General features: G+C 40.9%; 2 protein-coding genes across 3 annotated transcripts in view; both read left to right on the top strand.

Moving 5' to 3' along the window:
* Nucleotides 1-26,517, top strand: part of poc1b (POC1 centriolar protein B) — a 41,853-nt gene extending 15,336 nt beyond the window's left edge. For both annotated transcript variants that reach the window (XM_034306073.2, XM_034306074.2), the window contains exons 11-12: nt 24,770-24,994; nt 25,912-26,517. In XM_034306073.2, the coding sequence (XP_034161964.2) occupies nt 24,770-24,994; nt 25,912-26,058 (372 nt within the window). In that variant the 3' untranslated portion in view covers nt 26,059-26,517. The remainder of the gene's footprint in view (nt 1-24,769; nt 24,995-25,911) is intronic.
* Nucleotides 26,518-51,399: 24,882 nt separating this feature from the next.
* dusp6 (dual specificity phosphatase 6) lies at nt 51,400-56,530 on the top strand. Its single transcript, XM_026946619.3, has 3 exons — nt 51,400-52,382; nt 52,992-53,429; nt 54,894-56,530. The coding sequence occupies exons 1-3, from the start codon at nt 51,983-51,985 to the stop codon at nt 55,205-55,207; spliced, it is 1,152 nt and encodes a 383-aa protein (XP_026802420.1). The 5' UTR covers nt 51,400-51,982; the 3' UTR covers nt 55,208-56,530.
* The last annotated feature ends 15,559 nt before the right edge of the window (nt 56,531-72,089 follow it).

The following is a 72,089-nucleotide window of genomic DNA, read 5'->3' as shown; positions in this document are numbered from 1 at the left end:
GTGAAACTGCGGCGAATTTGCTTCCTGCATCTGCATTAAAATCTAAAATTATTTATAAAACGTTTTAAATGTGTATCATGATCTGAGATTCTTCACAGGACCTTTTTGATACCATTTATGTTTGTTTCTATTATTTTTGTTGTTGTTGTTGTTGTGTTTTTTTTTTGTTTTGTTTTTTTTAGAAATAATAGACTTTTAATTCCATCTGAAAGAATCAGTTTATTCTGCCTGCCTTCTTCGCCAACCGTTTTCTCTTTATAGACCTCTTTTCACACCTGCTTCCCAGGACCTTACTGCCATACTTTCAAGCTTTCACACATCCAGGCTCCAAACGCGGAAAGTGGGAAGTTGGAGCTCGGAATTCCGTCATATTTGACGTTGATTCTTTTATGAAAACTTGTCTTTAGTTTGCTGTGTCCAAGCAGCAAAAGATCACAAACTAGCAACGTGCTAGCCAGCTAACATTAGTGACATACAGTAACCGGTAACTTGAACACTTATGATGTGTTTTTATTTACCGTCAGTGTTGTAGATTTAACCAACTAATGTGTCTGTAGGTTGATTGATCTGAAACAAATACTATTATAATCTCATTTAAAAAGTAGAGAAATGGTGCGTCATTGATTGCTGATGTTGTGAGCAGCCATGCTGATATGATGTCATATGATGAAATCGGGGTTGAGGGTGAGTTAGAAACTTTAGCCAATGCAGCAAAAGTTCAATGGATCAATGGATTTGGTGGAATTCCACGACAGAAAGCAGTACTGAACATTGCTTTTTTTTTTTTTTTTGCCATTTATGGAAGGAGTCTCCAGTGTCAACGCTTTGTAAAGGTAAAGCTGTAACTGTAATTTTTCCGGCATCTTCAGGACAGAGGAGTTTACGCTTTTTTTTTTTCGTTTCTCGGTAACATGACAAGCTGCATTTTTTTCTGATTAACTTAAAAAGAGAAGCTGGTGAGGGAACAACTGTTTATAGCTGCAATAACGCAAGTGAGAACAGGATCTAACTTGTTTTGTAGACGTTCCACAACATTAAATGTAACTATTAACGGATAAAAGTAAGATATGTTGCTGTTTAATAATAAAAAAAAATTGTTAACGTTGGCAAATCTCTGTGGTATAAGAAGAATAAAAGACTTCAGGATGTGCTGTTATGGGGGAGGAGTGATAACAGTAAGTCCATGTCATGATTGATTATTTCTCTATAACAGCACAACACCGAGTGCTTTACACAAGTGGTGAAGCTGAACATTTGCATAGCTCTTGCTTTTGCTCAGTGTGTGTTTAGTTTTTTACACACCAACACACTGAAGGGAGAGCTTTCAGCTTTACAGTTGCATGCTACTCAAAGCCGAAGACAAAAATAGCTCCGAAACTCGAAATGAGTGTCGAACCTTTTTGTGTTTGTGTAACTAATGTGTCACGGCTTGCTTTAGTTCTCTTAGAGGTTATAGAATCTCTGTGGAAATGTGCCGTTTTTACAGAGAGCCTTCTCCATACACAATGGCTGAAAATACGCTGACAGTCCATTGACACTGACTCTAAAAATAGCATCCTGGTCGTATTGCAGGTAACAGGGACAACTCCGAGACGAATAATGAGCTCTTGGCTCAACCTCCTGCTTTTCAGCATCTGCGCCCTTTTTCATCCTTATACAAAAAATAAATCTAAAATTAGTCAGCCTTATCGTATCTGTGAAGATGGTAAAAACATGCGGAGAGCTGCTGGACCAATGCCTTGTGCTCTTCTAATGCAGGAGAGGCTTTAGGATTGTTCTAGCTTCATCACTAAATTTGACATGAGTTTTATTTTTTTTAAAAAAACTATTAATAGCCCACAAATGGTGCAATGACTCACCTGAGACAATGCAAAGACATTCATTAATGCCAAGGCTAAGTTTTTCAGGCATTGACGGGCCAACATTCTGAGTGACATCCGTAATATTCAAAAGAAGAGATAATTGAGTGCGGAGAAGAAAGGATGAGACCGTGTGCAGGAGAACAAAGGACGCAAAGTGGATTTGTGATAATTATAAAAGCTTGAGGTGACAACAAGAGAGAACTTGAGTTAAAGTTTCAGTATAATAAAATATTCTTGGTAAAAAGTCGCCATGTTTGTACAGTCGAGTGCAAAACCCTAAGCACAAATGACTTTATAACACTTTGTGTGTTCAGTTTCACAAAGGATTATGATGCGTATGTTAAGAAATGGTGAAGAAATATTCTCTAATGTCCTCTAAGTCCACTCTTTGCCTTTACGCCTTCTTCCAAATCCTCTTAGTAGCTTCTGGAGCTCTTTATACTACAGCGCTGTTCAGTTCTGAGTTCAGTTCTGATTGGTTAGAAGGTGCTGATTAATTTTCTATAACAGCAGCTCTGACAGTAGTGCAGCTGCAAATCACAGGTTTATATTAATGCCTTTGTTCTAGTACAGGTTAGAAATTTGTGTTATTGTTGCTATGGTGATGACTTCTGTAAGGAGATGTTCATTTAACATTTACAGAAGGAGTCTCCAGTGTCAGCTCTTTGCGACAGTCTGAGGTAAAGCTGTAACTGTTTTGGGACAAGAAGGTCACGTCAGGTCTCCTGACGATCCCACTACCGAGCTCACTATACACAACAAGAGTGTGTAGTCCAAATGCAGAGATAATAGATCAAAACGTAACACTAAATCACAGTCGTAAAGTGGGCTAGGTCAAAACACAAAAAGAACCAAGCTCAGTGGTTAAGATGTTGGACTACTGCTCAGAAGGTCATGAGTTCAAATCCCAGCACTGCCAAGCTGCTACTGCTGGGCCCTTGAGCAAGGCCCTTAACCCTCAACCGCTCAGTGGTATAAATGAGATAAATGTAAGTCGCTCTGGATAAGGGCGTCTGCCAAATGCCATAAATTTAAATGTAAACATGATAAACAGTCCAAGATCCTAAACACCAGAATGCCCAACATGCAATAATCAACAGCTCAGAAAGAAGGCAAGACTTACATTGACATTGCACACTATTGAACATAACTCTAAATGGATAAAAAGTATGGCGTGGAATTCTTTAATAAATAAACAGTTGTTATTAGAAAACAGTCAGGTTCATGGTGGTAACAGTAGCGCCGCTTCATCACACCACCCCAATGATGATTATTTTCCTATAACAGCATGCTCCCAGGTGTTTTATTTATTACAATCCTCCTTTTGTCTCACATCGCACTTTCCTCAGATCAGGTCTGGAGCCTGAGAAGGTCAAATCCATGCTGGTTTTTTTTGGTTTTGCACCATGTTCTGCATTGGCGTGTTGCAGGATGTACCGAAATTTCATTTTTACCTTATTGGAATTCTGATTTTGTAGTTAAACTGTAAGAACAGAAAAGGTCCATTTTCTTTTTTTCTTTTTTTTTTGCGTTCAAATGCTATTGGGGTTGCAAACTTTTGCACTTATCTCTATCTAACACGCCGTAATGTTTATATCTAGCATTAACACAGCTGAAGTCAGTCATAATAAAGATACATAATAAAGATAATTAAAGCTTGAAGTGGCTCATGCATTCAGGGCGTTGTGTGTGTGTGTGTGTGTGTGTGTATGTTTGCCTACAGTGAAGAGGGTGGGCGTGTGTGTACGTGCTCTCTGGCACAGGTAATGTGTCTCTTCAGAATGCCAGCGCCTCTGTGAATAACACGGGGTCATCCCTGCTTGACCTCGCCGCTCAGTCGGAACGTACCACTTTATGATTTAGTGCCTGCTTTTCCTTTTTTTCCCCTCTTTAATCCTCTCACCTGTGGGATCTAATTTTAGCTTAGCGTGAATGCACATTGGAAGCTGGCTCTTGAGCTCTTCCCAAACAGCTCAAACAGTGACACATTTTTGTCTACTTTTTTTTGTCTTTTGCATGTTTTTTTTTTTTTTTTTGGGGGGGGATAGGTTTTGAGGAATACAGTTGGTACATAGGCCTAGATTTAGGCTAGAAGTGAGGGAAAGGAATGTGAAGTGTTTTTGTTTTTGCCCTCCAGTGAGGAAAGTATGGAGGATTTACAAGGAAAAGGGCCGTAAAACAAATCTGCTTCCTGTAAGACCGGGGGGCGAGGGGGTCACGGGCTCCGGAGGTGGCTCAGAAACCCAATACTGGCTGGGGTCGGGAGGTAAGCTGCATCCTGTGCCCACCTGTTAGGAAGTCATTCATTTCTATTCCTATCTCAACCACCCGCCAAACACACACACACACACACACACACGCCCCTTTTCCAGCAGCCATCTTCACCATTCAAATTCCACGAGATTCACATTTCCGTTTTTCCAAATGAATCGGTTTTCCATTCTGATCCCCGGCACTTCACCTCATATGAATTCCTGGGCATTTTGAAATTCCCGTACCTTCCCGTTCTTCGTACGCACCTTATCTGTCGCCATCTTTCTTTGATATCACCTTGTAAATCCCCATAGCATGTCCTACTCTCTGGTTTTGGCCTCATTTAGGCTAACGGTGAAGTATGTCAGGAATGCCCATGACCCTCTGAACCTCCACAGCTCCCACATCCCCCAGCAATAACCCCCCCATGCCCCCCCACCCCATTCCCATTCCTCTGCCTCCCATCAACCGCGACATCCGTGCGGCGCCTCCATGCCGACTCGTCCAGGCCCCGCAGGCTTAACCCTGGCATTCTTCCCCAACTCAGGGACGTGTATTAACCTCACCTTGCCCCGCTTGAAGATGAGGTTAAGACTTTAAGTTGAAGGTCATGCGGAGGAGGAGTGCTCCAAGGGGAAATGGAGCTTGGTTAAAGAGCACTTAACCATCAGGCTCAACATTCCTCACGGGCCTGTCTGCCTCACCTCACCCTGCCTCGCCTCTTTTGTGCGGCCATCCATGCTGCACACGTCCATCTCGGACCCTCTTGGGAGAAAAAAAAAAAAACAAAAAAACACATGCACCACCACTGGAAGCCCTTGAGTGATCTAAAAGGTCATGGCACTGCGTTGAGTTGATGTTTCACTGCACAGTCCTGGCTAACAGTTGTATTTTCTATTATATTTTGATGCACAAATCCCTTTTCAATGAATGAAAAGGTTAAGAATGAATGAACATGTCACGATTGCGCATACGGCATTCAAGTTGTTGCTATTGTGATTCAGTTGTATGGGCACAAGTCGTTGCTAGTTACAGTGGGTGGGAATCCTGTTGAGGTTTGCTGGGAATGCAGGCCTTGAGTGGGGTTAGGTATTAGCATTAGCATTCCTATTGTCTGACTGTCGAGCAATTAGTGGTTAGCTCGTCGTGCACTCCAGGTTCCGTTCCCACAGCTACTTCGCATTCGGTTCGGCATTATCTCAAGTTCAAAAGCAGATTATCTTGTATTTGTGCAGCGATGGAGTTTAGCTTTAGTTAAATCCTATACACTGACCCTCTTGTTTCCTTCTGTTTGTGAATTCACCATTGTTCGGTGCTTTCACAAGCTTCTCTTGTGAATCGAGCAGAATGTGGATGTCTGAGATTAAGCATATGTGTATCTGTATTATTATTATTATTATTATTATTATTATTATTATTTTTTTTTGTTTTTAATATCAAATCCAAGTTTTAGTGTAAGGAGAAACTGTTTCACTCTTTACCTTGATGGTGCAATGGTTCTTCTTCTTCGTCATCGTAGGCTGGCAGCTGATGTGTAAAGTAATACAACGCTGCATAGCCATCAGTGTATACAAGCCTGTTTGTTTTTATTAGGAATAAATCATTCAGTGTTGTGTTATTATAGGAAATGAATCAAAGACAGAGTGCTGTGATGAAGAGGAGTTACTGCTACCACTCAGAAGTCAAATATTTTCCTACAACACCACATCCGGAAGTGTTTTATTCCCCTTATACAAACAGCAGTTTGCCAACAGCTACAGTTTTTCACTTTATTAAAACCCGACACACTTTTTTTTTTTATCCATTCATAGTTACACTGTAAAGTTCGTTCCTCTTTTCACTTGTTATAGCAGCTATAAACAGTCGTTCCTTCTTTTTACCCTTTCTCTTCTTGATAAGTTTCACGTTAACAAGAAACCGCAATGCGTAAACTCCTCTGTCCTGAAAACTTAGCTACAGCTTTATCTCTGATTTACAAAGTTACAGAGCACTGACACTGGAAACTCCTTTAAAAATGTTTAATAAATGTCTCCTTAAAGAAAATTTCGTCACCTTATCAACGATTACACAAGTTTTTTTTTTTTTTTTTTTTCGTAATTGTTGTTTATATGGTGCATCTGCTATAAAAATATAATTATTATTTTTCTAAAATAATAAAAAAAAAAAAAAAAAAAGGGGCCAGCACAGCTAGTGTCTTGTGACTACAGTGCGAATGCGTCAGTATTAGGAGTGTGTGTACAGTACGTGCTAGCCGTCCTCTTGCGAGCGAGAGATTTGAAGCCTCTCTCCTGTTAGGACGGAAGCCTGTCCATCATTAGCACAGAGCTGAGAGAAACCTCTGGAGCCTGAGAACTGAACCCGGGGCAGTCGTCCTCACTCCATGCCTTCTCTGTCTCTCAGCCACGAAGCAGAAAGTGTCTCATTAACACACTTGTGCTACCGCAAAAGCACTGAACTGACCTGCCAATGGATGGGTTTCAGGCTTGTTTTCTTTCACGGCGGTGAATTTTTTGTGGTGGTGAAGAATCGTGCGTGTGTGTGAGAGAGTTCACAGGAATACAAGGTCAGAATCACACCTCAGTCCAACTACCTCCAGAACAGAGCTGCACAGTGAATCATATTTTAAACCACGTTCACAGTTCCTAGAGTTCTCCAGGAGATAATTAAAACACAGTTGACACCAATATATTGGGGGTCTTCGCTAATTGGTTAGCATTACCCACATGTTCGATTTTCACTTCTTCCCAAACATCGTTGCTTTCAATCCCCACCCCTACGTGCCCCATCCTGCCCCCATTATGCCCTACACCATCTCCTGTTTGTGCCCACCACCATCCCCACCCCATTCCAATGGCATCCAAGCTTTATTTTATCATAAAATTCTGAGTTGACTTTTTTGGTTGACATGTTGGTCTACTTTGCTTACCGGTTTCCTACATTTCCCACAGTGCCATTCAACTGCCTACTCAGAACTCTACCTAAAGAGAATGATGCGGCAGTGCTTTAGTCCTTAAGTCTGTCCAGCCCTCTCACCCCCTCATCTGTACACTCTGCTCAAACAGATCAGCTTCCAAAGCTTCAACTTTCATGCTTTCATCACGCTGGTCATCTCGGAGATCACTAGCTAGCCAAGCCAAGTCTCATCTGTGTCATATAGTTGCATTGCACTCTGGGACTTTGAGTCCACCGTTTGCATCAACATCTCCACAATGTCTACGCTGGATTTCTCATTAATATATCGTTGCTGGAAAGTAGTGAGTGACAAAAGAAGCTCTTGCTCTTTTGTTCGTAGGAGATAACAGCGAAACCTGACCGCGCTAGCAATAACGATGATCCGTCAATGTAACGTCAAAGCAGCGCACAACCGAACACAAGAAGAGCGAAAATAAAGCACCAAGACAAATATTTCAGTATAAACGTACTGAATGTGTTTTGAGGGTGGGGTTTTCCTTTAACTGTAGTGTGCAGTGAGCATTTTCCCTCCTCACGCCTTCACCCGTCACTCTTCCTGCTTTTTCATTCGGCTCTTTATAGCCCTTTCAGGCTTCTCAGGCTGTTTTTCTGGCTTCTGCCTTTTGTTAGATGTTCAAGGTTATGGAGCTGTTGAGTGACTCGAGGTTAGAAGGCAGCAGAAGCGTGATGTTCCTGAACAGTGGGAGGAAATAGCTTGATTGAATGTAGCATGAATAACACATTCCTCACCACACATGTGAATGTACATGGCTTCAAAGCGGACAACTGCACAATGCAGACAACGAGCCAAGCAACTCACAACTTTATTATTAGATTTGGAAAATAACATTTAAAGTGCTTCTGAAATTAAAATAGATGCTTTAGAATGTAAAATGCAAAAAAAAAAAATAGATAATCTTAGATTTTAGATAATCTTGTACTAGCTTAGCTTTCATCCAGTTAGATGCTCTCTAGAGGGTGTATGTCCCGCCCCCAGGGGTGTGTCTTGCTCTATTGCAGGAGATTGTTAACAGTAAACATGGTTCGCTGGTGCGTTGTTATTCTCACTATTCTCTTTTCCAGCTATTACTTGTTTAAGGAAGAAAATTGAGTTTCATTTAGAAGAGGGCGGAGTTTGTGCAAGTGGGCAGTTTTGTGACTTCTCAGTGGACTGTTTTACCAACTTGGAGCTGGGAATGCTGGGAATGCTGGGAATTTCGGTATCAAGAACGCAGTTCTGTCGTTAGACACCATCTCCATCAGTAAGAGTCAGTAATATCATTTTATCTACCGCTCAGCAGCACTGACACTCGACCTCGTCTCAAACACATACTCTGTAACTCCAGAAAGGCACGCCATCTTGTCATCTAGGACACCGTGTTGGTTAAACTGGACAGGAGTGGATGAAGAATCAAATCATGACTCTCCAGACGTTCCTTGGAGACTTGGCACCATAAATTCTTTTATTTTGATCCATAATTGAGATTTGTGGCACCAGGATTATTCACAGACACGTGCAACCTTCAAGGCCTAATGTACTGCATAAGACATTGTAGTTAAAAAAAAAAAAAAAATCTAATTATTGATCTCATCCCTGTTTTTGTTCTGTTTTTGGAAGCCCTTTCTTTCATCTTAATAGGTTTTGTACTTCAAAGCCCTGTCACTGAAAGGAAACGTTGAGTTGCTCTTCAGCTGTACTCTTCCATCTGCTCTCTCTCTCTCTCTCTCTGTCTCTCTCTCTCTCTCTCTCTCCCTCTCTGTGTGTTATTTATAGACCATCTCATGTGAGGGTGATCAGTCAGGAAACACACTTCCCAAGCTCTTCAGTAATGTTCCTCATTTTGCTCCGATTACCCAGCATCTGTATTCGCAGTATTTCCTGGGACTACACTAGAAATCTCTTTCGGTGCTTTTTTTCCCCCCTCCTTTTCATCTTCCAAGTTTAAGATGGAGGATTTCTAGTTTCTATTCCTAAATTGCGGGCACATAACAACGGCACAGTAGTGAGCTAACATGGTAATGATGCAGAATTGCGAGAGTTCCTCTTGTGAGTGGTAATGTGGGGTCAGGTGGCAGCAGTTTGTCTGACTGTGTGACGTTTTAAGTGCAGGGTGAGGTTGGTTTATGCTCCACTTGTGTTTAAAATGCGTAATAGTGGGCTGACTCTTACCACACTGCTCATCCAGATGGCATTAGGAACTGGAAGTGGGTGAAGTTTCTAGAGAGAACATTGTACCACCATATTTCTTCACCCAAGCAACCAGATCTACACCAGCACTATTCAACTAAAACTAAAATTACTAGCCTGTAGGTCCAGAACGTAGATGACTGAATGGTGACAACAGTTTACTTTTTAATGTTTGACCGTTAATTATTAGCTCACGGCTAGAAATGTGACATCAGTTTGACGTGGTTATGTTTTCTTTCCCCATTGGTGCTTCACGTCACCACTTTTGACTAGTGCCTAATACCTGTTTAAAAATGTAGAATAAACGCACATTTGTCATCGTCGTCCCTTCTCGAGTGCGTATATATCGTCCACACACAATGTTACATTGCCGCGATATCCATGACGCACATCACTGATTATATCATATTACCAGACCTGCCAAGCTTTATTCGTTTTCACGTAGGAGCTCCGCAAAAACATCGGATTATGCTAGTATAACTTATCGCTCAAATAAAATGGGAAGCCCCGCCCCTTTCCTTCAGAAAAAAATGGTTGAAGATTTTGACCCAGAAAGATTAAAAAAATATATATATATATATATATATATATATATATATATATATATATATATATATATATACACTGTTTTTTGTTTGTTTTTTCTTTTCAACCCTCAAAATGGTGGAATTGCTTCTTTTCCTGTCTTTTCTTACAATATCAGTGCTGGACAATTAAATCTTTTATCATGATATTTTAAAAAGGAAATTTGTGAACAGGGAGAAATCAATATCGCACAAGTCTAGTGTGAGTTTCTGAACTACCACATTTTATACACTGTTTATCAGTCATTTAGTAAAGTTATGTGTGAATGAAAGCTGTTCCGAACAAAAGTTTTCCGGCAGGTTTTACAAAAGTTTCGGAAAAGCTGATTTTCTTTATACTCGTGTGCGTGTGTATGTTGATGACCCATTAAGTGACACAGCTCATTTGCATGTAGTGATGCCCACACAACTCCATAAAAGGCAAGTGCTTAGACAGCTGAGAGCACGAAATGAACGATCAAAGGCTGAAAGACCAAAATGGAAGTTATTTTGATTCACTTCTATGTCAATAAAAATATTTTTCATATTCTTTAATTAATGGCTATAATATAGAATGACTGGTTTTAAGAAATTTTTCTCACTAGGTTCCTGACCAAGTAAACTAACATGAGGATGTTGTTTTTTTAATATAGAGACTCCAAAGCACTCTGCTAAATGGTGTAAATGTAATAAGCAGTTTTAAACTCCACAGTATATTCCAGATATAAAAGTATAGTAGCCCATCCGAATGATATGATTTGAAGTCGATCGAGTCGAGTTTTATTAGTTTTTGTGCGTAAATTTACACGCACTCGGGAGCACGAGTAGGATACGAATGTTTTTTCTAAATTTACAGGATTTTCATTAACACCAAATTTCCTGTGTAAAGCTCATACTAACAGTTTATAAATAAATCCGTTCGTTTCCAGCTTGATAAATGTGGCCCATTGATCTGTTCTGCAACAGTACTTGTCACGTGAACGGTTCTGTCCACTGAAATGCTGCGCCTGCATTTAGACTACAGTCCCTGATCTATACAATCAGGTCCTCGATGTACAAAATGAAAACCTGCAGTGGGACCTCTTGTTGACCCTGTGCAAAGTCTCTTCATGACTTTACAGGTGCTGTAGAGGAAGGATGGTGTGGTTTACCCAGAGTGAGGGTTACGACAGGGTCATCACCTCCTGGGTCGGTCTGGAGGTCCCCCACCCTCAGAGCCACCTGCGAGTCAGATGTTAAGAGAAGAAAAGAATGATGCTTTGAATTGGAAACGGGTTTTTTATGAGGCAGCGCACTCCGGACAGGGGAAGTTCTCCATTGTTCGCTTTGTTCTAGTCTTGTGTCTTTCTTAAGAAGGCCCATTGTTTCAATCCTTTAGGTGATAATCATTAAAGTTTCTGTTTTACCCTCCCACTGGATTGTAATGTTCCCCTCATCAACACAGGAAAGCATTAAAGATCTTCATAGCAGTTTCTGCTGAAAAGAATTGCAGATACGGATCGAGAATGGTTCGGACTTTGGAGCTAGAGGTGGGAGATGTGATCGTTATGATGCGTGATGTGTATCACGATATCGGGAACAAGGTTATTTACCAACCACTGAATAGATGCAAAATGTTTTATATGTTTTAACATACTGAAAAATAGTTAGTGAAGGTTAAGACTACGATCTTAAAATAAAAAAAATTGTCAGGTAGAACGTTATAATGCTGTAGAGGTTTAGTTCAGCTGCGGTTTGTGAAACAGTAAGTGGAGCGATATGAGAAATTCAGTGATGTTTTTCATTTAAAATTAACATAATGAAGAGAAGAAAAAGGTACAAAACTGGTACAAAAAGTAGATGTTAATATAAGACTATTGATATCGTGATCATTTATATCACAATATATATACTTTTCTGAGATATTGCGTACATTGTGGTATTTTGTAATTTATATCTATTTATCTATTTTTTTTCCATAATTACAGTCTGACTGGAAGCAGCGAAAATTTTGTACTTAATCTAAAATTGTAAAATGTTTTTCTGTTAATTTTAGTGTTTAATATCTTTTTAAAAATATAAAATAAATTAAGTTTTATAGCCAAGTATCATGAAACAGATTTATTTTAATGAAACACTACAGTATTGCTCAGTTTGTGAGCCAACATATCGTGTATCGTAGAAATTCCTTCGAGAATCATGATATGATATTTTTATTATTATTATTATTTATTATTATTCGCATCACTCCACCCCTACGTTAATGTCCACTTGGTACCATGAGTAATAGTTGTATACTTTATATAGATGCCTGAAAGCCTGACGATATCTACGATGCTAGATATGAAAATGTATGATGAAGTAAATATATAGCAGTATCTGTATCATGATCGTCATATCACCCAGCTGTATTAGGAGATTTAGTGCAAATGATCTTGATATTTTTTAATTTGAGTAGATTTTCAGATCTTTCTGATCTAGCATGGTCCAGCTACGTTATTGTGAACGCAGAAGACCTTAGTGGTACCAAGACAGCACAGTAAACGAATATCGTTTGACTTTTTCAAAGAGAGGAGATGTGATTGACATTAACCCGACCCACACAGTTGTGGAATTTCAGTTATGGTGAAGAACAACCCACTTATCTTTGTTTTTTCCTTCTCCCACAAGTGCTTTTACTTTTTCCTTTTTTTTTTTTTTTTTTTTTTTTTAACCTCCCCCGTCCATCTTGTAAAGTGCACGTAGGAAAACATCCGCCACTCTTGTCTGAAGGCTTGACTCGTTGATCTCCTCACCCACTCTTTGCACTGACCTCCACTGACCTCTCCTTCTGAGCTGTGGTGGAAGAATGCATCCAGGTTCGGAGCTCGAGTTCCAGCACATTCATTGGATGCCACACCATTCTCTCTTCCTGTCATGCCTCCCCTCCCCAGACACCTTCCCTCAGTGAGCTCGTGTATCTGCTTATTTATGAGCCTGTTAGTGGAAGGAGATCCCAGCACCTCTCTCGCCGAGCTAAAATTAGGAGCTCGTTTCGCGCTGTGTTTATATGATACGCCGGAGGTGCTGCGAAACTCGGTGCCGGTTTTGTTCCTGTCTGGCACAGGAAGCGGTGTCTGTCCAACCCAGCTGTAGGAAAGTCAAGCTGCTGTCTGGGGCTTTTGGTTTCCTGCTTAGCACATGATCAAGACTTTCCTCTGGCACTGGTAAAATGGGATTCTCCTTCTCTCGGATGACATCCTTACTCACTCGTCCTGGTTTACATGCTCCTATTCAGAGAGTTGGGAAGTGTAATACATACAGTATGTGACTTAGTTTTAGGGTATTCGTTTTAAACCTGTACGGATTTGTGATCTATCATGGAAGACCAAAATATTAGAGCCAAAAATGTCTAATATAATGTCAAACGTAAGCTGTATCCCAGAAAAATGGCATCTTACACGCGTCCTTTTTCTCAACCCACCAGTACTGGAGCCAGATTTGAAACCTTAGCGTCCTAACTACTTTCCTTATACCTATATTGGTACTAGCAAGTGACGAGTTGCTCGTGACACTTGTAGTTTGTCGCTTATAAGTTCTGACAAGAAACTGTAGTAGCTATGTATAGCTTCTAAACCTAATTAGTTAAACGCAAATTAAGTAATGCGCTGATCAGTGTGAAAATCAGTTAATTTATTTACCTGTTGCATTCTAGGCTTTGCAAAGCAAGCAGACTGTACTAGTTACATCCTCTCATCAGACTGTCGAACGATCTCTGCTACTTCTTTCCAAGCTTTTTTCTTCGTGACGTCTCTATACACGTTTAATGAGAGGTCGTATATGACAGAATAAGATGAAACCACAGTTGTAAGTGTTTCTTCCATTGTTTTGTGCATCAAACAGTAAATGCAGGTAGAAACTAAAATTGTTGAGCGGGGAACTGAAGAAACATCAGGCCACACACGTCTGAGGACTCAATCAAAACAATTTTAGCGTTTCCGCATCATAACTAATTTGCATAGACTTGATGAAATCTCAGTTCAAAGTTCACTTTTTGGTTGTTGCTGTAAACGCCGCTCTGTGAAGTTCATGTACGTAGAAACTGAACAGCTCCTGGTCACATTGTTGCTTGCTAGCAATGTGACTAGCAATTCCAGCTTTCTAAAGGGGCTCTACCTGGAACCTTTTCTGAAATGGAAACCATTTGCTGTGGGGTACAGCATAGATCTTTTGAGTGGTAGATGGAACCTTCTGGTAAGGCTGAACCATTTTAGGAATGTTGTAAATTCGTGGTTGATTCCTTTTAAGATTGCTCGAATACCACAGAGCAATATAAAGGCATCACTGGGGCAAGACTAATGGTCTCTGAGGACCAGAGGGCTTCAAGGGGTTCCTGAGGAGCCTTAGATCTGTCCCTCGGGTTTTACATTGGACTTGGATGGTGGGAAAGAGCGCCTAGAGCAAGGCGCAATTCCAAGCCTCTTTTAGGCATTTAGCCTAATCGGCTTGACCAGACTGGGAAACTGAAGCCATCGATTGTTACACCACTTCAGAAATACCATCAGATTATGCAGTATGTGGAAATCTGGTTCCTGTGGGAACAGGACTCTTAAAGGGATGTGAACCAGACGTACATGCTTACATGCTAAAAACGTTCCTCAGACACCATGAAAGGTTTCTTAAAACACTGATTCACATACATTCACACACGTCTCGGTCACAAAGGCACACGATCGTAGTGGCTTCAATGCTGTATCGAAAATCTGAAACAGCATCCCAAGCTGTGCTTGTCAGCCCGATATAGGAACTCTCAGTAACCCTCCCTACCTCCCTTCCTCCTGTGGCACTAATCCAGGTCATAGGAAGTACCAGCAAGTCGTGATCATCTGCTTTATGAGCTTGGCTTGAAGACATCTGTGTCTGTTCACACGCTCTCTATTCTAGGACTATCTGCAGCTCGTATCTGGCAAGAGTCTTGGCAGCCATGCCAACGAGGATTTATCGTCGTACCTAAGAGGTAGCCTTGTGTTTCTACACCACTATCAGCTATATAACATGTCTTAGACTTGGTGTAGTGTGCGGAGGTCCAAACCGCAGTCTTACTCTGCAAAGTTTTTGGTGTGTGAGAACAGGAAGTGTATACCATGTGCTGCGGTGAGAAGAGCAAAAGAAGCGGAAGAACCACACCACATCAGTGACTCGCACAAGAAAATGCGAGAAGTTCAGTTTACTTTTGAATCACCCTGGTTTAGAGCTGCACAGTAAATCAAGCACCTTTTTCAGATTCCTGAATTGCTGAAATGTAATCAGTTGCAATGTTGGTGAGATTGGAGGAATTGAACTGATTAATTTATCCTGGATTTTTAGTTGTTTTGGTGCATTAAATCATGAGCTCCTCATTCACTGTTCAGCTTTCTGTTTGAATAAACACTGTGGTGGCTTGAGTGTTTGTGTACGCATGTATGTTTTAATACACTCAATGAAAGACGCAGTTAATATAGGTTAATAATTTTTTTTTTTTTTTTTTTTTTTTATTTTAAATCCTATTTTCTCCCAGTACTGGTCATTTGTCATTGGCCATAGCCAACTATGAAGGTAAGAAAATACCTTCTTAAAACCTGTTGATAGAAACAAACACCCAAGCTAACGTTAGCCCAGCACTGTGACTTTACGTTAGACGTTGCTCTCTCGCTGTACTGTCGAACCTAAACAGTGCTTTTCTTCTCCAAGCCACCTGAGCACCACCGACCAGGTTACCAGTTACCAGATTTAGCAGGAAATGACCAAACTGTAATGACCAATTTCTGACCCTACATGACTAACCTAACGAATAGATAAAATATCAAGAGAAGAAAAGAAAAAACGACTGAAAGTCCAGACAGTGGCCTCAAAGCATGCAAGAAACATCAACTCCTTACATTTCACGGCAGTCTGTATTGCATTGAGAAGGTCCTGCGTGTGGCTCTGGGGCTAATGGCAAGCTTGAAAGAGCCCCCGCTGCCACCGAGACTCACTCGCTGTGCACGACTCCGTCCGGCTGAGCTTTCTGAAGGGCACAGGCTCAGCTGGGCCCCAAGCCACCCACGGCTACAGCTGTCAATCAAAGGCACGAACCTTCACCTACTCTGCTGTAGAGCTGCAGGCTTATTAGCATGCTAAACACCCATGCATCCAGTAAGCCTGCATGTGGTAGATGTACAGTGCGTTACTCATGCAAAAGAAAAAGTAAGTATTTACGGAAACATATGTAAATCCATGTGCGTTCGGAATCATTTTTAAATTTGGTCTTGGGTACATGCTGACGCACTTTTCTGCATTTGCATAGACAGTAAGCATCACACTAGGTATCGGTTCAAAGCTTAACTCCGGCTTTAACTGTGAGCCTGTCTATGAATGACATTCGTACATTTTAGGAAATAACAGCTCTTGGTGCGTAAACCTTCTGCTCCGTGCGTCATGTGGAATAGACAGAGGAATCGATTTGGAAAAAAAAACATTTAAAGTGGGTCAGTTACATAAAAAAAATTAACACCAGCCAGAGAGAGAGAGAGCGAGAGAGAGAGAGAGAGAGAGAGAGTGTGTCTGGGAAGAACAAGCAAAATCAAGAAGTTAATTAATTACTTTTCTTCCTCCTAAATAGTCCTCAGGATCTGACTGTAATTTTTTACCAGCAGATGTTTTTTTTTTTTTTCTGTAAAAGCAAATCGTTAATTTGAACATGACATACATTCGTCATTGAACTTCAACTATCTTCTCCGTGAACTTTAGACTCAGAGTGGTCGCACAGTGAGAGACAGACGGCGAGTGTAAAAACAAACCAAAAAAAAAAACAGAAGTGGCTGAAGCGAGGAGAGGAAGAAGACGAGAGATGGGTGGAGAGTGGAAACACAAGTGCTGACTGCAACTCACAATAAGTGGAAGAGCCACGCTGGAAAATGAGGAACAGAAAGTTCAAAAAACAAAGACTCATACATGAGACGTGCTGAAATGTGAGGCTAAGCAGTGCACAAGAACAGGATGTGTTGCACAAAACAAAAAAAAAAAGGCAGGAAACTGAAAGGACAGCAAATTATCATGAGAGAGATGAGAGCGAGCAGGTAGAGGACATGGCAAATAAAAAAAAAATGTTTAAAAAAAACGACAAAACAAGATGGAAAAGTACAAGTGATAGCAGTGGGATTGTAATGAGTTTAACAAATGGACTGAAAGAAGACAATACAAACATAGACCTGAATTCTGTAGCAAAATCATTGACTACCCTAAATATAGTGCTCAAGTCAAGTCAAGTCAAGTGGAGTTTATTGTCATTTCAAGCATATGCAGCCAGTTAGTACATAGTGAAACGAAACGACGTTCCTCCAGGACCAAGGTGCTACATAGGACAAACACAGAACTACAAGGGACTACAAAAATTTATACATAAAGTGCACAAGTGCAAACATGTGCACACAGCACAAGACAGTACAATGACTACTGAGAGACAATGGGGCAATGTTGTGACAATGTCCATTGTTAAAAGCGCTATACAAATAAAATTGAATTGAATTGAATATTTGTAGCAGCATAATGTAATGCGGGGATGTGCAAAAAATTGCTAAGAGGATGGAGGATGTACAGTGTGTGTGTGTGTGTGTGTGTGTGTGTGTGTGTGTGTGTGTGTTCTTTCTCAAATGATACCTTTACAGTTTGATACAATACGCTGCACTCTTTATAGTCAGATTTCCCTGAAATTCACCTCTGCGTTATTGTATAAAATCCTCAAATCTACACCGACGCGGTTGTAAATCCGGACAGTAATCACTGCGCACATTAAAAATAGTCTCAGTATTGTGCAATACACTGCAACTATTGCATAGAGTCACTGTATTGCACCATATTTGTTCATCCATACAACTATAGCTGCACTTGTCTAAAAAGCCTGGATTAAAAAAAAAAAAAAAAACTCAAAACCCATTGAAAAGGCTTATACCACAGCACTGCTGAGCTCTGGATACTGATTAGTCAGAAGGTGTTGATTCATTTTCTAGAACAGCTAATGCCGCTACTACTACTGCTACTAATACTACTACTACTACTACTACTACTACTGTACTAATACTACTACTAATGATAATAATAATTCATGCAATTAAGCTATAATTATGAAGCCTGTTTATCTTATGAGATGTTTTAGAATGTTCTCTGTACTAATGAAAGTGCGATATATTTTCCTTTTCAAGCTCATATATGCTCATGTTTAATATACCCGATAGTCATTTCGTTATATCCTGCCCATTATCGCTCCTCTAAAAGCATAGAGGAAGTGGATGTGACTGCATGTGGCGTGAAGAGCACACCGGATGTGCGGGACTGTTCAAACATGGCTGAATGAGGTGTCAGTGGGCTGTATGATATCTGCAGCAGATAACAGAGCTGCCTGAGTCACAGCCTGCTGTTGACTCTGGTGTTAATGATTGGATCACTGGGTTAAACAGTAAACCAACATTAGCTTTCCGTCAGCGCCTGGAGATTTCAACTGAATCAGTCTACACTTCATGGTATATAAATATAGTCAGCTAAAACTATAACGATTTATTTTAAATACCGAAAGGAAATACTAAAAAAAATTAGTGCTAACAAAAAACTATTAGAAATTAGAAAAACTGGATCCAAAAACTGGATCTTGAGTTCCTGAGTAGAATCCCGAGGGGCGTTTTTCTTTTGTTTTTCCTAGTCAGAGGTCAGAAATTATGAGTTACAACCTTTAGTCGAATACCGCAGTAGAACAAGTAGCCTACTTCACATTTAGCCAGAAACAATGCTAACTTTTTTACCTAATAGTAAATTTGTAATTGTAATTTTTTTTTTTTAAACCTTTTCAACAAGTGAACATCAGCAGAGTTCAAAAACGGACCTCCGGCTGGAATATAGTGAGTGCTTTGCTCTTGAATACATTAGCGGTCTATATTTTCTGAATCTACTTCTGGACATGTCCCATATCTCTCTCTCTCTCTTCCTCTCTCTCTTCCTCTCCCAGTCTCTCCGTCTCTGACCCCCCACTCAGTCCACCTCTCAGCCTCTTAACGGAAGGCAGTAATGATCCATTACCCACAGGCAGAACGGTGACATCAGTTTCTCGAAGACAGGCGGATTTAATTTCCTGGCCCGCGTCCGCTGCGTAATGCCGCGCTAATGGCTTCCTGTTCTGAAGCGCCACAGTGAGCGCTAATTTGTATCTGCCATGTGAGCTCACCTGGTCTGCCGTCTGCCTCTCTGGGCCGTAAAACACACACCGATATGGTGTAGTCCAAGCATAATCATCGTTACCTCTCCTTCTTTCATGTCAAGCAAAAGAAAAGTATGTGCGTGATTATGCGATTCAGTTTCGTCCCATGAAGAAATCTTGTTTGTTAGTGCACTGTTTTATGGCTTCACTCTGTGTGAAGTGTTCTCACTTTCCCGTTTCACTGCTCCTCCACTTTTTTCTCAGCAGTGAGTCATTCCACATTTCTTCTCCTGTATCTTCTCCCTTCAGGAAAAGGTATGAATGTCGGAGGCTGTCTCTGCCTGTGCCGGCTACCATATTATCCCTGTTTATACGGCACAGTCAAGAGGCTTAACCTCCACCGTGATATGACTCATCTGCACTAATGTCTTTATATAAGGAGCTAAATTTCCCTTGGAAGCGATCCAGCAATGCTGGTTTGTTTAGTTTCAGCCGCGTTTCTGACAAAATGGGTTTCCTTACAGGACCCAAACAATAACCAGCTCCTAACAGCAGACACAATAAGCATTTTAGGCTTTATGGTTATTCAGCGCTGCATCTTCTCATCACGACTTAACCGAGTCGATATGAGTCATTCAGCGAGGATTTTATGTGCACAGTTTTGTAGGTCCATCTGGTTGCAAGACTATTTTTCTACGAGTGACATGTTAAAGGATGAAATAAAAACATCAGGATAATGACAGCACTTGTTCATGAGGAGAACATTAGCGATGCTTTGATTCTGTGCAGTACTTCATCGCCTTGTGATTGAGATAATCACAGCCAGCCCAAACAGCTTACTGAATATCTGGAGCTGTGTGTGCGCGCGAGTGTACGCGCACTCTGGCTTGCTCGTTCTCGCCCGATGACTCATCTTCTCAGTGGGATCTTAGTGACAGACTGTGCTTCTCACAGGAATTTTGTCAAAATGAAGCCTTCGCCTTTTTCTCCCCCCCCCACTTCACCCATTTCCGCGGAGGAATCTCCCTTGTTTCTTCAGAAAGGCATTCAGCACTAATCACCAGGCTAATATTGGTGCATTGTCTGCCATGTGCTGCTCTTTTTCGTTCCTGTCTGTTATCATGTGTTTCCTGACAGATCTGTTGCTGCCGTCTCTCGGATAAGCAGTTTGCTTGATTGCATAAGAGCATTATGTCTTGTGACCTGGTCTTTCACTAGGTGCAGGAAACTGATAATAATGCAGCTTGACAAACTGGTCCGAGAGAAAAAGACAGAGAGCAAGCATTAAGTAGAGAAAATGAGAGCTGCATACTATCATCCTTGTACGGGTTTAATTTCTGTAACTGCACGATTAGCATTTTCACAGTAATCCCAGTCAAAGTATGACATCATCTGTAAGTCACAAAGCTGATTATAAAACAGTGCAGTTTTTATGGCATCTGTGGATGTCGATTTATCTGCCCTGGATCTGGTGTAGAGAGAGATGAAGCAAAAAGGAAGGTGGCTATTTACATACTTAACATACTTATTAGAACGAGCGCATCAACATAAGGAAAGCTGTGATTTGGAGCTGCACTACTCTCAGAGTTTTGTTTCATTAACAAAAATGAAAACCCTCTGACCAATCAGAATTGAGAATTTCTTGTACTTTTAAACAACATTTTGTTGTGAAAACTCGTACATAATAAGCAGCATGTAAGTAACGGTTATGACATGAAGTTATTTCGGGGGCGGGAGAGGAGACAGATCTTTATAATTCCATTGTCTTGAAATAATTCCAGGGCCTCTTCGAGTCATGGCCCTCTTTTCTCAGTCCCATGAAGCTTCAGATGGCTGTGGCTCACTTCCCCTGGCAGGAAATGGCCTACATTCAACATGACAAGTGTTGGTTTCACATTTCCGCAGTACCCGCCAGCATCGGTGGCCATCTCCGCTTGCTTCACTCAGCAAAGGCAAAGACAGCTCACCAAAATATATGTGAAGGTAGCCGTGATGGAATATAGGATAGGATGTGGATTTCTGACTTGCTGTTGGTTAAACAAGGTCTTGACTGGCTCAGAAATTCACACACCATATGTCCTTTACACTGCTATTATGATAATATTCTTTGTGTAGCTTTGTTTTTGTTTTTGTTTTTTTTTATCTTATAATGAATAAAGAATATACAGCATGCATGTTGAGGGCAGCTTCGGTTGCATCCCTTTCCATTTTGAGAAGTACAGGAAGGAAGTATATGCCACATGCACACCAATATGAAATGTAATGAGAGCAGTGAATAGAGCCAGAGAGGAGCTTTAACTCCATTAGGCTCCCTTGAGCAGGTACTCCACACAGCGGAAATCGGACTTTGATCTGCACCGAAGCTGATAAAGAGGCAGCGAGCGAGTGGCTGAAGGCTGAAATGAACTTGGCGGCAGATGAGGGAGTGGGCGACGGGTCAAAAGCTAATGCTGCCTTTGATTTCAATAAGGCTTCCTTGTACTGGGAGTGCTCACTTTAATGCCATTACAGGGCATCCTGTGACAAGGGAAATGTTCTCGTATCCATCACAAGACGGGAGGCGTTACGCTCCTAATCGCTTAATGTGTTTGAGTGAATGGAATTGAAGGGGAAAGTGGTTCCTGTGTTCCTCTGTTCCTGTGTTCTGCCTCCACAACTGTTGCATAGGAACCTATTAACCCATTTGTTTACCATGACTAATATGTTTATGACAGGAAATAAACATTTTCTCATTTTCATAGCAGCACAATGCTTGTATCCTCTGCAAGTATTATAGTAAAAGTGGCATTTTATCATTCAGAATCTTGAAACACTAAAAGGAAAAGTATTCGGTGAAGATTTATCTAGGTAGATAGAGTTAGGAGTTAGTTCACCTATTTGTTCAGGAGCTGGACAAAATACCTCCAAGGTTTCAAGAGATGTTCAATTAACCACCAACTTAATTAAGGCATGATGGTGGATTATTCAGTATTTTGTTTTCCGATGGACAGGACCAGGTTGTGGGGGGAAAATTCTGAATGTGATCTACTCCAGGAGTAGTGGGAGTCTAACCACTTGTTGGCCTAGATCTACACAATCACCTATTATACATACAGCAAATCACCACTCCTGTCCTGTTTTTGTACATTCTCATACAGCATTGCGGGTTTTCTTATAGATTAGCCACTTAGCACAGGTTTTAATTAGCCATCTGGTCCATTCAATGATTTGTGCCTCGTTAATGAAAACCTGCGTTCTCTTTCCCTTTCTCTTGAAATTAATAGTACAAGGAAATGCAGCTTGTCATGTTGCTAAGAAATGGAAAGTGTAAACGCTTCCCTGCGTTGGAAAACTTTTCTAAAGTTATGGTTTAACCTATGACTGACACTGGCTGACACTGGAGACTCTTTCTGTAAACTTCACTATATTCTACTATACTATATTCTTTCTAATATAGTAACAGCTTATTCACAAGGAGTTGTCCAGCAGACATTCCACATAAACAGATTTTTTTTTTTTAAAAGTCTGTTTATGTTGGAATGTCTGCTGGACAACTCCTTGTGAATAAGCTGTTACTATATTAGAATGAGTACATTTAATATAACCCTGTAATTTAGAGCTGATGTTATTAAAAAAAGAAAAAATGAAGCAACACCCTCTGACCAATCAACAGCACTATAATATGCTGTACTATTAGGTATGTCCACTCTGTGACGTATTCCAATTTTTGTTTTCTCAATCGAGTAAAAAGGAAAGATTATCTACACCTAAAATGCACAGTTTGCCACTGAAGAATCTTGATATCTTTTGGAATTGTGAAATATACAACGTCTATTAGTGCAAAAGTGTGAACGCGAGGTTTTGGTTTCACTCGCAGGCATTAAATCAGCCACACTTTCGCAGTAATGTCAAGAGGATACTGCGCTGAAGAGCCACGTGACTAAGTTTTCGTTTTATTAATGGAGCTGGGAGAGGACAAATTTTCCACGATCGCTCTGATCTCTCGTAACGTTCCATTTCTGGGCCGCAGCACGAGGTGCTGTGTGATATTTCAAAGGCTTGTCTGGGCTTTTCTGTGGGGCTCAAGGAGCTCATAAATATTCCCATTGGCTCAGTGCAGACCAAGTACCTGTTTAGCAGCCGGCGAGCCTGTTGACATAAATTATAGCTCGGCCAACATAATGGCCGTGGGTCTGTCCTCGGAGCTGAATGATTATATTCAAGCTGTAATGACCCACCTGTGCCCACTTCAGTCCCTCTGAACACATTGTCAGGATGGTACAATCACTTGACTATATATGGTGCTCAGGTTTTTTGTTATATAACTACACTCTCCTGATCATGGTGCTGCATGAATGACTGCAGAATTGAATGGCTGGAATTGCTGGGTTTGAACAAATTAGGTCAAATGACTTAATGCAAGGTATGTTTCAGCCATAATGACCAACAGAATGCATTCAAAAGGCCATTCCTAGAAGCAATGTCATGTAAGAAGTATAGAAAAAAAGTTAACAATTAACAATTTTGTAAATTGTGGGATGTACCTTTTGGGCTCAGGATAAGTTTGAATTTTAATACCACAGCCATCCATGACCAAGAGTCCAGGAGAGCAAAACTGGCTTTCTAGGTGAGGAACACTGCTCCTTTCCACCATCTGATCAGAGCGATATTAGATAATCTTGCCAGTCTTCAAGCATTTTCAGCTGTGCATGCATGAGCAGCAGTTTGAAAAGATGTGATGGCAGATTTGCACACATTTCAGAGCAAGCATGAGTTACCCTTGGAAGTACGTCTTCCAACGTGAAATGTTATCTGATCCCACGCCTGGCCATTGGAGCCTCAGAACCTTGGAGTTTGAATGTTTTTCAGTTGTCACCTGCTTTTCCAGGTTGATGCTACACAGAAAGTTCCCATGTCCTAGTTTTCACTTCTCAAACACAAGAGACCTAGTCAGAGGTTCCTGCTTGATGGACATTTGATTGGCAGCCAGACAATCCCTGATATCCTTGCCCCCCTTTCTGCCTCATTGCACTTGAGCTTCCTGTGTTGATGAGGTGGAGAGGAAGAAACAACAGCACAAAAAAAACCACCAAGAGGCAACTAGGTCTGGAAAGCAAAGAGCTCACAAACGAGGAGAACAGATGTTTCCCAGATGTGGCCTGCGGCTGCAGGAGGGACCCTCAAGCTGGCTGGGCTACACACTGGCTGCTTTGTTCGCCTCCTCCTCCCCAATAGCCCTCTTCCTCTCCCAGGCCATGCTTCTGTCTCTCCACCGCTGGCCTTTGAAGTCAGGACGAGACTCAGGAAGCAAGGAGCTGCAATCGATTTTCTTCCTGCATTAGAGCAGGAATGTGTGGACAGTCCTCCCCCTTCCCTTCCCTGTCCAAGTCCTCCATATTGTTGATGAGCAGTGTCTTGGTGCTGCTTGACCCACAGGGTCAGAGGCCCCATACGCTTACAGAACCATCAGCATTTTGGCAAAACCACCCATGACAGCAGGTGTTTGGACATTGGAAGCTAGTGGTAGAGACTCCTTAGTGTCTACATGTTTCAGGTTAATTAAGATGTCCACTGAACTTATGGGCAAGTGTCTAATAAAATATGACCAGTCAGAATCTTGACTAGCGCAACAGAAAAGGATTCGCTCTATTGTTGCAAGGTCGCAAGTCTGAATGTCAAGATGATGGGGGCGGGGGCCAGTCAAACCAACAATTGAATTGATCAGATACTCTCCCATCTTTTCCAGCTTCCCTTAGTGGTTTCGCATCTTCTCACTGTTCTCGTGTTCCCCAATTTTGCTGTTGTTTAGGGCGCAGATAGGCACGCAAGTGGGATCACGGACCCCAGAGAGTATCCCAGCACAAGCGCAGGTTTCGCCTCCACCTTTACTCACACTCATCACCATGAGGAAGCCGGGGAAGAGGAAAATCTGGGTCCAGGGGTTACAGACTTCCAGGACGAGCGCTCTGGAACTTCGCCGGCATTGAGAAGCACATTGGAGCACATCGTTCAGCAGCTGGACATTCTGACTCAGGTGAGCAGTGCAACCTTTTACTCGTGTTATTCTCTCCTATACAGTGAACTTTATAAGCCTGTTGGTGGTTTTGGAGATGTGTTTTCAACTCAAAGTCCTTTTCATAAAAATGAGCAACAGTGAATAAGTAAAAGGACTACCAGACCTGCAGAGAGTAATGTAGTGACTTTCTCCTAAAGCTTTCTTTCTCTTTTGAAATGTCTGCTGAGTTTCAGGCTTTTCTCACATTTCTCTTGCTCTTGCCTCACATAAAGCCAAATGCAATCAGACATTAATGCCCCTCCATCGTTGCTGCTGCTGCTCTTTGCATTTACTGTTGGCATCATTTCCAACTTGACTGTCATCACCTCACAACCTCCACAGAACTCCAGCTACCTTCATGGGTACCATTATGGCAATAGGAAATGGACACCTGAGTATAGTTCTGGATTCAGATTAGTACCACACTGTGTAGTAGCATTATGCGAGGGAAAATGGACACCAGGGGCCTCATTTATCAACCAGGTGTACACATAGTTCTGGATTCAAATTAATAAACTTATCACACTGCCTTGTACAATTATGCATCAGGGTAATAACTCCCAGTTTACAGATAGTTCTAGATTCAGATTAGTAATCGTACCGCACTGTCTGGTGGAAAAAACGATAGTAGACAGTATCAATTATGAGGCAGGCATGTGTGCGTATGTGTATATATATATATAGAGATAGATAGACAGATAGTGTTCTACTGTCTGAAATGAGTGATCAAAATCTAGGCTAGTCACAAAAAAAGCCTAATTTTAGGTATTTACAATGATTATTGAGCCACAATTCTAGAGTACATGGACATATTCTGCAGCTGTATTAAATTACCGAGGTTTGAATTGATGTCACTGATGTATGACACTAATTAGCATGAACTGCTTGTGCTTCAGACCGTGGCTGTACTGGAAGAGCGTCTCACGCTGACAGAGGACAAGCTGAGAGAGTGTCTAGACAACCAGGCTGTTATTCTGGAGCAGATGCAGCAGCAGGACGAGTCACACAAAGAGACGAGAGGTGCTGAGGGTCCAGCGGTTTGACACGCGTCCCATCATCAGCTTTCAGGGGTCATCGATGCTGTTCTGGAGTATAAGAGACTCCCTCCTCCCTCTTAACACTTAGGAACTTTCTTCAGCTTCAAAACGCAAGAAAAACGGAAAGAAAAGGAACGGAAGGAATTGAAGGAAGAGCAGGACGGAGGTTAGAGGGCAGTGAGGGGTTAGAGAAGGGGGATGTTTAAAGGATCCTGTAGCAGTCTCTCCCAGAAATTCATTAAGTCCCTGCGGATGAGACAGCTGCAGCTAGGAAAACATCCCGGCCTTGTTTTGACAGCAGTGAGAGGCGGCATTCTTCACGACAGCCGCTCCGATGACACGTTGGGAGAGAGACAGGCATCTCTCTCTCTCTCTCTCTCTCTCTCTCTTTCACTTTCTCCTTGTTTGTTCTCATCTGTGTGTACATTTATATTTTATAGAAATAAATGAGTGTCATGAATGAAAGCAGTGTGCTTGTTGTGCATGTGCGTGGGGTGAGGCCAAGTTTCCTTCCGCCGCATTGTATAGTGACCTCACCAACACCCGAAACTTTTATATTATTAATTCTTACCATTTTCATAAAAGTCTATGCTACACAAAGTATCAAACAAACCTAGAAGGACTAGGTTTTCATTTTAAACATTTATAGTTACATTGAATGTTGTGCAACATCCACAAAACAACTTACTTCCTGTTTACAGCCATAAGCAGTCGTTCCCTCACCAGCCTCTCTCTTTTGATGTTAATAAAAAAAAATTTTTTAAAACACAGCTTTTCGTTCTACCATGATGATGTAAATGATGTAAACATTTATATTTACCATCTATGGTCCAATTAGTGAACTGATGAAATCACAGCTTTAAAAAAAAACATAGAAAACTGAATGTTTAAAGATGAATGAATAAAGAAGTGTTCGTTTATTCGCTTTGTATTGAATTCAAAATAGGTGCATCCCAGGTCATCTCATACGTCCTATCAACCGGAGATCCCGAGTTCGAATCGTGATGATGCCGGGAGTCCCAGTGAGGAAAATTGGCTGTGCTCTCTGGCTGGGAGGGGCTTACTCTCTCTACCATGTCAATCACAGTGACACTAGCCAATCCTGGCTGTCTGTGAGCTCATGTATGTGGAAGAGGGCAGATAGCACTTTCCTCTGAGTGTATTACATCGCCCTGTGATGCAGCATGAATAGCAGTTTAAAAAGATGTGATTGGCTGGCTTCATGTGTCTCAGGGGAAGCACGTATCAGCCTTCACCCTCCCCAGTTGGTAGTTGTCATGTGATAGAGAGAAAATGGGGAAAAATCTAAAAACTAAAAAAAATCAAATAGATGTATCTCATTATTTCAGAGTACATGGAGGTAGTTAAACGTGGTAACATCAAGCGCCACTGTCAAACAAAACATTAACCATTTAAAATTCTTATTTATAGCCATAAACTAATAATAAATGACCAATTTTATGAAGCAAGACCTTCACAAATTTGAATTTGAATATACCCCTGAAATAGAAAGCTAATTCTTTTTTTCAAAAATGATGAAATCACAATGTGCAGTTCCTCCCTTTGGTGTTTTGACATGTTGTGTGCTTATATATAATTTCATTTTGGTTCCTTTTTTCTGTTTGTCCCTGTATTTTTATTTCTGTAAAACGCATTAAATAAAGATTGGAGTAATGATTACAAAATGACTTGTACAGTCTGGCCAAATCTGAATTTCTTCAACCAAAAATAGATAAAGAGAGAGATAAACAGACTGAGTTGTTGTGCATGGAGAGTCTCTCGGTCGTGTTTACTCTCTCCTGCAGCCGTGTTTACTCTCTCCTGCAGCCGTGTGGCTTTCCTCTGCTGTCGAGGTCAAGCGGAAGTGGGGAGAGCAGAGGCACAAAATGTTCTGCACCTTGTGTTTGTTTTGGGTACCACATCCTTCCCAGTTCTTGCTCTTCGCTCCTCACGCGCTTAAACTCTTGCCCTCAGATCTGAAAACAAACACCCAAAATGTTTTTGTTTTTTTGTTGTTGTTGTTTTGTTTTTTTTTTAGAACAACTTTGCAACCATCGTTCAAGTTTGTGAGCTGAATCGTACTGTGCATTGGAAAAAAAAAAAAAAGAATTGTTTGTAATCATGTTCCCATTTGTGATTTGCCAGTTGACCTTTTTTTTTTTTTTTGGTGTTTGGTGTTTGGGCATGAAAGAGCTTTTGCAGTTCTGCTCTGCAGGCTTAACATAAGAACAAACACGCAACATGTGACTCTTGTTTTTCTAATTTCCCCCCTACCAGCTTCTTAAACGCTTCCTTCCACACACACACGCACACACACAAACACACACCCCACACACAGAGCAGGTGTGCCCCGTGACCTCCTTGTGTTGTGGGGATGGAGAAACCGAACGTTGCTTCCAAGCAACTAGTAGCTCCGTGCACACCAGGTTTATAAAATGGCAGCAAATGATGAATGTTAAAATAATCGAGGACTTGGGTGTAGCAGTTACCGCGTCAAGAAGACTCCATAATACTTCTGCGTTTATGTAGAATTTCTGTTTTGTCACTTGATGTTGTAAAATAGCTTAGAGTAAATTACCTACTTTCTAATGACCTACTTTCTTTTTTTTTAGCAATTTTTGTAAGCATAAAAACACAGGAAGTACACGTCCTCTCGTCTTGAACGTGATATTACAAGAAAGTAGTTCATTTTCATGTTCGTTCTATTTTGCCTGACGTCATCTATGTTGATTGTGAGACCGTTAAGTTTATACCATGTGTACTTTTACGTGGATTCCTAAGAAACATAAAACGGAGCTAAATATTAGCAACAAGAAAACATTATTCCCAAAAGAATCGAAACATTAATGGTCACAATAAATTACAATGACTTTTCTTTGCATTAGGAAAGCGATGTATCCACAAGACCTTCAAGACCTTCTTTATGCATTTTCAGTACACATTCTGGAGGATGCTGCTATGAGATTTCACTTAAAAATATGCAAAAAGTTTAGTCTTGGCAGATGAGCTAACCGACGTGTGAATTTGGAAAGGCTGACAGTGGTGGAAATGTTTACAGCTTTACCTGTTACACAGTTCGGACACAAAGACTCCTTACGTAAAGGTTAAATAAACGTCTCCTTATGGAAAACTGCCACTGAAACATCGCTGACCTGAGGAAAGCGCAATAGTAGGAAAGTGCTTTCAATCTTTATGCTGTAACACCTGCACCCTGCAGACACACTCAGGTGTTCCCCAGCTTTTACAAGAAAAGGCGAGACAAAAATAGAACCGAGCGGAAAAAAAAAAGGTCAAAGTCGTGTATCCACATCTGAAGGGATGCACCTTGAGCACAAGTGCAACCGCTCACTTGGGTTAAAGTTAGATTTCAGTTGGAAAACGCTACTATTCAGAACTTGCGCTAGTTTTCGTTTTCCATTGTGCCCTTTGTAGCATGGATGATGTCTACATCCAACACCCAGCTGTGTGTGTGTGTGTGTGTGTGTGTGTGTGTGTGTGTGTGTGTGTGTGTGTGTGTGTGTGTGTGTGTGTGTGTGTGTGTGAGTGTTCATAAGCCAACTTTTTCGATCATCGACCTCTCTTATCTCTGGCTCCGTTTTCCCGTGCTTTGAAGTCGAGCAAATTGTCTGACCCCGAGTATCCTTCGGTTTCCTTTAATTGTACGACACTAAGAACCTGTTTTGCTTCCTGAAAGGAGAGACCGTTCCGGCACAAAAGAAGTTTAGCTAGGATAACAAAGGACGTTTGTGTGTGTGTGTGTGTGTGTGTTGGCTGATAATCGGGGTGTGAACTTCCTTTGCAGGCATGAGGTGAGAATTTTCATTTCTCAAGTGAATGAATCTGAGTGATGTAAGAGCAGTTTATTATTATTATTATTATTATTATTATTATTATTATTATTTATAAAAGCACTCCCTGAAGTGTTTTATTCCTCTTACACCACAGAAGTTTGATTTTTTTTTAGCTTTTACAGAATGACATTGTTTACAGTTATGGAGCATCTGCAAAACAAGTCATTGCTTACATTAACGCAGCTATAAACTGTTGTCCCTTCACCAGCGTCTGTTTTTTTCTCTCTGTAAAAACGCAGATTGCCATGTTACCGAAAAACCGCAAAATCATAAACGGCTCTGGTTCTAAATGTTAAATAACCAACACGACTATAAAACAATGCTAGTGTTCATATTTCCCTATGAGTCACCTTTTTATCACAAGGTCTCATGACTTTCCGGTATTCATGGATACCTTCCCTTTTTTCTGTCTCCCTCATTTCCATTCTGCTGAAAGAGGAAGCGTGAGAACAGACTGCTGATAAGACCAATCTCCGCACCTTTTCCACGTGGGATTCGGCTTTTAACAGGAAAGAGGAGTCACTGCCAGGCTCCAGCGTCCTTCCTGTTTCTCTGCAACCTGTTTCCCAAACCTGACCCGTCTGTCCTTAGTGGAAATAACTCAGCCGTGACCCTGGTTGATGGGCTGTGTGAAAGTTGTAGCTTTAAAGCTCGGTCACAGTGGGTTTTCTTCTGCGAAATTTCACAATCATGTCAGCCTAATTCATCACGATCAACAGCATTGCCTCGTAGCTGCGTACTGCAAAGAAGTTCTTGCAGTTGCATTTATTTTATTTTATTTATTTATTTTTTTTACTTTGGCGACATTTGCTTCATCAACCAATAGCACAGTTGTATCGCAGCACAGAATATCCAAAATGAAGGAAATGCTTATTTTAGCATTGCGTAAGCATGAGACTTTGAATAATACTTCTTGACACAAGTTTAAATTAGCTGAGGATGTAGAGAAAACAGTTTTTTACTGTTTATGGTTGATGATGCTTACCGTTACCACACTGGACTTATCATACTCAACATTTGTCATTCCATTGCACTTCAATTAACTTCACACCTGATCTAAACTATCATCTTCACTGGTACAGTTCTACATCATTATTTGTATGTTTACTTATTCATTTTTAATTTATTGATTTACTTTTTTCATTTTTGTATATATATATATATATATATATATATATATATATATATATATATAATATTATTTCTTCTTTCTTTCTTTCTTTCTTTCTTGAGAGCAATTGTAACATGGCAAAGCAATTTCCCCCTGGGATTAATAAAGTTCTTTGAATCTTGAATCTTGAGATTGCTAGCTACCAGACAACGTAGACGCAGCCTCCTGAACCAACTCCCAATCTGCAAAACGTCGTGTATGTTCTGTGCATGCAGATCCATTTTAATTCATTTATTGCAGTAGAATCACATTTTTACAATTCTGTTGAATCTACAATTATTTCTTGAACAATGACATTGTCTGGGGAAAAAAATGCACTAAAATGTAGTACTGATCTTTTTGTCACCATTTTGGCCAAGCCTATTTCTTGCGTCTTTGGCTTCTGTTTAAGATTTGATGCTTTTCCTAATCTCTTGCCAGTGCAGTCCTAGATTTGCATCTGTAAGTGCGTGTCTGCACTTGTACGTCTCTGTGAAAGGGCCTCAGGAATCTCTAGAGGTTTCCTGAAGGGGCAGACGGCAGCTGGAGAGACATGGCTTCTGGAAAGTGCCATCTGGCTGGTGGGTGTCGGCGCTTGCTGGCACATAGATCCCTTTCCTCCCGCAGAAACAAATGTAGGCCATGCTGGTGACATAGTGCCAGCCAACATTCACATGCTGCTTCTGTGCTGCTGTCAGCTGCAGTTTAGAGAAATGTTGTGATACATGACGGGATAATGAGAGCTCGGAATAACAATGGCTTTGGTGTTGCTTAAGGCCTGGTCTCTCCGTGCGTTTCCTTCATCAGGGGTCTCAGCACCCACACGCCAGCTCCGTCATCTTAACTTTTTCCCTTAAGCTCATCTTCCCTTTATTTTGAATCCTGAATGTCCTGAAAGTGCCAGAGGTGGAGGATCCCAGATATTCTCTCTTCCTGATGAGTCGCTCGTCCATCCATTCATGTTGTAAGGTCTCAGATGTGATCTCCCTTTATATCACTTTCTAATTCTTTCTTCAAGTCTTGCTTGCACTTTGGTCTTCCTATCCAATGTTATCTCAATTTGCATGACAGTGTAATTAGAGATGTGTGATTTAGCGATATAATATCGGTGTCTCAGTAAATTGTCAAAATACCCTTTACTACAAAAGCTCAGAAAGTACTCAAAAGAGTGCTAGACTTAATAATGCAAACTTCTCTGTGCAATCATTTATAAACATTGTATTTTCATCTTTTTTATTTTCTATTTTTACATGACATTTTTACTAATCAGAACAGAAAGGGTAAATGAAATTTTTTAAAAAAAGTCTATGAAAGTCTGAGAACTTGTTGTTCTCACCTTGTTCAATGAGCCACATACAGCTAAATAATTTACATAAATGCATGTGACTGGCCACAACATACAATCTGCTACAAATGTCCCAATGGTTCATGTTTTAAAAAAACAACTCAAGTTACTGAACTACAGCTAGGTTTTTTTTCATGTTTATTACCTCTCCTATGTTATTTTTCAAGCGCTTAGTTCGAGCTGTTGAAATATTTTGCGGTTCGCCTGCTTTAGCCCATTTCTTAGGCTCCGCCTCCCATAGTTCAAAAAGCCAGAAGTTATGCAGATATATGAAAACATATTGTCACTTTAAATATCATTTTTGGAAATGATTTACTTAAATTAGAGACCGATACCCAAGTTCAGTGTCAGGTCAACACCAGCAAAAAATGGTGCTTTGGATATTAGAGGGAAAAAAAACAAAAAGAATTAATTAAATCAGATCCTGTAACAAATAGAAACATTGGAATTGAGTTTTGGGGGAAAAAAATTGGAACTGGAACATTTAAAGTGAATTGATTGTAATGTTTTTTGGAGAGGATTGATTTTTGGTATATTTATACGTTATACTTTATTATATTTGCAATGTAAGAGATGAGTGACAGTTTTGTGAAAGTCATGTTTTTAGCTACGTATTTTTTCCTGTATTTTTTTAATCATTTTAAAGCTTAGTAGTTTTTAAAGAAAAAATGTCAGATAGGTATCGATATCACGTGATACTCCTCCCCCTGCTGTGTCTGTGGTTTTAAGGGGCTGCTGAGGCCACACAGATCCTGTAGGAAATCCAAACTCGCGGGTCTTATGGACACCATCACACAGTACTCGCTGGAATAAGGGTCGTCAAATGGCGGACTATGGTCCAGATGTGGACTCATGGTATTTCACTGATCTGAGCACTGTAGCAGACGTGACAAACATATGAACAAACTTGTTCAGCGACTCTATTTTTCAAACATGAACCAGCTCGGCTTCTGCAGCGGTTTATCCAAATCACACGTTTATGTAAATTATTTAGCTGAAGGCATCTCATCGGACCAGACATTAGCTACATGGCTAGAGACAATGACCTCAGAAAGGAGAGATTTTCACTTTTTTTTTTTAGTTTTTCATTTTTTTTTACCCTCTCTGGTCTGATTAGAGAACTTTTAAAGAAAACTAATAATGACAACAGAATATTTCAAAATGAATTATGCCTCACGGTTCTCTACATCAAGTTTAAAACAAATGTTTTCGACTGATCAACATGAAGCACCACTAAGAAACGAAACACTTCAAATGGTCTTATTTCGGTACATCTGTAAACGAATCACTTGAAAGGTGACTCATCTCGGACCGTTCAGTCGCTGGAGCTGATTTTTTTTTTTTAATCTCCTCACCAGTTTTTCATGGAGGTAATGATATTGTTTCTGAATTACACTCATTCTTCCTCTTCGTCTATTATGCAACCGGGCCTTAAGCTCAGTTAGCTCATTTTTTGGTCTGACACTGAGGAGGATAATAGGTACTTAGTGCACTTATGTCATGTCCTGTTCCTGTGTGTAAGCGAGCGGTCACTGGCCCACGCACAGGTGTGTTGTGGGACGGCACTGCTAATCCCGAGAAGCGCCAACAAAGCAGTGGCCTAGAGAACTGAGAGCTTTGCGTGTGTGTGTGTGTGTCCTCATCTCTAATCCTTACCAGGTGCTTCCTAACAAAATTCTCTGTCCCTTTAATCGGCCCACTGGAGGTGAGTTAGTTAGCGCTCTCCCTCCCAATCCCTGTTGTTCTTTCAGATTAGCCACTTTGCTGCCTCAGTCCTGCTCCCATCTGTTGGGAGAACAGAGGGACGAGAGGATCGAGAGGTCAAAAGGCGATGAGGATAAGGCTGAGGAAGCACAGATAGATACCTCAGTCTCAAGTCCACACTCTTGAGTTCTTTTATATCATGTTGTCACAAAGTCTCCCTCCGTGTGCCTTTGTATTGATCTGTGCCTTAACTCCACCCCTGTCTTGTGATTGGTGCATATCCTGCATGTATGTACCTGCTCTCATTTCCACCCTTGATTAGTTTGTGTATTTATGCTGCATTCAGGACGGTCTCCTCAACCCCGAGTTCAGCAAGTGATGTCATATCAACATGGCCGCTCACAGCACGAACAGTAAACAAAGTAGCACTTCTTACCTTTAGTGTTACAAAAGTATAAGCTTTTAGATCAATCAACATATTGACTTGTTAAATCTGTAACACTGACTATACAGTTCACTGTTTTGAAGAGGAAAATATATCACTCATCACAGTTAGCTGGCTAGCTTGTTGCTTCCAAAAGACTAAAGTTATTTTTCCCCCCACTTTGCACCTAGATGTAATTCTGAGCTCCTACGTACCGCTTCCTTGGTAAATCGAATGCAGCATAATACCCTCCTGTGTCTTTGTGTCTTCGCGAAGTCTTACCATGCATTTGCATTAGAAAAATTCTGACCCATGTTTTGTAGTTCCCGTGTTCCCCGTTGTTTCTGGTGAACTTCCTCGTTTAGACCCTCACCTATTTTTCTCCTTTTTTTTTTTTCGTTCATGTGGATCGTTTGCTTCTGCCAGCTGTGTTCTGTTCGCTGCATGGAATATTGATGACGATGATCAGATTTGCCCTAAAAACAACAACAGCTGCCTCTCACAGCATGTTACAGATATTACTAAGAACTTCTAACAGCTAGCAAGATTCGGGTCTGTTTGTGCCGTAATGTTTCACAGACAGCAAGTGAATTTTTCAAAACCAAAAAAAAAAATTTCAACAAACGAAAATAAGGCAAGGTGCCGATCAGGAGTAGCTGATTTGTGGTGTTCAATTTAAAGCAATTGATAACTCTTTGACATACATTTTACATCTTTGCTCTTTTAATTGAATTATTTACTTCAGCTGTATATTTGTATAATGCTGTAGAGGATAGAATTGTCACAAAGCAGCTTTAAAGAAATCCGGACATAGATTTATTCACACTAGCAATAGACAAAGCTCCAGGCTGCTATTCACTCCGTGCTGTGATTACAGCGTCAGTGTGACAAGTAACATTTTACAAATTACGTATGATGCTCTAAAGAGACAAATCCAAACAATTGTCTCGAATGGTTCCTCGGACCAGTCCTATGGCATGTCTGGCCCAGCGTTTCTGCAGTTCACCGCTCACAGTGTTAGTTCCTCCCTGCAGTTAGTTCCCACATAGACAGAAGACAAACTTATAATCTTGGTTTCATCTTATCTAGCCATTAAAGACATCTATAGAAACATTACAAAGAAAAAATAAAACTTGGAAGGAAGTAGCAGAGATCATTGTAGTCTTTGGCGAGTGTACATAGCTAGCACGTAGTTAGCTCGCTTTGCTAATCTAACCTGAGAGCGAAGCTCTTACGAAGTTTGACATCACTAATCTGCATTAATACGCATTTCATGCACCAACAACTACTTCTCCTTTGCATACATTAGATGAATTATACATCTACGATGGTTAAATAGTGAATGAACAAGTGCAATGATGTGTTAGTGGAAATAAATATGTAGTGACACAAATACAGTAGATCTGTGTACTCATTCTCATTAATATTCATTATTTATGGTAATATTTGTATTAGTAAAATACACTTAGGTATATGACCAGTTTAAGAAAACTATGCTTTTAATTCTACATTGTTAAAATCAAGCTTTGTTTGTGGAGGATTTTAGCATACAAACCTGGCAACCCTGTTTCTACTAGCAGTAGCGGTGTTAATGTGACAGACCATGATCATTTATTTCTTTATTTTTACTTTTTTTTTTGTATAATTTATACGCTTTGTTTTGTCTAAAGCGCAGTGTTTCTGTCACTGCGTGTCCTGTTGGCTGGTTTTTTTTTTTTTTTCCCCTGTCACAGGAAACGAAGCCACTCTTATTAGGCCTCATAATCTGACGCCAGGAAGTGGGTCTGTTCACGAAAACAAAAGCTAATTTATGTTAGCCTTTCACATAGCCTCATCCTGTTTTGGCTCCAGACAAAAACAAACTATTGCCAGGAATCGGTGCACACACATACACACACACACATACACGTGTGTGCGCTAAACGTACTTTAAGACATAAATTTATGATCGCTAATGTTAAGATGTTAAAAAGTGTTTTTTTCAACATTGAATCTAAAAAGATTTGCGTTTATCCATTTACACAATGTTTTACAAGGTTCCTTTGCTGCATTTAGTGATGAGTAACAGGGATGAGTTTTTAGCATAGAATTAGCAAAAACCTGAAATGTGATTAACTAGCATCCATGCTAATATTCTGAGGACATTAATGACTTTGTGATGATTACATTTGTTTTATTAATAATTTCCTTTCAGTCTCTAATTTCGGTTACAGGCTTGTACTTTCAAAGTGGCCTCGTCAGTCAATATCACATCACTGAAAATAAAGAATAAAGAAGAATAAGTTTTCTTCTTCATGTGACCTTCAGGAAATTCAGATGATGCAACTTCCTGTTGAACTTGTGACTTGTGGAATATTCGAAATATTTTATAGGTGTGAATGTGTTCAGCGTTGAGTAAACAAACTAAAATGCCCATTTTGCATAGAACGGATGGCTGGAGGAAAAGGACGCTTCAAGCAAGAGATGTTAAACGGATTTACAGATTAATGCAAAAACATGATTTTTGAAGTATATTTAAAGGTAAAGTGTAGTTATGGTGGATTGGAATGGGCTTTTATTATATATATTATATATATTATTTATATGTTTTAGCTTATTTATCTGAATCATTCTCATAGGTTGTTATAAAGGAAAATTGACGTGTTTAAAATGTCTTTTTGTCTTACTTTACACACACCTTTTGAGAAATGTGACATCATTGCGACACAAATGACGCACCAGTTGCGGATTTAAGTTTATCATTTTCGGTCAGGTGACATGGCGCTTTTGTGCTAAGCAGCATTAGTGAAGTTTTCTAATCTTTTAAGATGCCGCTGCATGCAGACGTCACTGAAAGCCGTGATCCTCTAATGATGTTTAGCAGCAGCGCACCGTCCCTGCTGTCCCAGCCGTCTGTTCCGACGCGAGGAAGTGGGAAGCTGAAACAAATGTGCTGTTGGTAGTGTTGGTGTTGAACGGATTAACAGTTGCCCTTGGTGTGTGTGTGTGTGTGTGTGTGTGTGTGTGTGTGTGATGGCAACATAGCATCTCAAAATGACCTAAATGAATGAGTCGTGACAGTCATTTAAAAAAAAAAAAAAAAAACTTCATCACTCTGGAGAAAAAAATGAGTCGCCGCTTTTTTTTTTTTTTTTTTTTTTGGGTCCCATCTGCTCTGTTCCTCTTGTTAAACCACACCTCCACCTGACCTTGACAGCTCCGAGATGCTCGCTCACACACTTGCCTGTGAATCTGTGGACATTTCCCAGCTGGAGGTTCTGTAATTAACATTGTCCACCATCACACACACACACACACACACACACACACTTCTTCACCAGTCAGCAAAGTGTTACATTTAACCCAAACACAAACCAGTTCTGCAGCTCCGATCCTGACCTTTTCTTTCTGTTCCTGAGTACGCTTTATTTTATGAACAAATAAGTAGCATGTCGTGTGTGTGTGTGTGTGTGTGTGTCGTCTGGTGCCTCATTTGTCTTTATTGCCTCTGGTGAAATTAGCACCCCCTTCCTGACTAATTGTTTGATCTGGCCAAGTCAAATATCTGATTATTTCTTTACAGAGCCAAAAGAATTGTTCGTGTTAAAGTTGCCAGTAACCCTTTGGGTGGTCCTCTGATTATATGAAGCCTGTGGGAATTTGCGTCTTTATCCCGTAGCATTTTTTTGAGAAAAAAAGGACGGAGGTAAATGTCTCTACAGGACCTCAAACACTGAATCAAACACTTGCGGTGGTTTGTTTGAGAAAGCGCTGCAACTATTCAGTCAGTGCCAGGACACACTAGACCTACCTGGCTAAAAATGGGCATGTAGAGTGTGTGTGTGTGTGTGTGTGTGCCGCTGTGCTGGGTGGTCTGGCACAATGAGATCGTATATCTGCTTTACGCCTGGCTGGATTTGACTTCTCATCACACAGTATGGTTCTACTCGAATATCAGAAAATCCAAAGATGGAGGTGTTTACGGTTTAGCAACAAGTTTTACGGAGGTTTATTAGTGACTCTTTGCTACGGCGATACAGGAGCAAGCTGAAAAGCTACGCAGTTGTGCTTTTTTTTTTTGGAGGAAAAAGAATAATTCACTGGAGAGAAAAGGACACGTGCCAATATATCTGAACCCTGTAAATGAGAGTTTGGTATCTTTTTTTTTTTTTTTTACATCATGTGGATGCAATCACTAATATTAAGTACACGTTGAATGAAATCATGATGTCGTAGGTATTTTGAACAAATTCCTTTGACATAAAGTAACTAGGAACCCAATACACTAATGTGATCATGTGGCCATTCATTTTGCAGGAAGAAATAAATCGGATATTCTGCTGCAAAAAGCCCCAGGATCCCTGATTCCATCCTGAGCTCAAGTGACTGTGTTTGTGGAATTCGCATGTTCTCCTCATTACTGTATGGGTTTCCTCCATGATCTCTGGTTTCTTCTCGGGATAGAATCTGGATCCACCGCCTGGTTAAAAAGCGCATGCTGAAGATGAATGAATGAACGGATAAAAACACACCGCTGCAGTGATGTAGTGAGAATGAACCAATAAAAAGGCAGTTCTTTTGAAGCACCAGTTCTCCACAAATTGTATGCTAACTAGTCCTAATAACCTCATGATCCTTGTTTTGCTCTGATCTGGCTTGTTTTTTTTTTTCCTCCCGACTGAATGATCTCAAGTTCTCTGGAGAGATGGGACCCAAGCCAGGGAGCAGTGCAACACCACTACAGTACTGCACTCGGAGAATCTATTCCTCCTCCTCCATCTTCAGTGCCGAGCTCCGAGGCCCCGTGGTGAGACACCGTGGTGAGACACCGTGGATCCACCGGATGCTCTGATTACATGGTATTGGTGCCACAGTCCCACAGCCAACACATAATAACCTTCATCCTGTCCTCCTTTAATTACCCCCACACACACTCAGAGAAAGAGAGAGAGAGACGGTGCTATTACCCAGGATACCCCTGAGGGCCCCGGCCCCGGCCCCCTGTTTACAAATTCCTATCATACTTCAGGATCTGCGGGACTTCTGTTAAGGAGCAGAGGAAAACAGCTGTTCGAGGAGCGATGGCTTCCAGAAAAGGGCTGTTCTCAGCAGCGCGTGCTCTCCGAATCACCCGTCAGGAATGTGGTGAAACTGTACTAAGAACCGTAGAGGCACGAGGCCAGGGAACCGCTACACTGAGCTGTGTTATGTCTCGAACGGAATGAATGGGGAGCTCAGCGAGTCAGGATGGGGGGGATCATTGAATTCTGCTGGTTGTTATGGAAACAACGGAGGACGAGGTGTCCTGAAATGCCACCGCAGTAAGCTTTTTGTGTTTCAAGGCTAGACAAACCCCATGAAGCGATTACACTGACCTACACTCGGAGAGATTCAGTGTGGTTATGCAAACGGACGCTTGTACACAAACTGGCTGGTTGAATGCACCTCATTTAATTCACACCTCATTTAATCAAGCGTTCAGTAAAGTAGTGTGTAAATGTTCTTGAGGGCCAAACTAAAAATGCGTCACATTTTACAAAACGTTCTGTAATTTTCTTCGTGCTCACGCGTCTATATTGATGAATGCCAATCAGCCCTAAATTAGCAAGTGTGTTCACATTCATGGCACGTTTACATACAGACAGTGACAAAAGTTAGAGAGCTGAAAATAGCAGCTAAACCGTGAAAGAGCGCCTCTTAAGCGTGATGTGCGAGAAATCTTCCACTAATGCAGCTCAGCCACTGCACTAACTAAAACACCAACTCTCTGTCCTTTTGTAGGGCGCCATTACTTTTGTCCTACTTGAATAGCTAGTCTTATTGGTATTCATTTATGGATTTGTTTCCGATCGCTTTCTGTCAATTCATTCATATGAAGAGTTTCACAGGATGTTGATTAAATCGGTGTGTCATTGAAATAAATATGTGATTTAAACACGAGACGGTAATCCGTATAATCCGTATATAAAATCGCAATAACTCATCGACAGCTATACGATCTGAAGCCAATCAATCCAGGGTGACGTTAACGAGTCTCCTTATACGTAAACTTGAACAAACTCAGGAGCGAACGTTTTTCCCAACTAACTGAATTTTCATGAAAACCACATTTCTCGTGTTTACGCCTGTGAATAAACTCTTCCGTATAAAGTGCAATAAACATTTCCGTTTTTATCGTTTTTCCACTACACATTCGAAAACATGAACTGACCCAAACACAAACCAACTTGAGAGACTGAAGCATTGATTTTGTCGAGTCCACTGTTAAATTCAACATGTTCGGATTAACGTTTTTTTTTTTTTTTTTTATGGCTACTAACCAGCTTCTACTAGAACCAGTGCATGAATTGTGAAAAAGTGTTACATTTTAGCAACAATAACACAAAGACACAACAACAATGACAGAAAAAACATCATATAATAATAATAATAATAATAATAATAATAATAATAATAAAATGAATACAGTTATTTTTTAGAGCTGACACGATACCACTTTTTCTTTTCCAGTCCTTAAAGCTTGTGTGTACCAATACACATCTGAAAACTACTGATCACCTCATAGTTACACTCTTTCACACAACAATCACATACACTATAAATATATAATATAAATATAATAAAGTGTAAAGTATAAATATAATAAAATCAACCCTAACAAAAGAAAAACAAGTCAAGTCTGTTTGTATGTAAACATTTCCAGTTCCAAAACTACATTTCTTTTCCAAATCCACTTCCAATGTTTGCTGTTTGTTACAGGATTCGATATCTGATATATTCGCTCTGATATCCAATCCACCGTTTTTTTGCTAGTATCGGCCCCAGTACTGGATGATGCTGAATATCAGATCAGTGTCATTTCATTTCTGCTGCTTTTTTGCTCTTTGTTTTTATTGGCCAACCAATCAGGAACAAACAGTGAAGATAACCCCACAGCAAACTCCGTTATCTCATCTCGGTACCGATCGTGAACAGATACCGCAAAACCAATCCAAACTGTTGCCAATGGAAAAAAGTTTCTATTGCCAGAAGTTTCAGTGTTTATGATAAAGCTGGAGTGACATCTTTCAGTCAGAGAGCGCATTCCTCTCACTTTTTGGCAGCGAGTTCATTTGAAAACATTTTCAGCGTATCCTGTTTGTGACTGTCGTCTCAGAGGGAGGTTTATCCTCCTGCCAGTCTCCAGGGAGGCCCCGAGGGCTCCACATCCTGTTTTGGTTAAAATCAGCGAGTGTGCGGTTCGGAGTCCGTCGCTGTCCCAGCCCTGAAAGCTCAATTAAATCGGCACGAGAAGACCTTCGCCCTCCCTTTAGCCCCGGGCTGCGCTGCTTTCAACCAGCCATGCATGACAGGAGCAACAACAACAACACACAGGTATTCAGGTACGGGAAGGCCCTCATGGAATGTTCCGGTATGCATCAACAAAATGATGGTGAACCAAACACAAGTGTATATATACAGGTGTATGTTTACATGCACATAATCTGATTTCAGTCATTACTACTTCTGATTATATCAGATTATTCAGCACATACTTCATTCCGTTAATCAGATATCTTTCAGTTTTCCATATTTGTCCATGTTCGTAAAACATAATCAGACTGTGACGAGCTCGAAGACGTTATGTACAATATACAACCAGAAAAAAAATCCAGAATCAATATTTACCAGCAAAACAACCCCGCGTTATTTAAAGAAAATAGTTTGCCTTGTCCGTCCCTTCGTGTGAGGTTTTATTGTTTAATGGTTGCAAAGCAGCTGTGGAGGCCATTTCAATTTTAGGAAATTTTGTGTTTATGGAGAAGAAAACAGTTATAGACTCATCTAAAGTTTTCCCATTATCAGATTACATAAGTGCATGTAAACAGATTAATCAGATTATTTGATTAAAAATCAATTTATTTTTTTTTTGCCATTATCAGGTTATTTTTGTATATGTGCTAAATGTAGACATTTGTTGTTGTTGTTATTATTAACAAAAAACACCCCCAATAATAATAATAATAATAATAATAATAATGTTTTGTTATTTTTATTTTAAAAAATCAATATTAAGGTACAGAGTGCATATTATTGTTATTAACAACAATAAAAAAGAAAAAGATGTGATCTAACTCTTTATCGCAATACACACACACACACACAGATTTTGATTTTAATAAATATTTTTATTTTGATTTTATTGTTGTTATAATAATGAAGTCCATTTTGTGGTGCTTTACACAGAAAAGATTAAACAATTAGACAAATTATTTACGATAAGGCAATAGCGTGTTTATTATTATTATTATTATTATTATTATTATTATTAACAGCGACAATAAAAAGAAAAAGACACAATCTATCTTTTTCTTTATGTATGTGTATATACATATACAGAGAGTGAGATTTTAATTGATAATTATATTTTATTGTTACAATAATGAAGTCCATTTTGTGGAGCTTTACACAGAAAAGATTAAACAATTAGACAAATTATTTACAATAAGGCAAGAAATTTACAAGCATGTAGGAAAATAGGTAAGATTTTCATCTGGCTTTTAAAAGCTTGCACGTCTAAATCATTTTCACAAATCAAAAGTTCTGTAGAACTCTCTTCCTCCAGCTGCGAGTCGCAGGTCCTGCGTCACCAGAGCGCCTTCACCTCGCAGAACTCCGCGTACCCGAATTATTTCTAGCTCCAGCCCACACAAAGGACAGCGACGAGCACGCAAACGCCACACAATAGTACAGCAGCAGTGGGACAGGAAGTAAATACAGAGTGAACAGGAACTTCCCCTGTCCCTCAGAGCGAGCAGGCAGGAAGAGAGAGACCTGGTGAAAAGCCAGCACACCCCAGGTGACCCTTCACCCCATTGGCTTTGAGGGCCACCTGTCCCCGGAACGGAGAGAGGAGAACAACAGGGCAGATGACACGGTGCAGAGATGGAGCCGGGTGATAAAAGCGTTTAAAAAAAAGAAAAAAAGAAAAGAAAGCGGAGCCGCCATTGTCTCGGGATCTCAGGGGGGCTGGTGAGTGAGCAGGCACTTGCAAAACAGCAACTCCACCCAGGAACCCGCAGGGAAGTAGGCTGTCAGAGTGTGTGTGTGTGTGTGTGTGTGTGTGTTTAGAGGGGGAGGTGAGGGTGCACAGCAGGCAGCTCTTACTGAGGAAGTGCCCCCTGACTTCTTTGCCCCCCTGCACCCTCTTCAAACACACACACACACACACTTGTCATAATATTCTTATGAGGACCTTGAATGAGTTTTTTGTAAAAACTGTTCCTCATAAAATCAAGCTTTCCTCACGATGACTGTCCACATGATGAAACCTGTCTGACATTCCTATCATTGTGGGGACATGTTTTGGTCCTCACCAAGATATAAAAACATGCCCACACACACACACACACACACACAAAAACACTCAAAGTTCTTCTCCCCTGCTACAGTTTCCCATGTTACACTCATTTGAATGCATTTGGATGTAGGGAAACGATTCCGACCTCATTTTGTTTTGATTCTCGACACACCACGTATGATCCCGAATCAACAGTTACGCTCATTTGACTGCGTGAAAAACACACGATGCAGATACACGCAGCATGTTTACCATGTTTACACATCACACTGCATCAGTGGTGGTGTTGAGAACAACAGAAAGAGGCGAGTTTGTTATCAGTTCGCCGCCCGGTTGCGAGAGCACGATGGCCTGCCGTGTACCTGTCTGTCTTAGCTGAACTTTAACTGCAGTGTTGCTTTGCGTGACTAGGCAGAGGTGGAGTCGCGGAACAGACTCCAGGAAGACGACAATAGAAGCACAGCAGCGGGGGAAACTGATACTGAGAGATAATACACGAGCATAGTCGGATAGGTGTTGAGTAACCATGAGCTGCTGCATCTGTTGAGAATTGACACAATTAAAGGAATAGTACGCTGTTTTCCGACCTCATCTCTGTGTACCGCTTCTGTAGCGTATGTCTGATTCGCGCAAACTAACATTTTTCGAAAGATTTCCTTGTACCATGAAAAAAAAGCTCCTTTACTCTAAACTCACTCGAGGGCACTTGTTTCACTCTGACAATAAAACCGGTATGCTGTTCTTATGGAATTTTACTCAACTTCCAAATAATACTGCAAGAAGAAATTCCAGTCAGATGCTATCACACAAGTACACGAGCAACACACATCACCAAACTCCTCCCTCGAAAAAGTTATTCCGTGAAATTATGACCATGTGGGGCTACATTTACAAACACTTCTCACATTAATACCACAGTGCAGGTGTTGAATCATTTTTCTCGAACAGCAGCTCTGACAGGAGTGCAGCTACAAATCACGTGTTATATACACTAATGCGCTCGTTCTAATACGTTATCGTTGCTATAGTAACAGCTCATTCACAGGGACTTGTACGGCGGACGCTCCACTTAACCGGATTAAAAACGAAATGTGTGTAATTGTTGATATGGTGAAGTTTTCTGTGAGGAGATTTTTATATAACGTTTATGGAAGGAGTCTCCAGTGTCAGCGCTTTGTAAAGCTTTAACTATCGGTTCTCGGTCACATGACAAGCTGCGGGGTTTTTTTTTGTCTTATTAAGTTCAAGAGAGAAAAATAAAGAGAGGCAGGTGAAGGAACGACTGTTTATTGCTGCTATAATGTAAGAGAGCAGGAACTCACTCGTTTTGTGGACGTTCCACAATATTAAATGTAACTAAAAACGGTTAAAAAGCATGATGTTGGCAAATTGCTGTAGTATAAGAGTTGAAAAAAAACAAAACATGCCGTTAAAGGGAAATACTCAAGCATGCTTCATCACACCACCACATCACTGATTATTTTCCTATATAATAATATAAATATACATTATGTGCTTACAGTTATATTAACAAGACTATTATTAAATTAACAAGTTATATTTAACTCTTTATCTAAAAATAACATTTACGCACTCAACTGTTGCCCTAGATTAAAAAAAAAACTCTCATGTCCGAGCACTTACAGGTTCAGATGTGGTTTTTTTTTTTAAACACAAGGTTTTTCAGAAAGACTCAGACCAACACCCAGGTCCAGTTGAGACTCAGAGGAAGCCTTTCTAAAGGAAGCTGACTGTTATACGAAGCTCCCCGCCGTGCGTCGTATGCTAAAAGCTCTGAAACTGCACACACCTTTGTGCTCGTGTGGTCACTCCGCATGTGAATGGCAGGCCTAAATGGACTATTAAGGGCAGTTGACCTCGACTTGCCTACTGGAGACAGCATGTCTGAGAACGCTGTGGCAAAACTCCGGCTTCTACTTTTCATTTTTCATCAACATGACAAAACTTTTTATTTAACTTTACAACCACCAGAGCACCACAGGCTGTCCGGTTAGTTTCAGAGGAAGGGGCTACGCTTCTGAGGCTTTTAATCTCACTTTAAAATAAAGGGATTGAGCTTTAGTTAGCTAATGGGGAGAACGGTAGCGGTGGTAGGTGTAATTGTTCTGTATGAAAAGCTGGCAGGAAAAAAAAGACAAAGAAAAAAAGAAAGTAGTAGGAAGCTTTATTAAACAGTTATATTGAGCTGAAGCCTATTACATACAAACACTTACTGTATCTGTCAATCTACCTATAGGTATCACCAATGATAGATAGATAGATAGATAGATAGATAGATAGATAGATAGATGATCACAATAAAGTGATAAGTAAAATGTGTGCCAATGAGAAAACAGAGACGAGTCAAATAAGTAAATATGAGGGTGAGTCAAATGAAACATCTTAAAAGTGAGACATAAATGAGAGAAACGTACATAAAATTTGTAGTTGAAAGAGTAAAAATGAACTACTGGCCCTTTCTACTATTGCCTTACACCTGATACTCCTCATTTGTGACACCTGCAATAAACAATGCAAATTTTTAAAAAATTAAAAAAAAAGGTTTTGACTCATTTGAGTCATTTGACTCATGCTCGTGAATACAGTGCGATAGAAGAATGCAGAAATGTTGTGTTTATGTCCTAAAGAGTTGTTACTTTTATTTTTATTCTCAAATGTGATTATAACGACACACGAGCTTCCACTTTTCCCCGGAATCATTCCCACTTTAACGAATCGATTCCTCCGAACAAATCCATTTTCATTCACTACTTTAAAGTGGCCTCCAGAAATATTAAGTAACACTTTACTGGAACCCTGATGCATAAGACTGACATAACCATGTCACACAGCTGTCATGGAAGACATACGTATATCATAAGTTTATTCGCAGCGTTATAAGAGTCTTATTACTACTACCAGATGCAATGCCAGCTTATATCACATGCTCATGTTTCCTAAGGGAGCTTTATCTTTTCTGACACATACAGGACTTCGTGAAAAATGTCATAACATGGGATATTTTTATACCAAGGCCACTAAAAATAGGCTACTCTTCAAAAATGAGCTGCAGTTCCACATTAATGCTCCTGATGTGATATAATGATGTGGATTGCAACCATGAAGACAAGCTTAAATAAGTTTTTACGCACTGCTAAGAAGAATTTAGAAAAATTATTAATCAGGATTTACACAAAAATTAGTTATTTTTGTATAAAAAAAAAGTGTAAGAACCTGTTACTAACCCGTTACGTTCACACTAGCAGATGACAAGTCACTCATGTCACTTGTAGTTTGTATCTTGTGGGTGTGGTCTTTATAGTTTGTTTGTTTATTTATTTTTGTTTTTAGTTTTGATGAGAAACGTTACTAGCTATATATAGCTTCTAAAGCTACTAGTTAAGTTTAACTAGTTAAACACAAATTAAATAACTCACTCATCCGTGTCAATACTGGTTGTTTTATTACGTTACGTACTCAGCTTCGTAACAGCTTCGTTCTCAGCTTAGATTAGCAAAGCAATTTAATTGAACTAGCGCCATACATTCATCAGACACGCAAACATTCTCTGCTACTTCCTTTCATACGCATTTAATCTGAGGATAAGATAAGCTGTAAGCGGGGAACTGAAGAAACGTCGGACCACATGCGCCACAGGAATCGTTTGCAGGAGATGTTTGGATTTGTCGCTTTATCACGTCAAGCCTAATGTGATGATGAAATCGCAGCTTCGTGTTGCGCGCATACAGAGAAGATGAACGACCTGTCACTTTGTTGCTTGCTAGTGTAGCGTTTGATAACTCCTTCTGAGATGTAACCATAGCAACAATCGTATAATAGTAGCCTATGTGTATGTAGCTACTATCATCAACAAAAAATACTCTCTAAACAGAGCAAAAATGAGCGTGACATTTCCAGTAATAGTAACATGATATTACATTACATTGTATGAGAGCTGCCATGACGTGGTTATGACGTGGTTATGACATGGTTATGACGTGGTTATGATGTGATTATGTCAGTCTTATGACTCAGCATTTTAAATAAAGTGTTCGCAAATATTGTGTAGGCAACAGCAGTTTATTTTGCTGTATATAAACTTTTCTTTGTTGGTATGTGTGATTTGTAATTTATAATCCCGTTCCATTAAACACTATGTATCTTTCTTTTTTTTTAATTTACGCCTGTTTCTTGCTATTCGATTATGTTCAATAATCCTATTTTACATACATTAGAATAACAATCAGTCTTGATGTTTATACGAATCACTAATCCACTCGATATTTATGTATAATATTACTGTGCAGTGTTAACGCTGTGTGATATCACTTACTCTTCACATGAGGACATTGTTGGGGGAATGGGGAGTTGTGTGTTGTGTGTTTGAGTTTTATTTTTATTTTACTTCATTTTATTTTAAAGCCTGTGCTCTTGCACCATTCATTCAACGAATCCACTCGCAAATGATTTATAAAAAGAATGGAAAATGAGCCAGTCCATTCAGGAAGTGTTAAACTGCGCTGACGGCTTCACTAATGTGTTTATTGTTCCATCACTTCACACCTCAGTTCAGCACGTCCTCCTGAGTGGCCCTGAGGAAACAGCCATCATGTGTCACTTTAGACACTTTAGGCAAAGTCACATCACATCGAAACTCAGGTGAAATTTGATTACTGAGTTTATCATATTGTTCTTTGGCACAATTTAAAGGTAAAGTTTGTTTAGGTGGATGTCAGTGCTTGATAACACTGTAAGCTCAAAACAAACATGTTAACTAGTATTTATTCATTCATTTCTTTCTTTATTAACCTGTTATAAAGGCCTCAGATAAACACACATACATGTTAAAATATAGTTTTTTTTTTTTTTTTTTTGCTTTATTGCTTTTTTTTTGCCCTACTTTAACACACACGATGCGTTGATCAGTTGTGTAGCATTGTTTTCTCTCTCCTTTAGCACAATATGATACAAAAAATGTGTTAAAATTGGTTAACAATATGGCTCTGACATTTAAAATATTTACCATCTAGTTCACATCTGATGTTTGAATGCCATTATGCAGAGTTAAGTTAAATTATATTAATCATTAGAAATCGTTACACTTTTGATTTGAGTAATTACTGTGAGAATTTCTCATCAACTTTCTCATCAAAGTTTTTTCAAGTAACCTGCAAAAATTCCACGCAAAAAAAAAAAATTGAACTTAATCGGGGTTACAGTGATGCATTTTCTCAACTGAGATTTATTTATTTATTTATTTGTATATTTATTTATTTAGCAATAATATCAATAGCAATAAGGAATAATATCCTGTGGGGTCATGTTTTATTTTTCTCCTTCCATACATAATAAATTAAATCTGTGGGCTATATACAGTGTCCACACACACACACACACACACACACACACACACACGTGTTAATGTTTTTAATGTGATCCTTTAAATAATTCACTGCATTGTTTTATTTTAGTCTGCTGTTAATGGAGCAACTGACAAGTCAGACTCCTTGTAAGTGGAATCCTGATTGGATAATAAATCAATTAAAAAATTAAACAAGACAATGAGTAGATTTTTTTGCCCCTGATATGCACAGATCTGTTCTGATCTGTCCATGGAAATGCTGGTGAGGAGAAGCACTGAAGAGAAGTGGTGAGGAGAAGCAGAGAGGAGAAGCAGAGAGGAGAAACGGTGAGGAGAAGCATTGAGGAGAAGCAGTGAGGAGAAGCACTGAGGAGAAACGGTGAGGAGAAGCACTGAGGAGAAGCACTGAGGAGAAGCAGTGAGGAGAAGCACTGAGGAGAAGCAGAGAGGAGAAACGGTGAGGAGAAGCACTGAGGAGAAGCATTGAGGAGAAACGGTGAGGAGAAGCATTGAGGAGAAGCAGTGAGGAGAAGCAGTGAGGAGAAGCAGAGAGGAGAAACGGTGAGGAGAAGCAGTGAGGAGAAGCACTGAGGAGAAGCAGAGAGGAGATGCAGTGAGGAGAAGCACTGAGGAGAAGCGGTGAGGAGAAGCGGTGAGGAGAAGCACTGAGGAGAAGCAGAGAGGAGAAGCGGTGAGGAGAAGCAGTGAGGAGAAGCAGAGAGGAGAAGCGGTGAGGAGAAGCGGCGAGGAGAAGCGGCGAGGAGAAGCAGCGAGGAGAAGCGGAGAGGAGAAACTGTGAGGAGAAGCACAGAGGAGAAGCGGAGAGGAGAAGCGGAGAGGAGAAGCGGAGAGGAGAAGCGGTGAGGAGAAGCGGAGAGGAGAAGTGGAGAGGAGAAACTGTGAGGAGGAGCACAGAGGAGAAGCAGTGAGGAGAAGCAGTGAGGAGGAGCGGAGAGGAGAAGCGGTGAGGAGGAGCGGAGAGGAGAAGCGGTGAGGAGAAGCAGTGAGGAGGAGCGGAGAGGAGAAGCGGAGAGGAGAAGCAGTGAGGAGAAGCAGAGAGGAGAAGCAGTGAGGAGAAGCAGAGAGGAGAAGCAGTGAGGAGAAGCGGAGAGGAGGAGCGGAGAGGAGAAGCGGAGAGGAGGAGCGGAGAGGAGAAGCAGTGAGGAGAAGCGGAGAGGAGAAGCGGAGAGGAGAAGCACTGAGGAGAAGCGGAGAGGAGAAGCAGTGAGGAGAAGCAGTGAGGAGAAGCAGTGAGGAGAAGCAGTGAGGAGGAGCGGAGAGGAGAAGCAGTGAGGAGAAGCAGTGAGGAGAAGCAGTGAGGAGAAGCAGTGAGGAGGAGCGGAGAGGAGAAACTGTGAGGAGAAGCAGAGAGGAGAAGCAGTGAGGAGAAGCGGAGAGGAGAAGCAGTGAGGAGAAGCACTGAGGAGAAGCGGAGAGGAGAAGCAGTGAGGAGAAGCAGTGAGGAGAAGCAGTGAGGAGAAGCAGTGAGGAGAAGCAGTGAGGAGGAGCGGAGAGGAGAAGCGGAGAGGAGAAGCGGAGAGGAGAAGCAGAGAGGAGAAGCGGAGAGGAGAAGCAGTGAGGAGGAGCGGAGAGGAGAAGCAGTGAGGAGAAGCGGAGAGGAGAAGCGGAGAGGAGAAGCACTGAGGAGAAGCAGTGAGGAGAAGCAGTGAGGAGGAGCGGAGAGGAGAAGCGGAGAGGAGAAGCACTGAGGAGAAGCGGAGAGGAGAAGCAGTGAGGAGAAGCAGTGAGGAGAAGCGGAGAGGAGGAGCGGAGAGGAGAAGCAGTGAGGAGAAGCGGAGAGGAGAAGCAGTGAGGAGAAGCGGAGAGGAGAAGCAGTGAGGAGAAGCAGTGAGGAGATTGTTGTTGTTGTGGTTTGGTTTGCAGGGCTGAACTTGGAGAGCTCTGAGAGGTGTGATGGAGGCTTGCTGTGTGGAAGCCGAGCTTCAGTCAAGTCCTGAGCGCTTTAATTCTCTTCCCCTCTAAACACTGGCGCCTCCTTCCTGCGCTGTTTGTTTGCGGTCAGTTGATCCGGAGCGGAAATTCCTTTCCGTTTTTGTGAATGACAAACTTATTAACAATTCATCGGCGCAGGCCCCGGTTTCCATCCGGCCCCGTTGCCAAGGCGACGGCCGCCCCGAGCCTTCCTATTGGTCGGCGCGCAATAATGTAGGCATTGAAACGCCGCGCCCTCGCCTCCATTCACTAACACACAGCCCCAGAGAGAGGGAGAGAGAGAGACAGAGAGGGAGAGAGAGAGAGAGAGAGAGAAGTTCACAGATGAAGCTTTGCGTTACAGGAACAAAACACCCCGCCGGCTGAAGTGGACAGGAGACTACACACCGAGCGCCGAGCTGGAGGTTCAGTTTGGCTTCTTGCTTTAAAAAAGAAAGACGAAGAGGAGAGGAAGAAGAAAAAAAAAATAACAAACGTTGTTATATAACCGGAAGAAGAACGTCAGTGAGGCTGTAGCTTACTCACAGGCGCGCGTGAGTCATTGATAAACGCGCAGGCATTTCTTAGCGCAGTCGCATGAATGGACGGATCCGGAGCGAGCCTCCACTTCACGCTTTAACCAAAACAACGAGCTTTTTGCATCTCTTGAGCAGCATCGAGTGCGTGCCATTTTTATTATTATTTTTGTTATTATTATTATTATTATTCCTATTTTTTTTTTTACGCCGCGTGAGCGCGAGCGTATGCTCCGGCCTGGCCTGGTGAAACGCCGCGGCCTCTGGACCCACGACGCCTCGCACCCCGGCCCGTAACGGAAACCCCGATGCTCGATAAGTTCCGACCCGCGCAGCTCGACACGGCAATGGCGATCAGCAAGAGCGTGGCGTGGCTGAGGGAGCAGCTCGAGACGCGCCGCGAGCGCCTGCTCGTGATGGACTGCCGCGCGCGCGAGCTCTACGACTCGTCGCACGTCGAGGCGGCCATCAACGTGGCCATCCCGAGCCTCATGCTCCGGCGACTCAAGAAGGGCAACCTGCCCGTCAAGTCGCTGCTCTCCGACGGACAGGACCGCGAGCGGTTCGCGCGCCGCTGCAGGACCGACACCATCGTGCTGTACGACGAGTGCAGTCGCGAGTGGAACGAGAACGTGGACGGCGGCTCGGTGCTCGGTTTACTGCTGCGGAGGATGAAGGACGAGGGATACAAAGCCTTTTACCTTGAAGGTAGCCTGTTATACGCCGCGTGCACGCGCCCCAAACCGTACAGAAGTATAGTCGGGTTTAGTCTCATGTTTGCGTGCTCATAGCGCGACGTGAAGGCCTTGAGCAACCTTCTAGCACAAGACCGACTTTTTCCGCGGCACGGGAATGTTTCTTGTCTTACACACACACACACACACACACACACACACACACAAATGTCTTAAAGACGTATTTTTAAATTATCATCATCAGCAACTTCTTGAGGAAAACAGAGTGCATTATTTTAAAAAACATCTAAAATAACTTTTTTACTTTTTTAGTGCATGTGTTTATTCTTTGTACACTCGTCTGTATAAGGCACCGTTGCGTACTTTTTGTAGCAGCAGTTCCTTTTAAAACATTTAATCCCACTGTTTTATGGGAAAATAATAATACAAACATGCGCGTGCGTTGATGTGTATTTATAAATAAATAAATACAGTCGTGCAATTTAACTTTTTTTCAATGTTTAAATGCCATTTTTGTCACCAGTTTTGTTGTTGTTGTTGTTGTTGTTGTTGTTGTTTAGTAAACAATCCAGCATGGTGTCTTTTTTTTGTACATTAAGCTCATCATGTTTTAACCCCACAGGCGGTTTCAACAAGTTCCAGGCCGAGTGTCCGGGACTCTGTGAGACCAACCTGGACGGCTCGTGCAGCGGAAGCGGCTCTCCCACGTCGCACGTGCTGGGCCTCGGTGGCCTGCGCATCAGCTCCGATTCGTCGGACATCGAGTCGGATGCAGACCGCGAGCCCGGCAGCGCCACCGACTCAGACGGCAGCCCGGCGTCCAACCCCCAGCCGTCCTTCCCGGTCGAGATCCTGCCGCACCTGTACCTGGGCTGCGCCAAGGACTCCACCAACCTGGACGTGCTGGAGGAGTTCGGCATCAAGTACATCCTGAACGTGACCCCGAACCTGCCCAACCTTTTCGAGAACGCAGGAGAGTTCAAGTACAAACAGATCCCCATATCGGACCACTGGAGCCAGAACCTGTCGCAGTTCTTCCCAGAGGCCATCAGCTTCATCGGTGAGTGACACACACACACACACACACACACACACACACATTGGTTACATAAACCGGTTTTCCAGGGACCTTGATTAGATTCAGCCCAATGGGGACCTCAGCTTATAATGAAAGGAATTGTCATTATCCACTCACCTCGAGCAAGTCATAACAAATATAATATAATGTACGATAAGACAAAGATAAGCTTTTTATTAATCCCTCACGGGGAAATTAAAGTGTTACAGCAGCATGATAGTAAGGATAATGACGTAGCAAAATAAGATTTGATGATAGCCATATGTTTAAAAGATAAGAATACAGAACGAAAAAGTAGCGGCGTGATCAGAAATTGTTATATATATATATATATATATATATATATATATATATATATATATATGTACTAGTGCTGATGTGTTCGTAACTTGATGGTTATGTGGTTTCTCACACTGTATGGGATACTATATTTTAAAAAAAAAAATTGCCTACATTATGAGGCTGTGAACTGTACTGGCAGCCATTTTGAACCATTATATTTAAAAAAAGAAAGTCTTAAATACACCCGTCCACTTGCTCATACTCATTCAGTTCTGAATTATCAGATATTATTAGACTCATCTGATTGAAGTGAGATGCCAAATGGTGGTCATAGATACATAACAAAATATGGCATTAAAAAAACGAGCATTTGTGTAAATCTGAAACTTTAGTGTTTGAAAAACAGTCTCCGTGTCACTTTGACTATATAAGTGGATTGGGAGTCTTTGTTTAAAACCCAACCGCCAGATTCCCAACTGTAGCATTTCGCCTCTGTCCTTTTGTGTTTGTCGAGGAGTTTAGCCGAGCCATGTGTGTGTGTGTGCTCGTGCTAGAAAGGCTTATGATAGAACAGGAGATGAGGCGAGGTAATTTGAGCTCAACAGGAAGGAAGCGGCATTGAAAGTAATGTAGGACAGGGGCGGTGTTTTCTCCCACACAACGGGGCCCATTTACCGGGGGGTGGGGTGGTGCGGGGGAATGTTGACATCCTGCTCGCCATGACAGCGCGCCCCCGTGACTTCTACATTTACACGCCCCAAATGGTGCCATTGTCAAGTAACCTGGTGAGCGGAAGGATCATTCGATAGGCCATAATAGCCCATTTCCATGTCTGATTCCAGAGCAGAAAAATGGAAGATTTGTTTTCGTCCTCTGTCATGCACTAGAGAGCGTACTGAATGAGGGCTTTTTTTGTGTGCTCGAGCCGGGAGTCTAATGAATTCTGACACACGCCTCTCTCTCAGGCTCATGGTTAATGTACGCGTTTATGAGCCTTATGAGCTCACAAAATTGTTGGTGTTTTTAGATTTGTGTGGTTGATGAAATCAGGAATTAGATCATCTTAGTGTATGAACAGGTTTCATGACAAAATTGCCCTAGTGTTTTTGCACCAAAACCTAACCAGACATCCTTTTTTTTTTTTTTCCCTCGTTCTCTGTACAGACGAGGCTCGAGGTCAGAAGTGTGGCGTCCTTGTGCACTGCCTTGCCGGTATCAGCCGCTCCGTCACGGTGACCGTGGCCTACCTGATGCAGAAGCTCAACCTGTCCATGAACGACGCCTACGACATCGTCAAGATGAAAAAATCGAACATCTCGCCCAACTTTAACTTCATGGGCCAGTTGTTGGACTTTGAGCGCACACTGGGACTGCAGAGCCCATGCGACAACCGAGCCTCAGCGCCGTCGCAGCCGCTCTACTTCAGCACGCCCACCAATCACAACGTCTTCCAGCTCGACGCGCTCGAGTCCACGTGAGATGATGAGCACGGCTGCAGAAGGTGCCTGACCATCCCAATGTGGCTTTCTGTCTTTTTCCTCTCTCAAACGGAGGAGGGTTTTCCAGACGTTTTTGACGCAGCTGGCGCAAGATGCCAACTGTCGTGAGTTAGCCAATGACGCGTCAATGCGCTTGGCCTGAAGCAGAAAGGCAGCTGCTGTACTATTGGGACGGAGAAACGCAGCTCTGTATTTGTCTCAGACTCTGTAAGGTAGTTCCTGCTTTCTATCTTCGTACTCAAGCATGTGAAGACTGTCAAAATGAGGAACTTCTGGCGTGCCAAAGAGACTGGAATTGGACAGTTTAAAAAAAAGTAACGAGAGACTTATTTTATTTCTGTTTTTTTTTTCTAGCACTTGCACCTTCACGTTTTTTCGGGTGTGCTCTTCTTGTCTTCAGTGAAGACTTGCCTGTATTTGGGGATTAAAAAAAATTACAAACACCCTCGTTGACGATGGCACAGTATAGTGTACTCCAGTTTGTTTGTGTGGAGACACTTTTGAATCGTTTATACGTGTGTATATTAAGGACATTATCATAGCCACAGTATACCTGTTATGAAAAAAACAGGTACCGAATCTTTTTTTGTCTTCTTTTGTCATTTAAACTGAATATTGATCAATATTATCTATGAGTTAAATGCCAAAAAAGAAACTGAATAGGTTTTGTGAGATCATAAATGTGTATAATGTAATATATTTCTTTTTCTTTGCTTTATAAACGAGCCTTTATCAGCCTTTTCTTACGCATCCTTCCACCCTCTGAGAGTCACCTTGTTACCCCTGCCTTAGGTCTTCTGTACATAGGAGTATCGTCGTGCATTAACTTCTCCAAGCAATTCCTCATTAAGCTTCTCTGTCACCGGCTGTCAGAGCTATAAACTAACGGCACATTCAGAAAGTATTGTTCAAACTTGTATCAGTATGTGTTCGAGTCGAGAATATGGCTGCATGCTCATGATGAATCTAGAACCAGGACGCCTTGATTACATTTTTTTTTGTTTAAAGTCGAGAATGATGGAAGATCGAAGCGGGTGGTCTTTGTTTTTTTTTTTTTGTGCGATTCGAGGTCTCTGAAATGTCGGCAATGCGGGAGACGTTCGTAAGCCTCCGCTCTTCAGGGAAATTCTGTGAAATGCAATTTATTTGTCTGACGTGGATTTAAATGGGAACCTGGTTCCCTCAAAGCAAAGGCCTGTTCTGAAGGAGGAAGGTTCCACTTTGGGACCCGTCCTTCCAACCCTACGAATGTAAAGAGATGATAAGTTATTAATAAATTGCTATTTTGTCTATTCAAACCTATTGACCTGCCTCTCTGTTTTGTTCTTTATCTGAAATCTTGCTGTTTAGCTAGCATTTATGACTTATATACCTCAAAGATTACCATCACTAAATGTAAAAATGAACAGATATGCTAGTTATCAAGAAAGATTCTAGCAAACAAGCTAATGTTATACACAATATGGAACAAGCTAGCTTTCTGGACAACAGGAAAGTGCCTAGCTAACACTGACTAGCCTTATAGCTAGCTTAAATGCTATCTTAAATATGATCAAAAGAGTTTTATAGTTTATATATCTCATAGTTTAACATAATTATGAAAAATGAGCAACTATGCTAGTGACCAAGAAGGCTTCTAGCTAGCAAGCTAATGTTATAAGCTATATGGAACTAGCTAGCTTTCTGGACTGCAAAAAAGCTTCTAGCTAACATCAACTAGCCACATAGTTAGCTAACAAGATAACCAAAAGAGTTTTAATGCTCATATACCTCATAGATTAACATCACTACTAAAAATGAACGAATATGCTAGGTATCAAGAAGGTTTCTAGCTAACAAGCTAATGTTTGTGATCAAAGAATTTATGGTTTATGCACTAAATGGAGCTAGCTCATTTTCTGGCCAACAAGAAAGTTCACTAACACTAATTAGCCACCAACTTGGGTATATAAGCCATTCGAAACTCATAAATATTAGCTTGTTAGCTCACTAGGTGGTTAGTTAGTGTTAGCTAGAAAATGTCTTGGTAACTAGCATACTTTTTAAACAAAAAAACTAGTGAATATTAGCTCCATAAGGTATATAAACCATAAAGTAACATTAGCTTGTTAACTAGCTGGGTGGACACTTGGTACATGCCTCACTGTTTATTCTTTACCGGAAACTGCTAGTTTCTCAAAACTATGTGTCAACCAACAAGTGATGTATTTTATTTAGTTTTCCATTGAAATAGAGAATCCTAGCCTTTGGGTTTGAGTCTCTTTCTCTGTCTCTCACTCACACACACACACACACACACACACTCACACTCACACACACACACACACACACACAGATATGTAGCATGAGTAGTTTCTGTCCTGGGGTGAAGTTCACTTGAGCTGACAGAACTTTGGAGCAGGTCAGGATTTGCAGGGGCTGCTGGGTAACGGGAGCTGATCCACTTCTCACCACTTCCTGTCTGGAGATCAGCGGCTCAGGACGCCTCCGCGCAGGAAGCAGGCCGCGGCAGAACAAGCCGCAACCCGGCTCTACCCCGAGCTTTACCGTCTGCTGATGTCAGAGATAATCCCAGCGTGGGAGTGGAAAAAAAGATGGAGGGAAAGAAAAGGAAATTGTTTCTGGTGGATAAATGGAGGAGTCATTTGACTAAAAGCACAATAATATCACGGATCCTGGCTGAGAGGCGGGAACGCTGAAAGATACCGTGGCCACGATTCTGTTATTGAGTTACGCAGTTACATTTAAGCATTAGCGCTGTTGAATTCTCAATTCTAATTGGTCAGAAGGTGTGAAGGAAATAATTTAAACTTAATAATAAACAAATATTAAGAACTTGTTAGCTAACAAAGAAAAACACAAATTTGTTGATATGGGGAAGTTTTCTGACAGGAGACATTTTTATTAAAGATAGCTAGCAACATTAAAGTTGTTTGCTAACATTAACTAGCCTACAATCTACAATTGTAGCTAGCTAGCAAGATAGCTTTCTGGACAACATTCTATTTTAACAGCACTAGTTTAAAAAATAAATAAATAAAAAAAGAAGAGCAGACATGCTAGTTATCAAGAAAGTTTCCTCTTTGCCACTTAGTAAGGTAAATAAATGAGAGATTATTTTGTTAGTTAGGTGGCTAGATAGTGTTAACTAGAATCCTCCTTGATAATTAGCATGTTTTTTTATTTTTAGTAGTGGTATTTAACCTAGAACACTAGCTAGTTACTTAAGGAAACTCTTCTGATCACAAATATTAGCTTGTTAGCTAGACTTAGCGTGAGCTAGAAACTTTATTGATCATTAGCATGTTTGTTCGTTTTTAAAACAGACAACTGTTCAGAAAGCCAGGTAGCTATTAAGCTAATATTTGTGCTCAAAAGAGTTTATGGCTCATATATCTTATGGAGCTAGCTACGTAGCTTTCTGGGCTTAGAGACTTAGTGTTGCTGAAATCAAAACGAGTGTTTCTGAGCTTTTTGTTTCTGTCCTTTAGTGTTATGAACATTGATTTGACAGTATAGCTAGAAGAAAATAGATATTATTGTCTTCATTTTAGAGTTCTGGGAAAACAATGAATGTTGTTTGGTGATTCAACTTGTAGTAGTCTTGTGTTTATATATATATGTCCCGCCCCTGGGGGCGTGTCTTGCTCTACAGTAAGTCAGTAAGTCAGTAAAATAACTTTATCTACCACTCGGATGTGTAAGATGTCTCCCGGTGATGACCCTGTGGCTCACCATCGCCATGGACACGGCTGACACTCGACCTCGGTTCAAACATGTACGGCATACTTCGAAAACACACGGCATCTAGGATATCGTCCTGGCTGTAGTCACCAGGCGTGGGTGAAGGCGTCGTGAGAAATCCTCCACACTTTAGCTAGTTCACTAAGCTACTGCCAGGTTTGTTTTGATTAGAACTCAAATGCTATTGGCTGCTGTGTAAATCAGTCAAGCACCATTTCAAACGGGAATACGTCAACATACGGAATTAAACTACAGCTCACATATTGTTTCATGTGGACTTTAAATACAGTAATAAAGTAATTGTAGTGTGTTAATTCCTGTCTCTGGTTCGGCAGGAAGTGTATCCCACCCCGGCATGTCCACGCTATACTTGGTGTGTGTGTTAATCCTGTGTGAAGGGTTTCAATCCCCATCATTCTCCAGTGACAGGCTGCCTCTGCCGAGGATTTGCTTGCACCCCCAGCAATTTCCGGTCTTGTGGCAGCTCGAGTTCCAGCGCCTCAACACGCACACACACACACACACTCACACACACACACACACACATACACACCAATGACTTCCAGCCTCCCCTGCTTGCCAGCTGCTCTGCACTCAAGCGCTAATGTTGGAATGCGTGTTGCGTGTTAATCATTCTGGCCTAAAAAAAGGATCATATTTATCATATGGCCTTGCAGTAGTTTACATCATGTTCCACCACAGCGCTGCTGAATTCTGGATTCTGATTGGTCAGAAGGTGTTGATTAATTTTCCAGAACAGCAGCTCTGACAGCAGTACAGGTTAGAATATAAACACGTTATCATTGCTATAGTAACTATAGTCAGTTAAAATGGTTTAAATCGTGTTTAGTCGTTGATATGGTTAAGCTGCTCTGCTCCAGTGTTTCCAGATGCACAGGATTATACGAGCTTCATTAGACAGTGAAGGCTGTAATTGTTCACCGGGAGGCGGAATTATAGAATGACTGGAACATGTTTTCACAGAGAGAAGGCATCTCTCTCTCCCCCTCTATCTACCTCTCTCTCTCTCTCTCTCTCACACGCACACACACACATCTGTCAGATCTTTATTTTTTTTTTTTAAAACCTCGACTCGTCTCATCTCCAGTACAATCAAAGCGTGAGAACTTCAAAGTAGCACCTGGGTTACATTGTGTCGTGTCTCCACTTCCTGTCTTCTGTCGTTTCCCCTAACCACACAGCTGGCCTGGAGTGAGCGTGCAGGGGATTATGGGAAGGCCAGGTGGAGCAGACAGTGTGGTGGGCGTAATGGAAGCTCTGCTATCACGCCGAGGAGCCGCGGGCCATCCTCCAAACCACCCACAGCACAGACAGAGACAGTGTGGATACAGAGCAGAGACAGGGACAGGGACAGAGACAGAAATAGAGACAGCATGAGAGAAACAGAAAAACAGGCAGAGAGATAGAATGAGAGACAGAGACAGAATGAGACAGGCAGATGGAGAGACAAAGCAGAGACGGATGGAGATGGAAACTGAACGAGAGATTCCCTTTCCATCAGTCTCTCTGTCAATCTCATTGTGTCTCTCTCTGTCTATCTTTGTCTATCTCTCTCTTTGTCTCTGTCTGTCTCTCTCTCCATATCTCTCTCTCTCTCTCTGTCTCTCTCTTTGTCTCTATGTCTTTCTCGGAATCTACCATGTCTTTTAATTTCTCGTTTTCATTCCCTCTCTGTCTTTTCCCCTCTCTCTAGACCTTCTTCCCCTCTTTCTTTCTCTGTCTCTCTAATAATTTCTCCTTCAGCCCCAGTCTCTCTCTCCCTCTCCCTCTCTCTCTCTCTCTCTCTCTATCGTAATGAGGGAGACTCCTTATCGAGTGGAACAGCTTGGGAGGATCTCATAGTGAAACTCATAGTGTTCCTGTTCTAGACACAAAACCACCAGCCAGTCATACACTGTATTGTGTGTGTGTGTGTGTGTGTGTGTGTAGGGGGAGATCATTAACAGAGCTCCACTCGTCCTCAGAGCCTCAGTTCTGTGCTCCACCTACACGCGCCGGAATGCTGGAGAGGAATGACTTGAATGGTGAAGGACACAGCGAGGTGCTTTGTCTGGACATTGTGTTTTTCGCTTTCGTCTCTGACTCTCGCGTGTATCTCGGCACTGGACAAAAAAACTCGGACGGTTCGCACGCAGTTAGCCTACAATTTGGGACACACACACACACAAACACAAACACACACACACACACACAGGAATGTCATGTGACATTGACATTGTACTCTGCCATTGTTCCCAAAGCTTCAGCTCAAATAATACATGTGCGCGTGTGTGTGTGTGTGTGTGTGTGTGTGTGTGCGTCCTAAAGTGTGTCTGAAAGTGTAAATGTGTGTGTGTGTGTGTGTGTGTGTGTGTGTGTGAGTGGGTGTGTGTGTGTGTGTGTGTGGTTATCTGGGAGATCAGATGGCTGTCTTTACCTTACAGAAGTTCACACACACACACACACACACACACACACACTCACAGTGAGAGAAATACAGGAAGTGAGACAGAGCAGTAACCTTGCAGCTGGGTAAAAATAGGTCTTTATGTAAGCCTCGTCCGTACACACTCATTATCTGAAAAGAGGACTGAAGCTGAAGCGCCCACGCAGACAGGTACAGAGGCCGGGAGCGCACGAAGTCCGACACAGACATCTCAGCGCTGAGATTCAGGTTACAGCAAACACACAATACCACAATCTGAGCTGTTTCTCTGAACAAAATCAGCCACAAAAAGTGTGTGAATGTTTTATTACAGAATAATCTTTATTAGTGACTAACAAAAAGTAACAAAAAAAGTTACTATAGGTGAAGAAGGGACTTAAAAAAACAAGAGATATCACAATAGATATTGTGCCAAGTGATTGTTCATAGTCTTACAAAAGTTTATTTTGTATTTGAAGCCTTTCTTTTTGTAAAAGACATTTATTTATGTAAAAGAGCCTTCATTTATTTATATACACGTCCTGCAATACGTAAGAAACGTGTCATGATTTCAGACTTGAAACCCTTACATTAGAAAAATAGCAATACAAACCAAAATGTGCCATAGATTCTCCTGTGTGTATGCGTTTGATGAGATCCTGGTTTATAAGAACCAACCCTAATAGTTTCATAAGACTAATGCTGAATTACAATACATTCACACTTCTAAAGCTAATTAGTTCAACGCAAATTAAATAATGCACTTTTCATGTGAAAAAGCTGTTCCACTTCATATTAGCTTCGTTCTCAGATTAGATTACATTAGCAAAGCAAGCTGGTTGTATTAGCTGCGTACCCTCACCAGACGCATTGACAATCTCTACTGCTCCCTTCCAAGCTGTATATGTTTTATAATGTCTCTATATACATTTAAAGAGAGGAGGAATATGACAGGATAAGATGAAATTGCACTTCTTTCATTTTTATGTCTATGCAGCAGAGGCTAAACTTTCTCGTACAGAAATCCGGCCTTTCTTGTATTTGTTTTCTCAGACAGGATTTGGTCTATGCGTGAGTCATCTCTATTTGTTGATCAGAACATTCTTTTGTTCACCGAGAATATTTTATTATTTATTGTAAGTAGTGAAGGCTAAATCTCAGAGCATTATATATTTCATTTACGTGATTTACGTGACAGAAGTAGGCCAGTGTGTCAGGCTTCATACACAGGCCATTTCTCCAAAGGGTGTCTATGAAGGCTTTCAGAGCTCACTTATAGGAATGTACCACTCAACAATAAATCAATCAGTCCTCAAGCCGGCTAAACTAATCAGATGCATATGAAATATGAAACAGCACAACTGCTCAGAGCTGCAGTGGATTTCTGAGAGAGAGAGAGAGAGAGAGAGAGAGATAAAGAGAGAGCTGTGACTGCAGTGGCTCTCAAAAGGAGCATTCCAGCTGACATGAATCATCCGCTGCTGTCTCCACCGAGCCCACGCACCGCTCAGAACTGGGGGTAAAAATAGTCATTTAAAAGAGCCTTTAAAAATAACATGTAGGAGAGACAGAGAGAGAACGAGAGAAACAAAGAGAGAGAGAGAGAGGGAAGGAGGGATGAGGAAACATTGTGCTTTAGCCCACACATCCTCCAGTAGGCCTGATATTAGACCCAAATATTAGTCACTGCAACCATAGATCTCCTTCTTATAAATCTCTCCGTCTCATTCACACACACACACACACACACACACACACACAAACACTGTGTCCTGGTCTAGCCATCTAAGAGATCTTAGTCCTAGTCATATTTCTCTCTGTCTCATACAATATCTCTTTCTCTCTTCCTCCCTCCTTATGTCTCTCTCTTCCTCTCTTCCTATGTCTTTCTCTCTCTTTCTCCCCCTTTTTTTCTGTCTCCCTCTCTCTCTGTCTCTCTCTCTCCCAATGTCTCTCTCTCTCTCTCTATGTCTCTCTCTATCTCTCTCTGTCTCTATCTCTTCTTGTCTCTGTCTCTCAGTCTCTGTCTCTTTCTCTCTCACCATTTCATTCTCTCCATATGTCATTTTTTGTCTCTATGCCTCTCTCGATCTGTCGGTCTCTCTCTCTCTTCCTATGCCTCTTCATCTCTGTCTGTCTCTCTCAATGTCTCTCTCTTTTCCTATCCCTTTCTATGTCTCTCTCTCTCTTCATACCTCCCTCCCTCCCTCCCTCAGGTCTGCTCTCCCACTCTCTCCATCTCAGGCAGGAAGTCAGTTCAGAGCTTCTCAGATCACAGCCCTGTCTCCTGAATGGCAGCTCTCCAGGAAACGATTACAGCCTCCCATGACAGGACAGGAAGAGAGAGAAAGAGAGAGAGAGAGAGAATCCATCTCATTTGACACAGTGACAGCGGGGCATCACTAATCTCTGCACCAGAATGGTTTGCAAGTGCCTCAAAAAAAAAAATCTCTAAAATCTCTAAAACGTTGTTGTGGATCATCATGAGCACATAAATTCCATATACACATCCTCTCACTCTTCATCCCTTTCTCTCTCATTCAGCCAGAAAGCACATTCAGAGCTTTTATCACCCGCCTGTCCATCTCCTCTCAGCGCGACAGCCGGTTGACTCATCCTGCCGTGCCTCACTTTGCGGCGCCGTTGCTAAGCCAACCTACCGAGGTAAATAAATAAATAAATACAAAAAAAATCTCTCCAAAAGGGAGAGAAGAGACGAGCAAGCAGAGAGAAAATGAATGAAACAGAGGGAGGAATAGAGAGAAGAGTAAGTGTGTGTGTGAGTGTGTGTGTGAGTGTGTGTGTGTGTGTGTGCGTGAGCAGAAAGTGGTGTGGTGTGTGTGAATGACAGGCGGATGAATGCAGCAGGCTCTGTGTGAATGGAGAAAGCAGTGACGCTCCTCAGGTTCATCCACATCACTTGGCCAAGAGTTTCTTTTATTAAGTCATTAAAGCTGCTTCAAATGCTCTACTCTGCACTAAATAAAGAATAAAACACTGTGAGCCATGCTGTTATAGAAAACTAATCAACAAAAGGGTGGTGTGATGAAGTGGAGTGACTGTTACTACCCTGAACCTGATTGTTTTCCTATAACAGCACGTCCCAGAGTGTTTTATTCCTCTTATACAACAGCATTATGCCAACGATTACAATATTTTATTTATTAACAAACAACACGTCATACATTTTATCTGTTTATTGATACATTTAATGTCTGTGAAACAAGTTAGTTCCTGTTATACCAAGCTCTGTTGAATTCTCAAATCTGATTGGTCAGAAGGTATTGATTGCTTTTCTATAACAGCAGCTCTGACAGTAGTGTGATAGATTTATATTAATGCACTCGTTCTTATACGTTATAGTTTCTATAGTAACCGCCCATTCACAGGGACTTGTACAGTGGAGGCTCCACATAAACAGATTTAATCATTCATATGGTGAAGTTTGATGTTTGGTTAACATTCATGGAAGGAGTCTCCAGTGTCAGTACTTTGTAACAGTCAGAGCTAAAGCTGCAAGTTTGTTCAGGACAGAGGAGTTTATGCTTTTCTTCCTAACATAACATGTTATTTTTTGTTAACTTCAAGAGAAGGAGAAAAAAGAGAGGCTGGTGAGGCAACAATGGTTTAGAGCTAAACAGGAACTAACTTGTTTCATGGACATTCCATAACAATGAAACGATTAGATTAGATTAGATTAGATTAGATTAGATTAGATTCAACTTTATTGTCATTGTGCAGAGTACGAGTACAGAGCCAACGAAATGCACTTAAGCATCTAACCAGAAGTTATTTTGCAAGTAGCAAAATGTCTATATATATATATATACTGTATATATTATGTATATAAAGTAGTGTGCAAAAGTCTTAGGTACATGTAAAGAAATGCTGTAGAGCAAAGATGCCTTCAAAAATAATGAAACTAAATGTTTCTACATTTAAAAAAACACTATAAAGAGCAGTAAACAGTAATAAATGAAACAAAGTCAATATTTGGTGTGACGATCCTTCGCTTTCAAAAAAAAAAAAAAACAGTATCTGAGGTGCAGTGTGTGCAGTTTTATAAGGAAATGAGCTGGAAGTGTTACTGAGCATCTTGCAGAAGCAGCCACAGTTCTTCTGGAGACTTTGACTGTCGACTCGCTTCTTATTTCTGCAGCGAAACCCAGCAGCCTTCATTATGTTTTTATCTGAAAAGTGTCTCTTATGGAATCTGCTGCTTTCTTTACTGACATACAAACATTTTTCTGGAACATTTCATTTTGTGCCGGAAAACTAATGTTTGGAATCTAAAATGTTTTTGTACTGAGTCAATAATGTAGAAGTCAGAAAATAAACATCTATAACAAAGATTGTACTAAAAAAAATAGTGTGTCTAAGACTTTTGCACAGTGCTGTACGTGTGTGTACATGTGTGTACATGTGTAAGGTATGAGGTAGAGGTATGAGCTATAAATGGTTAAAATTATAACGTGTCATTCTTTAACTAATTAAAATAGCACTAGTTTGCAAATTGCTGAGGCATAAGAGGAATAAAACTCTTCGATATGTGCTGGCAAGGGAAAATAATCAACTTCAGTGTAGTAACAGTCACTCTGCTTCATCACACCACCCTGTCGTTGATTATATTCCTGTAACAGCATGACTCGGAATGTTTTATTCCATTATTATTCATTATTATTGTATTGGAATGTTGTATTTAATTTCACGAGACATTGTACACCTTGTACTTGGGAAAGAAATGATTTTGATTTACATTAGCGAAGAATGAGCAGATCTTTTAATGGGAGAATAATGTTTTTTTTTAAATAATTTATTCAAATAACAGTTATGATCTCAAACTTTTAGATCCTCCGGCATGTGTGTATGGTGCTGAATATTAATGAATGAATATTACACTCCATAATTATGGACTCTCCTCTTGTACAAATAACCATAAAACTGCATCACAGTTGTGTTACACAGATAAAGTAGCTCAGTGTTCTCTCGGGAACGTAAGTATTTGCTTTACGCGGGTAAGGCGAGTGCATAATGACCTTATCGACCCCTAAATTCAAACAACTGCAATATCAGAGGATTAGATTTCATTCGCTGGCACAGGCCAAATGTTGCAACACGCATTTACTGGATGAGCGAAATCTCACAACCTCTCAGGCCTGAAGTGACTCACACGGGCCCGCTGTCATAGAGACGTGCTCATAAACAAAACCAAAACACACACACACACACACACACACACACACACTCACAGGAAATGCATTAGCTCTGAGAACCAGCAGTTCTTTTTTTTTTTTCACTTTTAGGACCCTGGTCATTGTGAAACCCAACACTGTTCAAACCTCCTCCTCCCTTCGACATGCCACAGGACTGAAGCCAGAGGTCCATCTTTAGTTCAGCTAAGCACACACACACACACACACACACACACACACACACACACACACACACAGTCACGCCACCACCATCACCACCATCTTAGCATGCCTTTGTATGTTATCTACCAACATAACAACTCTACTTCCTGCTCTCTCTCTCTCTCTCTCTCTCTCTCTCTCACACTCACTCACTCACTCATACACACACACACACACTTTCCATCCTTGTGAGGACCTTACACTGACATAATAATTCCTGAAGCTAATTAATTAATTAATACTAGACTTAATCCTAATACTAGACTTAACCTCTATCCCAGTAACCAGGAAATCTGTTGCCTCCTTTATTTATTTATTTATTTATTTATTTATTTATCTATTCATTTATTCATTTATGTATTTAAATAAAACACTGTTATGAGTACATCTGATGCAGTCCAATCATTGGACATCATTTATCACACTGGTTACAAACTAATTTATTCATAAATCATTCTCAGGAGCCTTTACACAAGAAATGTGGTGCTCATGAAAATCCGGTTCGTTAGGAAAAATGTTCGCATCCTACGTCTCGCTACGGGTTTGTGTAAACTTACTACATATAAATTTAGTGCTGTAAATAGTGGGGTCAGTGTAGCACCATGTGACACTGTGTCAGCAAGTGAATAAACAAACTAGCATCTTGTCTCCAATCGCATACTTATTGAGTACTATCACTAACCGGTTTTCCTATTACAGTTAATGTTTGAAATGTCAAAACCTCCCACGTCGCCTTGAAACCTACAGAAAGCTCTATTTTGCGTACAACGGTTCTGGATTTTAGTAAATGCTTTTGAATATAAGGTCAGAGTTATCAATTTGAGACACAGTTCATGACAACAATCACGCCGACAGCGGAAAGTTTTAAGAAAGGCGGAGATAAAATCGCTAAATATTAAGGTTCGTTTTGGAAACGTGACATGGATAGGGATAATTTGGCTCTATATGATATGTGCTGTGTAGCAGATGCCACTTTTAATCCTCCAGATGTTTTTGGCCCTCACTAAAGGCTATACACATGTATATACACACACACACACACACACACACACAGGGGCAATGTGGAGAGTCCCTCAGTAAACTGGCCAACACCTGAGCAGGCGAGATATTCCTCCTGTCTTGGTGAAGTGGTGTAAAATTGCACTGACCTCACACTCAACCCAGTTCACATTTCGCAGAGTGGCTAGGGGGAAGTTTCACACAGTCCTGAAAACAACACCATCATTTTGGGTCATTATTATGTTTTTTTTTTATTGACAGAGACAGGACAGGGTCTGGGTTTATGGCTGCATTAATCTGCCTTTACAGCTGAGTGACCTGTAGGTCAGTGACAGTGTTTACGGTTTACTGTCAATCAAAATGAATCTATTAATTATTATTATTAATTATGTTATTAATCTGTATCTGGAACTTCAGTTCTCTGGCATGACAGTGGTAAATGACCCAGGTGCAGCCAAGTGTGCCAATAATTTATTCTTTCAAAAATAGAGAGTATGATGAATGCAAACTGTGTTAAAAATTCATAAAGAAAACAAACAGCGTACGACACCCTGTGTTTTAATCTCAAATGTTACCTGTAGTGCAAAAGTGACCTAAAAGAGAAAATCTTACTAGTGGTCATTGTATGATAAAATGATGATGTTCAGTCTTTTCATATTCAGTTTTATATTATTGTTGTTTGTGTGTGTGTGTGTGTGTGTGTGTGTGTTGTTTGTGTGTGTGTGTGTGTGTGTGTTTAAATAATTCCCTGAAATAATTTTTTAGATAGTATTATGTAAAAAATTTTGACCATTGGGTGTGTAATCACAAAAACAAAAACAAAAAAATCCATTTGCAGATGCAATTTAGTGCATATTTAATGACGTATTTCATCAGTTACATATTTTAATACATTTCAAAATGTAAAAAAAATCATATTAATAAATATTTTAAACAGTTTAAGTAAATAAATAAATAATTTAAGAAAAATATAATTAAAAATGTATTGTGGTTTGGTGCCTTTTCTTTTTTAGAGGTCTATAAAGGTGCCTACTGGGAAAGTGTGTGTGTGTGTGTGTGTGTGTGTGTGTGTGTGTGTGTGTGCGTGTGAAACACGACAGCCTTCTCTGACTGTTAAGTACACTAGCCATTAGGAAATGTTCGTGAGAGTGTGTGTGTGTGTGTGTGTGTTTGTGTGTGTGTGTGTGTGTTTGCTGGTTGCAGCAGTGTGTGTTTTTTTCTCCACCCATTAGGTTACTGCAGCAGATGATCGATCTCCACAATGGGCCAGTGAAGCCTGGCGTCTGGTCGAGTTGAACTGCAGGAGGGGTCAGGAACGGTAACACACACACACACACACACACACACAGAGTCTCACAGGAACAGATTGGAGGAAAGTGGAGAGCAGGCTGCATGTGTAGAGGCCTTTGAAAAGGTGTTAAATGATAGTGAAATGGTGGGATTAAAGAGGACAATGCAGGGCACTAATCCCCTTTTCCATGCGCTCCCCTTCCCCTCGGCTTGCCCTCTCCCCCACTGAACCTCTTTCACCCTCCGGGGGACATGCTAATGCGGGACATTCAAAAAACGCTTAACGTGAAAAAAAGCTAAATGTACGAAAAACAATGACTGACACCAAATCTTTATATTTATATTTAAGCTCATGGGGTCATTTTTTCTTTTTATTGTAGATACAATGAAGAAAGTGTAGGAGATGTATTTTGTTTTCAAGGTCACCGTTTTAACGCATTACAAAGCCATGATGAAGCTTAACGTGAAACGCGTTCCTTCTGATATGTTATCGTTTCTATAGTAACTTACGCAGAGACTCGTACAGTGAACGCTCCACATAAATGGATAAAAAAATGTTTGTAATTGTTGATACGGTGGTTTAAGTTTTCAGTAAGGTGATGTTTATGTTATGTTTGTGGAAGGAGTGACATTTCCAGTGAGAGTTTTCAGAGGAAAATGTTCAGGACAGAGGAGTTTCTCTGTATCATGACAAGCTGAGAAAAAAAAAATAGAGGTGTTTGTATCTGCTATAAGTAAGTGACTTGTTTTGCAGATGTTCTGTAACCATAAACGGATAAAAAGTATGATATGTTGTGTATTAATAAATTAAAAGTTGTTGGTAAACTGCTGTGGTGTAAGTGGAATAAACCATGTCAGGAGGTGCTGTTAAAGGAAAATAATCAACGTTGGGGTGGTAGCAGTAGCTCTGCATCATCACACTAGTCTGTCGTTGGTTATTTTCCTGTAACAGCACGACACCGAGAGTTTTATTCTTACTAAAGGAGTCATTCTTTTCATTACGGCACATTTCCGTGAAAAGCGGTGTGTTGTTTGTTTTGGAAAAGGTAATGTGTGAAAGAGAGGAGGGCGAACAAAAGGAGGGGGACAGACATTAAAATAAGAATTTAGTGTTGAGGAAGTTCTGCATAGTTTTCAGATGAAGTCAGCGTAACGCAGGTGTAAAAAAAACGAAGCCTTCCAGGCGGCACGGTCCATGAAAGGAGCTGAAGGTCAGGGGTCAGGAGCTTCCTGAGGGATGTGAGAGGGTGTTTTTCTTGTCGCCGCTCGCTCCGAGAGCTGGTGGGAGAGACGCAGGGCGGCGAGGGGTCGCGGTCGGGTCAAAAGGTCACCTTTGAGCTTTAAAATAAAAGAGAAGGAGCGATGCATTAGATAAGTGTGGAATGTTCCGGTTGAATGTCCATGTGGGGGCTCGGGGACCTTCGAAGTGACGCTGACAATGAAGTCCAGCCTGTGGAGAGTGAATGAGCTACCCACACACACACACACACACACACGTTTCCTTACAATGTGATTAAAAATGGGACAAAAGCTTGGCCAAAAGTCCCTGTGTGCTTACTCGGATCAAGGTCTTTGTGCCCCCAGCTCATCTACACACACATTTCTTTTTGCTCCTGTGTAACAGTTTGTTTCTCAGATGTAAGTTTCAGCTAATTAAAGGTCAACAGAAATTTAATACGTTTAATGAAGGTTGTAATATTGTTCCTGAAAATCGTCTCCATTTTGCTCCTGATTCACAAAACCCGTAAATCTTGTTATACAGTGACTTCAGCTAATATGTAAGGATGCGCTGTTAGAGGAAAACAGGTGATTATTTTCCTATAACAGCACATCCTGGAATGTTCTATTCCTCTTATACCACAGCAATTCACAAACGATTACGATTTTTATTTCTGAAAGAACATCACACTTTTTTATCCATTTATAGTTATGTGGAACGTTGTGGAACGTCTGTGAAAGGAGTTAGTGTTTATTAGCATTCATTCGCATTATAGCAGTCATTCCATCACCAGCATTTCTTTTTTCTCTCTTGAAGTTAATAAGATTAAAAAAAAACACAGCGTAAAAGCACCTGAAGATGTTAACTCTGAGTGTTACAAAGCACTGACACTGGAGACTCCTTCCATAAATGTTAAATAAACATCTCCTTACTTTAAGAAAACTTCACCATATGAACTCTTACACGTTTTTGTAATCCGTTTATGTGGCGCGTCTGTCGTCCCCGTAAATGAGCTGTTACTATAGCAACGATAACGTATTAGAACGAGTGCACTGATATAAAGCTGCACTACTGTCAGAGCTGCTGTTAGAGAAAATTAATCAACACCTTCTGACCAATCAGAAGTGAGAATTCAACAGTAGTATAAAAAATACATTATAAAATGAGAGGTAAAAGTTTGGAAACCTGGGGTTCAAGTGGGAATTTCACAATTTTGAGTATTTTTATTATACAACAGTGCAAAAGTTTACACACCCTTAAAGCAAAATGAAGAAGACAGATGTATAATTTGTCAAAATGGTCAGATTATGTATGTTAAAATATTAATAATTTTGTATTTTTTCCAAAATCTTATCGGAAGTGTTATAACTCTTCTTTAGATTGTGCGTGTTGACAGACAGGATCGTGACAAAACTTTGATTTTGGCTATGGATTGTTATCTTGTTGCACCTACATTTCATTTTTAATTCCTGGGAACAACTTTATCTTATAGATAACTCATACATACATGAGATAACAGAGAAACATTTAGTTTTTTTCTCCTGGAAAATGCAAATCACTCAAAAGTAAACTGCGTTTATTGCACTGGAAATTAAAACAGAAATAAATGATATACTTTATTCTTCATGGATTTAAAGCCATGATTTTAATGTGATACGAAGAAGTAGAGTTTTTGCTTTAAAAAAAAAAAAGAATGTGTCCGAACACGCATTTTATATGTGCGTGTGTGTGTGTGTGTGTGTGTGTGTTATAAACGCCCTGCTGAAAGAT

This window comes from Pangasianodon hypophthalmus, chromosome 7 (assembly GCF_027358585.1).
Source record: "Pangasianodon hypophthalmus isolate fPanHyp1 chromosome 7, fPanHyp1.pri, whole genome shotgun sequence".
NCBI classification, from domain to species: Eukaryota; Metazoa; Chordata; class Actinopteri; order Siluriformes; family Pangasiidae; genus Pangasianodon; species Pangasianodon hypophthalmus.
Note: the sequence above shows the minus strand (reverse complement) of the source record. Positions and strands in the feature narration are given on the sequence as shown.

What these genes read in the sequence shown, in the direction of transcription:
- dusp6 (XM_026946619.3), top strand. Translation starts at nt 51,983, where the DNA reads ATGCTCGATAAGTTCCGACCCGCGCAGCTCGACACGGCAATGGCGATC. An exon ending in CAAAGCCTTTTACCTTGAAG is followed by an intron (nt 52,383 to 52,991) that starts GTAGCCTGTTAT and finishes TTAACCCCACAG; the next exon opens with GCGGTTTCAACAAGTTCCAG. An exon ending in AGAGGCCATCAGCTTCATCG is followed by an intron (nt 53,430 to 54,893) that starts GTGAGTGACACA and finishes TTCTCTGTACAG; the next exon opens with ACGAGGCTCGAGGTCAGAAG.